At 37.9% G+C, this 72,089-nt stretch overlaps 5 protein-coding genes across 7 annotated transcripts; 3 read left to right on the plus strand and 2 right to left on the minus strand.

Moving 5' to 3' along the window:
- The first annotated feature begins 11,208 nt into the window (after positions 1 to 11,208).
- LOC122026552 lies at positions 11,209 to 12,192 on the plus strand. Its single transcript, XM_042585290.1, has one exon. The coding sequence runs from the start codon at positions 11,209 to 11,211 to the stop codon at positions 12,190 to 12,192; it is 984 nt and encodes a 327-aa protein (XP_042441224.1).
- A 19,089-nt stretch (positions 12,193 to 31,281) lies between these two features.
- LOC122027639 (40S ribosomal protein S8-like) lies at positions 31,282 to 33,843 on the plus strand. The gene is made up of 5 exons (XM_042586634.1): positions 31,282 to 31,397; positions 31,481 to 31,553; positions 31,939 to 32,275; positions 33,325 to 33,500; positions 33,583 to 33,843. The coding sequence occupies exons 1-5, from the start codon at positions 31,394 to 31,396 to the stop codon at positions 33,656 to 33,658; spliced, it is 666 nt and encodes a 221-aa protein (XP_042442568.1). The 5' UTR covers positions 31,282 to 31,393; the 3' UTR covers positions 33,659 to 33,843.
- Positions 33,844 to 43,506: 9,663 nt separating this feature from the next.
- Positions 43,507 to 46,330, plus strand: LOC122027729. 3 transcript variants are annotated; one of them, XM_042586738.1, is made up of 3 exons: positions 43,507 to 43,702; positions 43,796 to 43,909; positions 46,057 to 46,330. In XM_042586738.1, the coding sequence occupies exons 1-3, from the start codon at positions 43,603 to 43,605 to the stop codon at positions 46,131 to 46,133; spliced, it is 291 nt and encodes a 96-aa protein (XP_042442672.1). In that variant the 5' UTR covers positions 43,507 to 43,602; the 3' UTR covers positions 46,134 to 46,330. The 3 variants fall into 3 exon arrangements, with proteins under 3 accessions (XP_042442672.1, XP_042442670.1, XP_042442671.1); XM_042586736.1 differs by lacking the exon at positions 46,057 to 46,330 and adding an exon at positions 45,192 to 45,979; XM_042586737.1 differs by lacking the exon at positions 46,057 to 46,330 and adding an exon at positions 45,228 to 45,978.
- Positions 46,331 to 47,562: 1,232 nt separating this feature from the next.
- On the minus strand, positions 47,563 to 48,001 carry LOC122026553 (protein LIM3-like). The gene is made up of 2 exons (XM_042585292.1): positions 47,680 to 48,001; positions 47,563 to 47,588 (listed from the first exon to the last, which is right to left on the minus strand). The coding sequence occupies exons 1-2, from the start codon at positions 47,999 to 48,001 to the stop codon at positions 47,563 to 47,565; spliced, it is 348 nt and encodes a 115-aa protein (XP_042441226.1).
- A 9,855-nt stretch (positions 48,002 to 57,856) lies between these two features.
- LOC122026554 (protein LIM3-like) lies at positions 57,857 to 58,292 on the minus strand. The gene is made up of 2 exons (XM_042585293.1): positions 57,971 to 58,292; positions 57,857 to 57,879 (listed from the first exon to the last, which is right to left on the minus strand). The coding sequence occupies exons 1-2, from the start codon at positions 58,290 to 58,292 to the stop codon at positions 57,857 to 57,859; spliced, it is 345 nt and encodes a 114-aa protein (XP_042441227.1).
- Between the last annotated feature and the right edge of the window lie 13,797 nt (positions 58,293 to 72,089).

Here is a 72,089-nt window from a genome sequence, read left to right on the forward strand (position 1 = left end):
TAGCATTTAATCTTGTCGGGTTTCTACCATTTGCCAAGAATTCATTCCTCGACTTTCTTGGACTTCTCTTGCCTTGCATTTGGTCTTCTAACCTGCAAGGACTTCATCTTACCAAGAATCTGACCCTTGACCTTCTTGGACTTCTCTTACTTTGCATATGGTCTTCCAACCTACAAGGATTTCATCTTGCCAAGAATTCAGCCCTTGACCTTTTTAGACATTCTCTTATCCTGCAAACTTGTAACTCAAGTTAGATCCAACATATTAACCTAAACTAAATAATTAACAATCATTGAAACTTCTCATCTAGGACATGATTGCACCAACAATTTTTCCATTTTTGATATTTGACAATCTGTTTAAGTTTATGCTAATTTTCAATATATAATATTATTAAGATGTATGATGGACATAAGAATTGCAATCAACATGAATTAATCAACAAGCATCATGTCATAAGAACTAAGAATCATGAACTTAAATACACTAAGTTTCCCCTTTGTCAAATATCAAAATGAAGTTAATACAAAGAAAGACAATAATGCTAATGAGCTCCCCCTCTATATGTGCACCCAAAGGAAATTGACACACCCTAAAACATATAGAAACATAAACATAATCAAAACAATGACACTTCCCCAAACCAATGAACGATAGAATAGACCCACGTGTCATGTAAGCAAACACTTAGTAATGGAATAACAAAATGAAGTATACCTCCGTCACAACATAAATCCATAAACATAGCATATATGATATATATCACCTACAAAGATTAACTTCAATATAACAAAAACATCCAAACACAAAATAAACATCCATACAAGGAGCGTGGACTACATATGTCAAAGTGAGACATAGAAATCAACAATATCATCATGAGTAGGGCCCGTATCCACTAGGGGGTCAACAACACTAGGAGGAGCGTCAATCACAGGAGGGATAACACTTGCTGGAGGAGGCGGTTGAGGAGGAGGATGGCCTGACATCCACGAGCATACTAGATCAGTCAAGGAATCAATGTTCGTCTATAGATTAATCTGTCAGTGCCTTATGGTCACAAGCTCAATGTGCACCTCAGCCATCTCAAGAGCACGATCCATGCGCATATCCTTGAAGCGGGTATCCATAGTCTCCTCGAACTCCAGAACATGAGATCAGAGATCATCATCATTGCTATACACATCGTCATCATCATCATCGTCTTGAGTTGCTACCGCTGGAGCCCCAATCGGTGCCTGCTCTATAGCTCATAGTCGTGACCCCTCACCCAAGCGACAACCGTCAACCCATCTCACGGTATCCCCCTCGGCCTCAATTCTAGCTAATGAGAAGGTTCGAGCCGAGACCCTTGAATACTTCTTTGTCATCTGCTCCACCCTGCCACGTGAGACATCGATGCGCAAAGATGCTAACCACTCCGTGATGATATGTCTAAAGGGCATATGAACAGTATCATAGATAAGCGTGACAAAGTGAGTGATGCAATGGAAAACGTTCAATGCAATGTTGATGTCAAGGGAATGACGGAGAGTGTATAGCATGAAAAGGTGAGAGGATCGAATAACAACTAGGGCACGAGTCACAATAGGTAACAAGCAATTGATAATAACTTTGAACAAAGCATTGTCCCGTGGGGATGTCCCAAGTGTCGAGAAACTTTGATAGCGGCCCTAGGGCAGCTGGATGAGGCTGTCGGTAGATATACTCATAGATAGAAGACAAAGAGATATGGTCAAAAGGCGGAGGCAGGATATCTGGTAAGGTGGGATAAAAAATAAGAGCATCCATGGATGGACGACAATGTAGCAACTCTTGAAGAATAGTGGGAGAAAAGTTGATATTTCATTATGCAATGAGAGTACGATATGTCGAGTCCACACTAGGATGCAAATTATTATAGAATTCGTTAACTAATGATTCATTGATAGGATGCTCACAATAGACAAGCTTTTGCAACTGATAGTGGGCAATGATCCGAACTACATCGTTACAGTGATGACGGAAGAAGGCCGGGTCAATTGACCAAGCCAGAATAAGTTTGAACTTTTTTGAATTAAAAGCATGTTGAAGAAAAGCATTTGGAAAGTGAGAGTCAGTAGGTGATTGATGGTGACGGGATGAACCCTCACCTGACTCTACTTGTTTTTGTTTCTTCCTAATGTTAAGGAAAGAATGCACCAAAAATACATGAGAAATGATAGTAATGAGATGGAATGATGCATGAATGAGATGCCAAATAAACCGATTAGCAAAGTGGGCACAAAGACATAAACAACAATGTAGGGATTAGGGTTTTACCTTGGTGGCGGCATTGTTTGCCCAACAAAGTGAATGGGAAGAGAGAAGGACTTAGCCGACACCACACCGGTGAAAGTAGTTATCGGAACCACACCAACACTAAAATCCTAGGTTTGAGTATAGGGAGAGGCTATAACCGGGATCGGGAGGTTGAGAGAGAAAAAATAAAAACCCAAGAGAAGCCTTGTACTGTAGTGACCTAAACGACATAAACACCATCGGAGAGATGTTGAAGATGAGAGATGACACCAACAAAAGTATCAGAGGTTTTAGGGCTCGAGAGAAAGAGAGAAAATAAAACAAGTAAATAAATAGAGCAGTTAGGGCACGGGGTTTAAGTCGAGATTATGAATCGATTATACCAATTGATTAAATGAGTTTTAATCGATTGTCTAATCGATTTAGATCGATTATGTGTGCGAAAAACTAAACCCCAATCGATTGATTCAATTGATTCGTATGATCATAATTGATCAAGTGATCAATTCAACAAGTTTCTGTTCGTGCAACAAAATGATTCCTAATCAATTAACCAATCTGATTAGTTATTACTAATCTATTGATTCAATCGATTTATTCATTGATTAGTATGATCGTAATTGATCAGGTGATCAATTCAACAAGTTTCTGTTCTCGCAACAAAATGATTCCTAATCAATTAACCAATCCGATTAGTCATTACTAATCTATTGATTCAATCGATTTATGTGCGGTAATCGATTGATCCAATCGATCACTGTATCTGAATATCTGATTTCAATTTCAGATTGGAATTCAAAAAATCATAAATGATTCTACAAGTATCGAAAATCATGAAATTTTATGTAAGCATTACTTATGTCATATATTATCAAGGAAAAATAGTTTCCTGTGAAAATACATTCATTTTCAAAGATAGATACAAAATTAGAAACCATTAAAAATTAATATTTTACTATACTTTGTATCTAACTAATCAATAGTGACTTCTATCGAAAAATATACTTCACCAAGGTTTTCACAAATCATTTTGAAATGTTTTTCAAAACACAATTTCCAACCATAATTTTTGCGCTAAATGCACATGATTTGTACACTTGTTTTCCTCATGATTGGACAAATGAATGATCCATGAAAAATTCAATCTTCTCGACCAAATTAATGTATCATAACAAGAATTATAACCAAAAGAATTGTCCCTAACATATCATGCCCATCTAACCATATCAAAGGAATAATCAAGGGAAATCCTATGTTTATGCGAGACACAAAATAAAGGTTAAGTGAACTTTAAGAATTTATATCTTTGAAATGATCATGAAGGGTTATGGTCTAGTCAACATAACACATTCTCAATTTTCTCGAAGAAAACTAAATTCAACTTCAAAAAGAGGTTTGGTGAAAATGTCGGCTAAGTCTGATTTTGACTTAATATAATTAAGAATAATATCACCTCGAGTCACATGATCACGAATAAAATGATGTTCAACCTCAATGTGTTTTGTTCTTGAATGGTGAGCTGGATATTTAGTTACGTTTATGGTACTCACATTATCATAAAGAACTTGAACATTTTTGTAAGTTTATAATCTTCTAAAGTATGGGTCATTCACAATAATTGTGATACACACTCTCGCATAGCGATATATTCTACTTTAGTTGTGGAGAGAGCTACACAATGTTAAGCTACGGTGGTTCGATATTTAACCCTAGTGGTTACTCAACATAGACTTCTCCCTTAATAAAATTATTTAAAAAAACTGATTTCGTGTCTATTTGATATAACTTAAATCCTTTATAAGCGGCTAATGCTAACATCATCCTAATAGACTCCAATCGAGTTACGGGTGCATAAGTTTCATCATAACTAACCCTTCTACTTAATTAAAGTCTCTAGCGACTAATCTAACTTTATTTTTACAACCACTCCCATATCATCGAGTTTGTTCCTAAAGACCCATTTTGTATCAATAATTAATTTTTCTTTGGACCTAGAACTAAGTCCTAGACTTGACTTCTCTCAAATTGAGAGAATTCATCTTACATTTCTAAAATCCAATCTGGATCAAGCAAGGCATCATCAATGGTTTTTGGTTTAATTTGAGAAATTAGGGCTACTTGACTTCCTTCACTTCTAAAGTAAGATCGAGCTCTCAGTCCTTGTGTGGTATCTCCTATTACTTGATCTAAGAGATGATTTACATGAATCCTAATAGATCTTGATTCTTGATTTGTTGTAATTTCGAGTTCAAGTGGTAAAGTTTCAATTTTCTCACTGTCACTCTCTTAGTTTTCTCCCCTTGATCATTTCCTTCTTTTAATGTTAATTTCTCTAACTTAAATTATGATTTTTCATCATTTGTTCTAGTGGGATTTGAGGGAGGATTTTCTTTAAACACAACATTTAATATTCAACTAATTTAGATCTTTTATTGTAGATTCGATATGCCTTGTTATGACTTAAGTAACCTACAAGAATACCCTCATTTGCCTTAGCGGAGATTTTTTCTAATTGATCTTTGGTGTTTGGAATGTAAACTTTATATCCAAGCACTCTAAGATGTTTAATTGTAAGTGGTGTACCAAATCATAACTCATGAGATATTTTTCCTATAAATATATGTATTAATGCTCAATTTTGTACATAGCAAACTGTATTAATTGCTTCGGCCCATAGATAGCTATGAAGTAAATATTCATTTAACAAACTCCTAGCGGCCTCTTACAAAACCCTATTTTTCCTCTCAATAACTCTATTTTGTTGAGGAGTTCTAGGGATGAAAAATTCATGTTTATACCCTTTTTTGATGCAAAAACTTGTGAACCTATCATTTTCAAATTCACTTGCATGATCACTTCTTATTTTATTTATCTTATGATTCTTCTCATTTTCTACCCTTTTACAAAAAGCAATCAAGGTATCTAAAGTTTGATCCTTATGTTTCAAGAAAAATACCCATGTATATCTAGTGTAATCATCTACAATCACAAAGCAATACCTACTATGATTTAAAGAAACATATCTATTACTATCAAACAAATCCATGTGAATGAGCTCCAATACATTTGAAGTGCTTACAACATTTTTACCTTTATGGGTAGGTTTAGTTTGCTTACCCATTTGACATGCATCACACATTTTGTCCTTTTGAAACTTCAACTTTGGTAATCCTTACACTAACTCTTTCTTTGAAAGCCTTTTGATATTCCTTATATTGGTGTGAGCAAGTCTCCGGTACCAAAGCCAAGACTCCTCTTCTTTAGACATGAGACACTTAGCAAACATATTAGTAGCACCAAATAAACAACTTGATAAATATTTCTTTTCTATGACCTATGAGTATAATGGTGTTTAGAGCATCCATATCAGTTTCCCTATCAATATCTCTAAAATTTAAGGTAAACAATAAACTTTATTAAATTTAGAGAATATCTTTTTAATGCATGGTACACCAGCTACTCTATAATTTACCATATCTTCATTTATTTATTTTTATTTCTCTCTCCTCTATACTTTTTTATTATTATCTGTTGTGAGAAACAAGGGTAGATAAGTCTTTTTATCTTTTGTAAATAAGTTGATGCTTAGGGTTGTGTGGTTATATAAACGATGTATTTCTCCTGAAATATGAATGATTTAAAAATCTCTTTATTACAACATGGTATCAGAGCCCTAACCCTAGCCGCCACCGCCGGCGCATCTTCTTCCTCTCTGCCCTAGCGCCGACCAAGCTTTCCTCCTCCCTTCTTCATCGCTGCCTACTGGCCGCGCGTTTGGCCTCTGGTTTCCTGCTGCCGACCACAAGAGGCGCCTCTTGCTTCGCCGATCGCCTGCCGGTGGAACTGGAGAAGGCGAGAAGGGGAATGGCGCTCTCTCTGCTCCCGCACGAAGGGGAATGGCGCTCTCTCTGCTCGCGCACGAAGGGGAACGACGCTCTCTCTGCTCGCGCACGCGGACGCCCTCTCTGCTCGCGCACGCTCTCTCTTCTCGCGCACGCCCTCTCTTCTCGCGCACGCCGCGGACGCCATCTCTGCTCGCGCACGCCGCAGACGCCTCCCGTCCACCCAACGCCGCGGACGCTGCCACCGGGCAGAGCCACCAGCAGTAGCCTCCAGCAGTGTCGGACAGAAAGCACAAGAAGCTGCCTCCTGTTCCAGAGTTCTCTGCTTCCTGCACTTCCCCTTTCCTCTTCTCTTCAGCCTAGTCTGCTGCCGCCGCCCTTCTAGGAAAAAAAACTTTTTTTTTTTGTGATCTTAATGGCGGACAACGCTAGCGAATCCTCTGGGATTTCTGTGAACCCTATGTCTTCTTCAGGACAGGTACAACCGGTTTTCACAATGACAGGCACTGGAGGATCCGGTCTTCAGATCGTATCAGAAAAATTGTCTGAGACAAATTATGCATCTTGAGCAGTTGCCGTTGAACTTTATGTCGAAGGCCATGATAAACTTGATATTCTTCATGGCACTAAAGTAAAACCAGATGAGAAGGATCCTAGCTTTCGCACTTGGCGACGTGACAATATTCAATTAATGACTTGGATGCTTAACTCTATTAATTCTGGCATCAAACAAGTCATTCTTCATAACAAAACAGCGTACGACATGTGGAAGACACTAGAGCAGATGTATGGATGTCGACATGATATGTTGCGTACTTATCAGATCAGCAGTCAAATTTTCAAACTTGAACAAGGTTCTATGTCCGTCACCAATTATTTTGCTACTCTGAAGGGGCTGTGGGATGAGTTTGACTACTACTGGATGGAAAATTGGAGTTCCACGGATGATCATCAGAGATATTTAAAGCTTCTGGAAAAAGACAGAATTATTAAATTTTTAGATGGCCTTACTGCAGAGTTCGAAAATTTAAAAGGGCAAATCCTTGGTCTTGATCCTACTCCCTCTCTAGAACAGGTTTACTACAAAATTCCAAGTGAAGAAGGTAGAAAAAGGACCATGAACAACAAGGGGATTTCCGCTGTAGGCCCTCCGATCGGGGAGACCTCTGTCTTTATTGGTTCTGCAAACAAGTTCCGACCTGGGGGAACTAAAAGACAAGGGGACAGATTTTGTCGGCACTGTAAGAGGACTAATCATGATTCAGATTTCTGTTGGGAAAAATATCCAGAAAAGAAACCTGAAAAATTTAAGCACAACGCTAAGAAGGCTCCTAATAGTAGTAATATTGCTGTCCAAAAGATAGAAAATAAAGAGACTATTGGTTCCTCTGTGCCTTCTACCACTGGACTGTCTTCTACTGATATTGTTAATCTCCAGCATCTTCTCTCTCGGCTTCAGGCTTCATCTTCGGCCTCTACTCCTGCAGACTCTACTCCCTTTCAAGCGCACACAGGTATTCGTGGTCTGGGATTAAGTGTTACTGGTCCCAGCTTTTACAGCCCCTGGGTCATTGATTCAGGAGCTACGGATCACATGACAAATGCTGCTAACTCCTTTATTTCTTACTCTTTATCCTCTGGGCAGGAGAAAGTGATCATTGCAGATGGAACCAAAGCCACTGTTGCTGGCAAAGGTTCCATAAAACTTACAGATCATTTTTTCCTATCCTCTGCACTTCATGTTCCTTCCGTCTCTATTAATTTACTTTCTGTTAGTAGCATTACTAAACAACTACACTGCTCCGTAACCTTTTTCCCTGATCATTGTGTCTTCCAGGATCTCGAGACCAAGCAGACGATTGGGACTGGCCGTGAAGTAGGGGGTCTTTATTATTATCAGCTTGAAACAACATCTGCTCTGAAATCTGCAGCCAAGTGTTTAGAAACTAAGCATCAAGAAATTCTTTTGTGGCATTCTCGGTTGGGACATTTGTCTTTTCAGTCTTTGAAAATTTTATTTCCTAGTCTTTTCTTTTCTGTTTCTCTTCAGTCATTTCAATGTGAAATCTGTCAGTTGTCCAAACATTGTAGAACACATTTTTCTTAGTCTTTAAAGAAGAGTTTATCTCCATTTGATCTTGTTCATTCGGATGTGTGGGGGCCCTCTCCTGTGACTTCTTTGGATGGCTATCGATATTTTCTCTCCTTTATTGATGACTACACCCACTATACATGGCTTTATTTGATGAAAACCAGGGACGAAGTTCCTCGTCTTATTCAAAATTTTTGTAGAATGGTTGAAACCCAATTTAACTCAAAGGTGAAGATTCTTCGTTCTGACAATGCCCGTGAGTACTTTGCCCAGTCTCTAAATACTTTTCTTGAGGATTTGGGAATTCTTCATGAGTCATCCTGTCCCTACACACCACAACAAAATGGAGTGGCCGAGAGAAAGAATCGTCATATTCTTGAAACAGCCCGTGCACTTTTATTTCAACGTCACTTACCCAAATATTTCTGGGCTGATGCTGTTCTTGCAGCCGCTTATCTCATCAATCGATTGCCATCTAAAGGTCTCGGGAACCGGTGTCCTCTCACTATTCTTCATCCTGATGTAGAGTTATTCTCCCTTACACCTCGGGTTTTTGGTTCTCTTTGTTTTATTCATGTTCTTGGTCCCAAGTCCTCTAAACTTGATCCTCGTTCTATACGAGGAGTTTTTATAGGATATTCTACTTGCCAGAAAGGCTACAAGTGCTTTGATCCTATTACTAGAACGAGATATATTTTGAAGGATGTTACTTTTTTTTGAGTATGAGTCCTATTATTCTCCTCAGTCTCATCCTCAGGGGGAGAATATTACCTCTTCCTTTGTACCTCAAGTGGTTCCTCAAGTGATTTCTTCTCCTATTCCACTGGATGTCATAGAAAATAGAAAAGATGCCCCACCACTGGGAAAAGATGCTCCGTCACTGGGAGCACAGTCTTCACCAGATATTATTACTTACAAACGACAAAGATGCAAGTAAGAACCTACTATTGATCGGCTAGTTGAATCGGATGCTCTGGCTCCTGATCCTGTGAAGCAGTTATCCTCATCAGTTAAGTCAACCGCACCTCTAAATATGAATGAGCTGAACCTTCTGGTTGCTGTTAGAAAAGGTGTCAGGTCATGTACTCAACATCCTATCTCCAACTACGTTTCATATTCTCGTTTGTCTCCTTCATATCATGCATTTGTTTCACAGTTATCAAATCATGCTATACCTTCTTCCTATTATGAGGCTGTAAGGGATTCAAGGTGGCAGGAAGCAATGAACGACGAAATGGAGGCTCTTAACAGAAATGGTACTTGGGAATTAGTTGATCCCCCGAAGGGGAAGAACTTGGTTGGTTCTAAATGGGTCTATGTTATCAAGTATAACTCAGAGGGTGAAGTGATTAGATATAAAGCCAGACTTGTTGCCAAGGGATTCACCCAAACATATGGGGTAGATTACTTGGAAACTTTCGCACCAGTTGCAAAGCTGAACTCTGTCAGGGTAATTCTTTCTCTTGTTGCTCAATATGATTGGCCTCTATTTCAATTAGATGTCAAAAACACCTTCTTGAATGGTGACCTTTGTGAAGAAGTATACATGTTGCCACCTCCTGGAATTGAAACAAAAGGAAAGGTTTGCAAGCTAAGAAAAGCTTTGTATGGGCTTAAACAATCTCCCAGAGCATGGTTTGATAGGTTTTGCAAAGTCATGATATTGTTTGGCTTTAAACAAGGGAATGCTGATCATACACTCTTTATAAAAAGGAAAGGGGACAACACTACCATTCTTTTGGTTTATGTTGATGATATGATAGTTACAGGTGATGATGAGGTAGAAATCCAGATTCTTAAGTCCAAGTTAACATCAGAATTTGAAATTAAAGATCTTGGGTCATTGAAGTACTTCCTGGGCATTGAAGTTGCTCGATCAAAAAAAGGGATCTATGTGTGTCAGAGAAAAATGTGTTGGATTTACTCAAGGAGACAGGGAAGCTGGGTTCTCGGCCAGCGTCTACTCCTATAGAAGTAAATCATGATCTTACTAGTTCTAGTGGGGAAGATCTTACAAGTCTGGAAAAGGGAATGTATCAAAGGCTGGTTGGAAAATTACTCTATTTATCTATGACTAGGCCTGACATCACCTATGCTGTTAGTGTAGTAAGTCAGTACATGCATGCTCCTAAGACTATCCACATGAAGGCCATTGACAGGATTTTAAGGTACTTAAAATCATGTCCTGGAAAAGGCTTGCTGTTTAAAGGAGGTGGTGATCTGAAGGTGGAATGCTATTCTGATGCAGACTGGGCTGGTTCTCGAGATGATAGAAGGTCCACTTCTGGCTATTGCACTTTTTTGGGAGGAAACTTGGTAACTTGGAGGAGTAAGAAACAAAATGTTTGTGCACGGTCCAGTACTGAAGCAGAATATCAAGCCATGACACATGGTCTTGCAGAGATGTTGTGGTTGAGTTTTCTGTTGACAGACATAGGATTAAAGGTTGAATTACCTCTCAAGCTTTATTGCGACAACAAGGCAGCAATCAATATTGCAAATAATCCAGTACAGCATGACCGGACTAAACACATTGAGATTGATCGTCACTTTATTCGGGAGAGACTTGATTCTGGAGAGCTATGTCTGCCTTATGTTAAGTCTGAGGGCCAACTTGCTGATATGTTTACAAAAGCTATACCTCAAGCTGTGTTCGACTCTTCTCTTAGCAAGTTAAACATGTTTGATATATATGTTCAACTTGAGGGGGAGTGTTGTGAGAAACAAGGGTAGATAAGTCTTTTTATCTTTTGTAAATAAGTTGATGCTTAGGGTTGTGTGGTTATATAAACGATGTATTTCTCCTGAAATATGAATGATTTTAAAAATCTCTTTATTACAACATTATCCATATTAATGATTTTGCACCAACTATTCCAACGTCTATATTCCTCCAATGACCATATTTTTTTAGTATAAAATCACATAATATCATGAGTACCTATTCATATCATCAATCTCATACAAATATAATTTTCCCAAAAATTTCCAATAATGTCTCATTTCATTTGTAATTACAATTGTCTACTTTCTTCTAATGATGAGTTGGAAACAATTGTAACTGCCTTTTTAATTGAAGATTCATTGGATGATGGAGAAGGTTCGCGATCACAGATCATTCTCGGCAAGCAACGACATGCGTTTATTAGGAGAAATCCTTTGGAGGGTCACATACGTCTCTTCAATGACTACTTTGCTGATGCATCGGTATATCTTCCTAATATATTCAAGAGGAGGTTTCGAATGAATCGTGACCTCTTTCTTCGAATTCTTAACAATGTGGAGAATCATGAACCATACTTCGTTCAAAGAAGAAATGTTGCTGGAACTCTTGGGCTTTCTTATTTACAAAAGGTGACTGCTGCCTTGAGGATCCTTGCTTATGGAGTTGGAGTTTATCTCATGGATGAGTATGTAAGAATTGGAGAAACCACAACAATAAAAAGCATGAAACTTTTTGTCAAAGCGGTAATCTCAATCTTTGGAGATGAGTACTTGCGGTCTCCAAATAGCAATGACATTGCTAGATTGCTGGCAGTCGGTGAGAAACGGGGATTTCTAGGTATGTTGGGGAGCATTGACTGCATGCACTGGAAATGGAAGAATTGTTCGACTGCATGGAGAGGTATGTATACTAGTCATGCACATGAGCCAACAATTATTTTGGAAGTAGTGGCGTCTTATGATCTTTGGATATGTCATGCATTTTTTGGTTTACCTGGGTCACATAATGATATCAATGTGCTGGAAAGATCTAATATATTTACAGAACTTGCTGAAGGTCGTGCTCCTAAAGTTAATTACTCAATCAATGGCCACGATTACAGTATGGGATACTATCTTGCAGATGGAATCTATCCTTTATGGTCTACATTTGTCAAAACCATTCCAACACCACAAGGTCGTAAAAGGCAATTGTTTGCATCAGCTCAAGAATCTACGAGGAAGGATGTCGAACAAGCATTTGGAGTTCTATAGGCACGCTTTGCAATTGTTCGTGGACCGGTACGATATTTTTGTCAATCTGTACTGAAAGATATTATGATGGTCTGCATAATATTACACAACATGATCGTTGAGGATGAAAGAGATTCTTACCTTGAGCACATGATTTTGATTATGACCAAGAAGATGATACAAACCTATAACCAATTCCCCGTTATCCCACTTCTCAATTTATGGATTTCCTTCAATGTCATCCCGGCATTAGAAACAAAGAAACTCATTCACAACTACAATTTGACCTTATTGGACATCAATGGATGCTACAAGGTGAAGAGTAAACCAATATCAACCAAAATATGTGTTTTTATGTTATATTTTATTTACAATGTTATTGCATTTGAATTTAAGTTGGTTTTGATGTAATGTTGTATGATGAAGTAGCATATTTACAAACCATAATAAAATTTCAATGGATGTTCCAAAAAATAGAATATAGTAGTGTTGGACCCCGTGGTAGTTTTGATGTGATCAACCAAGTTGGTTAGGTCCTGCGTTGTGTTTGATCCCTGTGTCTGAGTGCAAGAGCTTAGGAGCACAGGAAGTCGAGCGGAAGACGCAGCTAGCGAGAAAGACGGCACGGGAAAAGAGCCGACGGGCTCGGTGCGTCCGAAGGACGAGAGAGCTACGGAAGAGTACTCTGGTGGGCGTGAAGAGTGTGCGCGGCGTTCGAGGGACGTTAAGCCGGGATGGAAGGTTGCTCGAGGAGAAGGCCGGGAATTGGGTTCGGGTGAGCCCTATTCCAGTTGGCCGCAATCACCCAAAAGATCGGAGCATCGGAAGCCAACGCAAAAGAGCTGGAAAAGAAGCTGTGCTGGATAAACAGCTCAAGGCGCCTTCAAGCTGCCTTGAAGGCGCCTTCAGCTTGAAGGTGCCTTCAAGGCTGATGAAGGCGCCTTAAGCCTGGTCGAACAGACCGTTTGCGCAGCGGATAAAGTTTTATCTGCTGACCGAGCTGGAGGCACCTTAAACCTTGTTGAAGGCGCCTTGGACCCTCGGGATAGAATTTCCAAGACCTATATAAAGGCTCCTGGAGCTAGGAAATAATCAATAACTCAAGCATCCAACTTTTAATCAATTCCTAGCAACTAAGTGAGCGTTCTAAGTGTAAAAAGGCTTCTCCGCCTACAGTAAAGGAGATTCTGCTAGTGGAGCTTTTCATCGCCCTGGATTAACAACCTCCTTGGTTGTAACCAGGTTAAATTCTGTTTTACTTTACTTTTCTATTTTATTTGTATAGTTGCTATTTATTGAGTTGAAATCCAAGGAGGGTATATTTTATTTTTGTTTTCAGCAATTCACCCACCTCTTGCCGGCCTACGCTGCACCTACAAGTGGTATCAGAGCCAGATCGCCTCAGAAGGACTAACCGCCAACTGAAGCACTACGACCAAGACGATGGCCGGAGCGAGCATCCATCCCCCGAAGTTCGACGGAGACTTCACCACATGGAAGTGCAAAATAGAGGTATTTTTTAAAACTGAATTTGACATTCTTTTAATAATGAAATATGGTTATACAGTCCCGAAAGATAAGGAGGAAAACACTTGGACGAAAAAGGAATAGGTAGATTTCGTCGCCAACGGGAAGGCTGAGTTCCACCTACTCAGCGTTCTGCCGCCTCAGGAGGTAAATCGGATCGGAAACTATGACTCCGCGAAAGATCTCTGGGAAAAATTCCTGGAGCTTCACGAAGGTACCTCCGAAGCGAAGCTAGCGAGGCGCGACATCCTCCGGACCCAGTTAACGAACCTCCGGATGAACCAAGGCGAGAAGGTAGCACAACTCCAAGCGAGGATCAAAGAGCTGATCACGCAACTAACCAATCTTGGAGAAGAAGTAACGAACCGGGACTCTATCCGGTACGCGCTCAACGCTTTTCCGAGAACTTTCGATTAGGCCTCCTTAGTAGATGCGTACTACATCTCTAAGGACTTCGAGGTAAGTACTTTAGAACAATTGTTTTCTACTTTTGAACTTCACGAATCTCGAGTTGCAGAGCCCAATGGAGTGGAGAAGACTAGTCAAAACATTACCTTAAAGGCAAAAATAAACGATTCTGACTCAGAAGCCTCGGTCGACGAATCCAAAGCGACACTACTGGTAAAACGCTTCAATAAATTTTTTAATACTAATAAGTTTAGATCGCAGATGCATCAACAAAAGAAAAGAACGATTCGTTGCTACAACTGCAACGAAGAAGGGCACATCAAGGAGGACTGCCCAAAATTGAAGAGCAAACAGAAGGATAAGGAAAGGAGCAAGAATTCAGCTCGACCCAAACACAACCTAAAAGTCACGTGGGATGATTCGTCGTCCTCCGAATCAGAAGTCGAAGAATTCTCGAGGATAGCACTGATGGTCAACCATCAGCTAGAAGAAGCGTCTAGCTCAGAGATGAGCATCGATGAAGGGGGAGGAACATCAGAAGAGGAAAGCTGCAGTGAAGGGAGAGACTCACCGAGTCAGGTAAGTCAGGTACGCAATCTAACCCCGACTCAGTCTTTTCGCTTTATTAAATCTCTTTTTAAAGACTTATTCGAATTAGAAAAAGAAAATAAAGAATTAAAAATGAAATTAGCAAAAGCATGTCCACTTGAAATGTACGATAGTATAAAATCAGAAAATGATAAATTAAAATTAGAAATTGAAAAATTGAAATCTGATGCATGCTTAAATAAATTTCCTAAATCAAAATTAAGAATTTATGGAAAATTAAACTGGTACATTAGAAACCATCAGGGTCAACTTAGAAAAGTACCCAAAAATTATGTACCTCATAAATATCTGATTAATCCAGTAGGAAGGAACCTCTATTGGGTTCCAAAATCTGTGCTAAATTAATTTTTTTTTGGTTAAAAGCTTTAAAGTGAGAAAATTAAATATTGAAATTCTTTATGGAAGCTTTGTCTAAGGAAGTGGTTGTTGCTCCAATAACCAAGAAGGCCTAGTGCCTCGCCACGACCTGGAAGTTGAAATATTGAAATAAAATGTTTAATTAACTTTCTGAAAAAGCATTAAAAAACTAAAATTAAATAATGCTTTGAAAGTTTATCAAATATTTTTTAAATAAACAAAAAATTTCTTTTACTTAGAAATTTTTCTTGAAAATTCTAACTTAAATTTTTTTTTTAAGTTAATTTTTCTTGAAAATTCTTGAAATTTTTCTTGGAGAAATTCTAAAAAACTTTATTTGACTTAGAATTTTTTTTGGGAACATTCAAAAATTTAGTTTACTTAGAATTTTTTTTCTTAGAAATTTTTTTATAAAATTCTAAAAATTCATTTTTTCTTAGAAATTTTTTCTGAAATTCAATTTAACTTAGAAATTTTTTCTAAAAATTCATTTTTGCTCAGTATTTTTTTCTACCTTAATAATTTACTTAATATTCTCTTATTGGTACCCCATTTTTGTTGTGATCAAAGGGGGAGAGAAAGGTAGGTACAAGTTTAGGGGGAGTTAGGAAAATTAAAAATTAAAAAAATTTTAACATTTTTTTACTAAAGTCTGTTGCAATTTTATTTATTGCAAATTTATGCTTAATTATGTTAGTTTAGTAATTTCCTTTAAAATTACTATTTATGTCTATTTTAACTCTAACTTGAACTTGGGTCGATGCACATCAAAAAGGGAGAGATTGTTGGACCCCGTGGTAGTTTTGATGTGATCAACCAAGTTGGTTAGGTCCTGCGTTGTGTTTGATCCCTGTGTCTGAGTGTGCAGGAGCTTGGAGCACAGGAAGTCGAGCGGAAGACACAGCTAGCGAGAAGGACGGCACGGGAAAAGAGCCGACGGGCTCGGTGCGTCCGAAGGACGAGAGAGCTGCAGAAGAGTGCTCCGGTGGGCGTGAAGAGCGTGCGCGGCATTCGAGGGACGTTAAGCCGGGACGGAAGGCTGCTCAAGGAGAAGGCCGTGAATTGGGTTCCGGTGAGCCCTATTCCGGTTGGCCGCAATCACCCAAAAGATCGGAGCATCGGAAGTCAACGCAAAAGAGCTGGAAAAGAAGCTGTGCTGGATAAACAGCTCAAGGCGCCTTCAAGCTGCCTTGAAGGCGCCTTCAAGGCTGATGAAGGTGCCTTAAGCCTGGTCGAACAGACCGTTTGCGCAACGGATAAAGTTTTATCCGCTGACCGAGTTGGAGGCGCCTTAAACCTTGTTGAAGGCGCCTTGGACCCTCGGGATAGAATTTCCAGGACCTATATAAAGGCTCCTGGAGCTAGGAAATAATCAATAACTCAAGCATCCAACTTGTAATCAATTCCTAGCTACTAAGTGAGCGTTCTAAGTGTAAAAAGGCTTCTCCGCCTACAGTAAAGGAGATTCTGCTAGTGGAGCTTTTCATCGCCCTGGATTAACAACCTCCTTGGTTGTAACCAGGTTAAATTCTATTTTACTTTACTTTCCTATTTTATTTGTATAGTTGCTATTTATTGAGTTGAAATCCGAGGAGGATATATTTTTTTTTTTTTTTTCAGCAATTCACCCCCCCTCTTGCCGGCCTACGTTGCACCTACATGTAGCATATTACAGCACAATACCAAAAGTATAAAATTTGATATATCAATTCTTCATATTTTGAAGAATTTGTAATCGTCGTTTCATAATGTACTCTTGTTGCACTTCATCCAATCCACTAATATCCATCAACATAATCTTTTCAGTTTTTTTCTTCCTCAGCCATCGTGATCAAACGGTCTTTTTGCTTCACCTTTTCTTTTTCAATTCCTGTTTTTAGCTTAATCTTCTCCTTTTCAATTTCTACCAACATATCTATTTTGGCCATCTTTTCATTGTGGAGTTGCTTCTTGTCATTGGTTATTCGCTCAACCACTGCTTCAAGTTGTTTCGATTTTTCTTCTTTGTGATTTTTTTCTTCTCTTGATCTTTTTGAGCCTTCCTGCCTTGTGGTCTCTCCCAATGAGAGGGCATTGAAGACAAGTCTTCATCTCCCAAATTTATAGTGTTTAGGGTAGAAGGAGAAGCAAAAGTGACTTTTCTTTTCTTTCCCTTGACTTCTTCTTTCTGCAATATCCATTTGGGTTGATATCTTAATATTTCCCAACAATGCTCAAATATGAATTCATTGTTTCCATTCTCTTTGTAGCTAGCTTTGGCCAGCTTAATCTGTAAAGAGTACAAATTTATCATGACCAAAAGTGTTTGCATATCAAAGAAAATAACTTGAAAAAATCTAAAAAGTGTTTGCATATCAAACAAAATAACCTGAACCAAAAAAATGTATACCTTATCATTCTCACTATGACCACTTTGATGCAATTTTTTAACTTGAGCCAAGCAAGCACAAAACTTATTGACTGAATGTTGAATAGTGCTCCAACGATTTATTTGTGAGTGAACGGTTCGTTCTTGAAAATTAGGCTTCTTGCATTCATGGTAGTATTGATGTACCCTACTCCAAAATGTAATGGATTTTTTATCATTCCCAACAATTGCATCTAAGCTCGTACTAAGTCAACCACTAACTAATATTTTGTCTTCTTTATGAGTGAAATTCACACCTCGCTGAGTTTTTTTTACTAGTACCTTCGATGGTAGTTTGAGGAGTTGGAATAGTCATCACGAAATCATTCAGAAGGTTTGGATCTCTATCTTGTAAAAGTTGAGTGAAGATTCCATCACCACTTTGAGGATCCATAGTGCTAAAAAATTAAACAATTTGTCATATAATCAACACGTATAGTAGATGGTGATCTCGATTCCCTTCTTAAGTCAAATTTTCCATGCAGCAAAATTATTTAGTTCCTTACACTCATTGCATAAGACATTATTGATGAAAATACTATTGTTTCAAAGAATCTATACCACGAGCAGCATACTAGATCTTACGCACAATTAACTCTTTGCTCGATTCCCATGATTTTTAGTTAAGCCAACTCTCCATTACAAAATTATACATATAAACATGGGAACAAGCAGATAAAAAAAGAAGTTAAAATCACTAAATGCAAACGAACATGTAGAAATGTAAATGCGCAAACGAACATGTAGAAATGCAGTATGGAAAAAATAACTGGAAATAGCGAAAGAACCCATTGCGTCAATAAGCTATGCAAAAATAAAAAAATAAAATCCTTCGTAAAATCTGCACATTCATACAAAAACAACAATGAAGCAACCAAAAATAAAATTGCAAGATAAATACAAAGAAAATAAGATCGTGAGAAAACTTACAAGTTCCCAATCAATGATCTAGTGATCCTAAACTCAAAATGTGAAATCTGTTGATAAATGCCCCAAAAACCCTAGGGAGAGAAAATAAAAACTTGGAATGCTCTTCCACGGATGGCTATCGATCTGTAAAATCCAGAGAAATAAAGTGTGAGAGGTTTTAAAAAATGAGGGTTGAGAGAAGAAGAAATAGACGTTGAGAGAAGAAGAAACAACAAACCTTTGAGCAGAGAAGAAGAAATGACAAACCTGAGCGAGAAGAAGAAATAGGTGTTGAGAGAAGAAGAAACGGCAAACCTTTGAGCAAAGAAGAAGAAATGGCAAACCTTTGAGCAAAGAAGAAGAAATGTCAAACCTTTGAGCAAAGAAGAAGAAATGGCAAACATGAGCGAGAAGAAGAAATCGGCGTTGGCGTTGAGAGAAACGACAAACCTTCGAGAGAGAGAGAAAAAGAAACGAAGAGAATAATATTTTAATGTTTAGGGTAGCGTTTTCATTCCCTAAATTTAGGGAGTTACTGTTCATAGAATCTAAATTTAGGGTACTAGTAGGGTATCTGATATAAGATATTTTTTTAGGTAAAATGTAAAATTTAAAGTAAAATGTATATTTAGAGTATCTGATGTGGATGCTCTTAGTTTACTATGCTTGATTAGGCATTGAGATGAATTAAACTCAACTCTATAACCCAAATCACATAGTTGACTAACACTTAGAAGATTAAAAGTTGTCTTTCACTAATAAAATATTTTTTATCATAAATTTTTCAGAAATTCTAATATCTCCAATTCCTATAACTTTTAATTTACCACTATTACCAAAAGAAACGATACATTTACTTTTTTGTATAAATGATAAGAATTTTAATAAATCTTCCATCATGTGCCTAGAGCATCCATTATCTATGAACCATGTTGTGTTGGTCTCTTGTGGCTGGCAAGAGAAGGTGAATTGCCCTGTACAATTGTAAAATATCGTAATAAAATAATAATAAAATAATAAATTTTAATAGACGAATAATCTTAACGAATTTTTTAGAAATTTTCCTAAATTTTTTCGGAGCTCGTATGACGAGTTTAAGAGGATGAATTTATGAGCTTAGGAAAAATCTGTTTGGAATATCCAAAAGTGGGAGTTGATTGAGGAATTAACTTAGATTTTAATTAATTAAACCTAAGTTATATATTTACCCTAATCTCATATGATTCTCCCGATTTCCTCTCCCTTCTCCTCTCTCTCGCGACGCCGAGCCACCGCTAACTCTCACCCCTCTTCTCCACCGTGATTTCTCTTCCTCTCATCTCGATTCCTCATTTTTTCCCCTTTCTCCGCCCGACCCCTTGCCCTCTCCCTCTCATTGTGTCGCCTCTGCCCAGCACTGTCGATGTCGCCCGATGCCGCATTGCCCGGCGGGCACCGCCTGACGCCATGCCGCCCGACGGACGCCGAGCCACTGTGTCACTTATCCTGGCCGCTTCGCCATTGCAGGAAGGGAGGAGCCGACACGAGGAAGAGTGGTGACTTCGTTCCCTCTCTGCCGCGAGAAGTCGCAACACATCTCATCACCCCTCTCTATTCGCCTTGTGTCGTCACTGACCTCCATGGCCAGAAGTCGGCCGCCAACGACCTTGCCACTCCGACCGCAAGACACTAGCACCCCACTCCTATGCACCGCCACATCCTCTTCTTCCCGGTAGCCAAGCTTTTGGTCGCGCCCCATAGCCGTTATTGAGCCACCTCCTTCCGATCCGACACCACTGTTCCCTCTTGTTGCGGTACTCTCTCTAGATTTGGAGAAGAGGGGAGCTCTAATTCCACCATAGTAGCATTTGGATTTCCGATGGAGAGGAAGCTACAGATCTAGATTAAGGTAAGGCATGTTAGTCTCATATTGGTAGCTATCCAAATTCTGGTATTAGGAGGTTTTGATTTGTTTCTTGCAGCTATCTTCACACGTTGATCCAAGCTCCTTGCTAATTGACGACATTGATCGGAAGGTTTACCGACAGTCTAGGAAGCAGAAAAAAGATCATAGCCACCATTGCAGCAGTAGACTTCGACAACGTGAATATTTCTATGGCGTTACATTATCGCAAGCCATCCCTCCAGTCATGAACTATTAGCAAACGTCATTAGATTGTGGTGAATACGGAGGATTGAGACTTGGATCGATACAATGCTGATTTGTAGTTAATGGAAATGACTTGAGTTAAATCTAATTGGAGTAATGAATTTGGTTAATTATTAGATCCAGTGGTTAGTAATTGATCATGATGTAAATGGGTATGATGGATCCAATTAGGGTTTGCTAATTGGGTTGGATTGATTAGGTTAATCTAAATTATGGTTTTCTAACCGGATTAGGATTAGGTTTATCTAGTTGGTTTATAATAGAACTTAGTTATATTATATATTCTGTGTTGCAGGATATTGGTTCGAGACAAGCGTCTCAACATGGGATTATTTAATACAATCAACAGATAAAGACAGGTACCTTTGACTTATCTCTTTTGATATTGTCATTTTGATATGCGTAGTAGGTTATATCTAGTAGTAATGATTATATTTATATATGCCTTGGTATGTCACTACTTGATACTCGTAGTATGCCCTTATTGTTGTCTGCTCTGCATTATTGCTTATGCTCTCTTGATTCTTGCATTATATACTTGCGTAGTGACATACAATACATTACCGAATACAGGTCTTGATACTAGATATACTTGGCATGTGTACCTAGGTTTATTACTTGGCATGTGTACATAGATTTATTACTTGGCATGTGTACCTAGGTTTATTACTTGACATGTATACCTAGGTTTACTATTTGACATGTGTACCTAGATCATTGTTATGAACTCGATTTTCCTTTTGGTATACATTATAAGGAGGCTGGTATTTTCAGGAGTTACATGCTTTAGTGTCATGCACCATTTTGCATGATTGCATGCTGAGTGATTGTCGGCCCCATTGTTATTGAGCATATCGCCAGTTACTTGATTTGCACACACAATCACTCATGAGTTAGTGGTATATCGAGCAGGATGTGTGCAGTTTGCTCTGTCAAGGCTCCGCTGGTCAACTCATGGGTAGTGTGACTGTAGCGTGGTGGCGGGCAGAGATCCCTCCTCTCGACTATAACACAGGGAGATGACTATGTTGGGGTAGGAGGATAGGTGTACTCCGACAGCATCCTGTCCACTCGATCAGTCAGGAGTAGTGATGACAGAGTGTACAGTTGTCATAGCCTTACCCACTCGGCCTCACCATCGCGTGTGAGGTGGCTGAATGACGTCAGGGGTGACCATGTCATTTGCATCATATGCATGGATTATATTTATTATTTGTGATTGCTGCATTTTGGTGGTTGCATATGTTGGACATGCATTCAGGAGACATTATATATTTGGTCTGATGACCCTACATATGTTGATGAGGTTTACACCCTTGTGTTAGGATAGGAGGCCCTGGTGAGTATAGTTCTTCTGTTGTTTAGTTTTACATTACCTTTTATTATTCAGAAGACTGTACTACATGATTATTACTGGTAGTTATATTTTACTATGCATGTCTGCTCGATACCCGTTGAGTATGTTATACTCACTACCCCTATTTCTTTTCTTGTTGTTTTCAGATTAGCACATTGATATGTCGTGTCACTTGGAGAATCCTGTCTGCCAGTTCCACGTCACATCCGAAGACTGTTTCCGGTGTTAGCTCTCCTTTACTTGTTTTACGTTTTTGTTGGACTTGGTGTTGTATAAATTTGACTTTATTCTTTTGAGTTTGCTTTGTAGAGTTGTATTTGTTTTGTTGTGGTTGTGTAAGCCTAGCCGGCTAGCAGTCTTTATTTTTAGTTTGTGTGGACTTTTCTTTCATTTTTTCGCTGTGTTTTTAGTACAGTCGTGTGCGCTGTTTAATATATATAACTACTTGATTGTGTATATTCCAATCGTGTGGGTTGATGTATATATGACTTGTGGATGTATATGTGATTCAGATTTTCACCGGTACAGGGGAGATGCTATCGAATTTTCCTCTGACAGGAACTTCTCTGGGGTGTGACAACAATAAAAATAAACACCTTTCTCGACTTTGGAAATAATAAACCACTTGTACAAAAGAATTAAAAAACTAATTAAAAAGAGAAAGAAGAGACAGATCTTTACTTGGTTTACAATTAAGGAATTGCTATTCTAAGACGTTGAAAGCTCACTATCAAATCTCCTTCAGGCGGAAAAGCTTCTTACAGCAGTTAAAGTATTCGATTACACAATCAAATAGAGAGAGAATCATTTACAAGTGTTGTGTTTAGCTAATGGAATCAGGGCTATATTTATAACTCTGATTCGGGCACTTGGGCTTGGATAAAACTTTATCCATATCACAACGGATCGCAATAGCTAGCGACTCGATAAAGTTTCTGGTTCGACACCTGGACTGGGCTGAACTAGCCTCGACTAGGGAGTGAGCCCGGGGCGCCCTGGCTACCCCGAGGGGTCCGGGCACCTGGACCGGGTCCGGGCACCTGGACTAGGTCCGGGCGCCTAGACCAGAGTCAACTCGATGTTGACCTTTGGAACAGGTCTTCCGCTCGGGCTCTGCTCGCTTAGATGATTTCGATCATCCGGAATAGGGCTCACCCGAACCCATTTTTTGGCCTTTTTCAGCAACCTTCCACTCTGACTTCTTATCCCTCGGAACCATTGTAGAACCATTGCGCGCTTCTTTCTCATTTGCTAGCGTACTCTTCTACAGCGTTTCATCTCTCGGATGCACTAAGTCCATCGACTCTCTCCCGTGTCATCGTTCTTCCTAGCTATGTCTTTCGCTCAACCTCCTATGCTCCTAAGTTCCTGCACATTCAAACACAGGGCATCAAAACATAACAGACCTAACTTGGTTGATTATATCAAAACTACCACAAGGTACTTATAGGATGCTCCCCCTCGACGCATGCTTGTTCAAACACGATGAACTAAATGTTTTGGTACCCAAATTTTGGGTTCGGTAACATCAACAACACATTGTTTGGTACCCAAGCTTGCACAATTTTAACCCTTGAAACATGGTTTCTACTAATTAAAGACATGAATTTGACTTCTTTATGCTGTGATTCAAACCCTAAGTCCGCTTTGTTATAAAACCCCTTTTGAGCTCCTAGAATCATCTTTAAATATTTTGAGTTTAAAGTAAACTTTACTAAAGCACTTATAAGATCGTCGACTTGTAATTTTTAAGATGCATTCTCATCCTTAAGCTTATCAAATTCATTCATGTCATTTTCATGATGCATGCAAGTTTAATTCACATGGTACAATTTCATTCTTAAATGATTTTAATTCATTTTGTATCTTTCTAACCTTATCTTTTGATTTTGCTAGAGCATTAGTTAAACATGCAATAGTGGCATACATCTTATCAACCTTGGGAGAGATTACCTTGTTATCACTAGATGATGACTCACTTGAAGATTTCACATCCTCCTCATGACTATCTTCCCCTTCGCTATCTGATGTGTGTAGATTATATACACTTTTATGCATGTTTTAACGCACATCTATTTATATTTTATAAACATAATTTATGTTTATTGCACTCTATTTTATTGTAATATCATATTTTCACTTTTTTTTGTGGAGATCTGCTGTTTATGTGTCTTCTTATTGACAGGATGATATTTGGAGCGAAAATGACATTGATAGACAATTTAGAGAGCAAACAAAGACAAAGGGGGGCTTGGCTTTGTGGAATCCACACTGTCGTGCCACTTACCAGAGGAGAAGATGACCCCGATCATGTGGATTCCACACTGCCATACAATGAAGTAGAGAAAAAGATAACCCTAACCATGTGGATTTCCAGAGGCAAAGCAAACTCTGGCCGTGTAGATCCACACGGCCGTATGGATTTTTCTAGACCGGGAGCCGACCTTGGCCGTGTGAACCCACACGGTCGTGCCACCAGACTAGACTGTCACCGTGTGGTTTCACACGACCGTGCCACTGGACCAGACTGTGGTCGTGTGGTTTCACACGGCCGTGGCACAAGCCTTGTTAGGCTCGTGCCCTGCACTATATAAATAGCTTTTCTCCCCTTTGCATGAATCTTGGGATCTTTGATCCATCTTGGATTTTGGGGAAGAGTTCTCCCCCTCGAGGGAGCCCCAGGCTTTATCCTCGCCAATCTTCACCGATCCGTCCACTTCCGGAGCAAGGGAACACCTCCAAGGACATTACGCTTCAAGGATAAGCATTCTCTTATTTCTCAATCCATGTTTTGAGTTGTAAATGCTATATTTATCATCTTTTGGTTGTATCTGTCTTGTAATCGAGTAGATCTCTAGATCTAGGATATAGGAAGTAGTTATGTTGTGATGTTGATGTATGAACTTATATCTGAATATTTTCCTATGTAATGATGTGTTTACTACTTGTTCTATGTGTTATGCCTTTTATATATTTGACAAAATGTGTGAATGATATAAACATGTAGATATGAGAGGTTTGTATCTATGTTAAGGTTAGTATTAAACTGGATAACCGGGGGATCCTTAGTGACAGAGGATACTCATTCAACTCAGAGTTGTCAAACGGGCCGACTCATAGTGGGGCGGGTCGGCCCGTGGTGGGCCGACCATTTGGCGGGGCGGGGCGGGCCGACCCGTCTACTTGGTGGGTTAGAAAATCTCCAACCCAACCCAATTAAAAGCAGGTTGTGGGTTAGGCAGACCAACCCACGGGCCCATAAAAATTTTAAAAAAATTAAAGAAAAAATTCATATCTTCAACGTTTTATTTCGAAAAGATTTTATCAATCAAAAATATATCCAAAAATAGATATTTTAAATGTAAATGGGCACAAACGAGTACACTTATTCGATGAAAAGTATCATGTGGCTTATTTTTCTTATCATATTTTATTACATTTTATTGCTTTATCATGGAAAATAAATCGAGACCCTCAACCTTGTGATCAGAGCTATCGTTTCTTAAAGGACATTGATGTTTTTATTTTTACGAGTTGAAGTGGATATGACATGAGATTTTTCCGAAGATAAAACTTTAATTTTTTTTTATAATTTATACATACAACACATTTGACTATTTCATTCATGTCCTTCCAACACTGAATGAGGCATTAAAGCAAAGACTGAGGCTGCAACAGGTAAAATTTTAAAACTCGATGAAGCATACAACATTGGACTACATAATGTACCTTTCAACCCATCATTCTTTATGCTTCCCCAACAACAGTCGGTCCACCTCCAAGCTATCCAGTTAAGACCGTCCTTGTTCGACCAACCACAGTCTGGTGTTGCAAACTAGCAAATGCTTCAACAACTTAAAGACCATCCCGAATTGCTCCACAACAAGATCGCCTTGGAAGGCTTCAGGGGTTGGATATCAACAAAGGTTCCCAACACACAAAATCTAAGAGTTCCATAGTTTCTCAACTCGCCGACCAACCCAAGCCCGTCGCCGGCCAACCCGCGCGGGTCGCGGGCCTAGGCGGGGTGGCCCGCAATGGGCTTGGGTTGATAAAATTTCAATCCAACCCACTTAAATTATTTGGCGGAGAGAGCCAACCCGACATGCCCAACCCAAATTGACGACTCTAATTCAACCAGACATATTATGCCTTTAGTGATATAGGGCATCGATACTTACCCACTTTCTAAAGTCAAAAGATCTTAACATAGAAACTAATTCTTGTTAGGGCATTCTAATTGAAGTGGATACTCCGGTGCTATCATTAGGAAATGGCTGTGCAATCTAGGAACGTATAACTGGGGGGGTCTTAGTAACAGAGATTCCCTCTTAACTCGACTTCCTAAGTTACCTCTCTAGTTAATGGTGTTAGAACTTGAATCGACTCTCCGGTGCAACCTACACGAGGGTTGTGCTAGGCTTTAATTAGAATCCCTATACAAGTGTAAGTATGAAGTTAGGTAGATGAACAATGTATAGGGACATTAACTAGTATCATAATAAAATCGAAATTCTAGTATCTATCATCCATCCCCTTCCAAGATCATCTCTTATTCTTTCTCTCTCTCCTTCTCCTTAATCTTTCTCTTACTCTCTCTTTTCCAACCAGCCTTTCATTTGTCTAGATAATTCACCGTACGAAGTTAACTAGTGCTTAATCAACAATCCATGTGGGATCAATATTTTTATTACTGACGACTTAGTCGTACACTTGCGGTAACATAACACTATCTTCCACATGGTTGAAGGCCATAAGTGTCACGTGCCTTGAGCTTTTCCTTTCATCTTCTCCCAATGAGCTTAAAGATGATTCATCCCATGTGACTTTCAAAGCCTTGTTTTTTTTCTTAATCTTTTATTCTTGCTTCTTCAATTTTGGACACTCCGTTTTGTAGTGCCCATTTTTCTTGCATTCATAGCAAATTACATCAATTTTAAACTTTGAATTCATAAGAAGTTTACCTTTTTTTTCATCATTGAAGATCTTCTTGACATGCTTCTTGTCAAACTTCCTTGAGCGTCTCATCATCTTCCGGACAAAATTTTCCATTTCACTTGACAATTGATTCTCATCACTATGATTATCACTATCACTATCTTGCTCGGATTCGGAAGAGATCTCTTCCTTCTTCTCCATTTTTTCTTTGTGCTTCTTCTTGCTTTTTTTTACTTGCAATCAATGTTATACCTTTCTCTTTATGACTTGCATTAGATTACTTATGCAATTTAAGTTTACAAAATAATTCATCTAACTTTACCATTGACTAGTCTCTTAAAACCTTATATGCATCTATCATTAATGACGATAATGAGTTTCTTGAGATGGATTTTAGTGCATACCTTATAAGATCTTGATTCTCCACACTTTCTCCAACTGAATGGAGACCATTTAGGAGTTCCTTGAATCTCTCATGTAATGAACTAACCGTTTCTCTATCTTTCATTGTGAAATTCTGCAGTTGGTTTATTAGAAGATCTCTCTTCGTAATTCTTGAATCCTTGGTGTCTTCATTTAGCTTAATAAGTTTGTCCCATAAATCTTTGGCACTTTGAATGGTCCAATCTTGTTGAGTTGTTCCAAGCTCAATCGACATTGAAGAGTCACGATCGCCTTGGCATTAGTTTGAGCCTTCATTTTTTGTTCAATAGTCCATTTTGAGGATTCAGTCACTTTTCCATCCTCCATTGGTTCCATGAATCCTTTTGTGATTGAGAACCACATGTCAATTTCGGTCATGAAATAGTGCTCCATGTGGCTCTTCCAGTAAGCAAAGTTATTGCCTTCGAAGAATGATGGTCGAGAAGTGTTGTGTCCCTCTTTCAATGACATCTTGTAGTTATAAACTTGTGCTTCCTTGGATGGGAGTCCTCAAAAGCTACTAAGCTCTGATACCACTTGTTAAGACCAATTGAGCTAGAAGGAGGGGGGAATAGCTTGCTTCGATTTCTTGATCTTCTTAGTTGCACAGCAGAAGCTTAAAAATAATGCTAATTCCTTGTGTTTACTTGATATCTACCTCCTTGAGATGACTAATCTAAGGATTCACACCACGATCACAACATCCACTATGAAACTTTTCCTTCTTGGAACAACACCGAGGTGGAGAAACCTTACATGGTTTACAACTCTCTCTCACATGAAATAGCTCACAAGGACGAAGAAGAGAAGAGATTAGGATTTTGGTGCAGCTTCTTCTTCTTTGAGTAGCTTGAGGATGTAACAATGATGAGAGCTTGAACACTTGAACTTAAGCACTTGGAGCAATATAACAGTTCTTCTTCTTTGTGTTAGAATCACCCCTTTTGAATGCTTCAAAATCTAGTTGTTTCTCAGCTTTTGTCGCCTCTAATTGATTAGAAGGAAATGTTAATCGATTACGAATTTTCTAACTTTTTCGTTGAATTGTCATTGATTTCGGATCAATAACTAAAATTACTCTATTTTGAATCTTAATTGATTGGTGTGAGTCTTCAATCAATTAGTATCCTTAATCGATTGAGCAATCAATTTGGCACCATTCTTTTTCTCACGAAGAAAGCCTTCTAATTGACTGAACCAATCAATTGGTCATGTCTAATCAATTAGCCAATCGATTTGACAACTTTTTGTGAGTTCACAGATAGCCTTTAATCAATTACACCAATTGATTAGGCTAATGCCTAATTGATTGTTTAATTGATTAGACAATCCTTCTATGCGTTGTAGAAAACCCTTAATCGATTGCACCAATTGATTAGGATAGTCCTAATCAATTGGACAATCGATTTGGCACATCTTCTGTGAGTCACAGAAAGTCCCTGATCGATTGCACCAATCGATCAGAAACACTCTATGCATCACAGAGTTCTAATAGATTGCACCAATCGATTAGACTTATGCTTAATCGATTAGTTAATCAATTTGGGACCATTGAGTGTTTGCGATAATCAGTTACTAATCTACTGATAAATACATCAACCAATTTCAATTAATTACCTCATGCCATAAACATCCTATTCCCTGGACTTTGTGCTTGGAGTCTCTTCATCTCTGAGTCTTCGTCTACCCTAGCATCCAATTTGCTTGGGTTCCTACCTTTGCCAAGAATCCGGCCTTTGACCTTCTTGAACTTCTCTTGCCTTACATCTGGTATTCCAACCTACAAGGACTTCTTCTTGCCAAAAACTTGATCCTTGACATTCTTGGACTTTTGTTGTCTTGCATCCGGTCTTCCAACTTGCAAGAACTTCATCTTGCCAAAAATTCAATCCTTGAACTTCTTGGACTTCTCTTATCTCGCAAACTTGTAACTCAAGTTAGATTCAATGTATTAACCTAAACTTAAATAATTATAAATCATTGAAACTTCTCATCTAGGACATGATTGCACCAATAATTTCAAGTCCGGTGAGTTTACGAAACTGTAAGGAGTCCAACGATACTCTCTATTACTTATCTTATCTTGGCATCTCTAACGGTGTTATAATATTATGCTAACTTTCAATTTAAATGTAGTCATGATTTCTGAGAAATTGGGGTCATGTTGACCCTAATTTGGATTAGGCCATACCTATCTTGGCATCTCTAACGGTGTTATAATATTATGCTAAGTTTCAATTTAAATGTAGTCATGATTTTTGAGAAATTGGGGTCATGTTGACCCTAATTTGGATTAGACCATACCTACGATCGTATGAATTATCATCATCAATAATACTAATGTAATTAAATTAAAAATCAACCTAACTTTAAAATTAATATTATAATAGTTATTGCATATTGTGGCAAAAGGTGAATACGTTCGCCCCTAGCGCTCCCGCCAACCCGTTTCAGGGCCAACACGAAGGAGGTAAATCACGAGCGGCTACTAGCCTTTGGAATAGTGACTAGCACATAAGGGAGGTATTTACCTCGGGTTTACCGAGATTCGAACCCCAGACAATCATTATGACAACACCTCATGTGCTAACCACTAAACTCATCCGATGAGATATTTTAAGCATATTAGACATATAAGAGGTTTATTATGGTATGTACTTTTTAATTTATTTTAATGATGGATAGAAAATTTTTTAGAATTAGACTAGCTAATTTTAAAAATACCTATTAACTGACATTATCATATGAGACGTTGCATAGAGGAGTGAGGAGTGAGGAGTGAGGAGTAGAGGATAGAGCCAATTGGTTGCATAGAATAAAAAAAACACTTTTGAGCTTTTTCAAATTTTAGAACACTTTTGGGCATTGGAAACTCTGGGCGCGCCCAGCAATTCCCGTATTTAATTTATACATTTTAAAATCGATAAATTAGGAAAAAAAATTTCTAATCATAATTTTAACTTTATATGTAATCCCTATGTCAAAAAAATTTTTATTTTCACTCTTTGTATATAAAATTTTATTTGTTTCAACTCTCTCATGCAAATATCATTACCTAATTGTCCTTTAAATCTTTTAGGTAAAAAAAATTCAAAAATGAGTATAATTCCTCTTAAATTCAGCACTTTAAACTAGAATTCAATATATTTTAATCAAAATTCAGTATTTTAAATAAGAATCCAGTATATTTCTATCAAAATTGACCCTTCATATTTTTTAGATATAAAAAATCTAAAAATAAGTATAATTCCTCTTAAATTCAACACTTTAAATTAGATTCAAGTATATTTTCTATCAAATTGAACATGACTTTTTTTCCTATTTAATATAATTCTCTTTAAATTCAGCACAATTCAAAGAAAATCTAGTATATTTTCTATCTAATTGAGTATTATTTAAAGAAAATCTAGTATATTTTCATCTAATTAAAGTGGAAAAAGAGTCGTGCTCAATTTGATAGGAAATATACTGAATTCTAATTTAATATGTTGAATTTAAGAAAAATTATACTCATTTTTAAAACTTTTTATATCTGAAAATATTAGGGACAATTAGGTAAATTAGTGTATATTATTTTGGACTAGGGAGTGGAAACAAAGATTTTGATCAATGGAGGCTGCATGTAAAATTGAGTTTATGATTGAGGACTGCATACAAATTCACCCTTTTAAAATAGGTAAAAAAAGGGTATAATTCTTAAATCTCCTCAAACATCATTAAAATAAGTTTTTTATTTTATTTTTTCATCGCATTATGATAATAGTGGGATTAATGATTCATGATTTTAACAATTTGTAAATTTCTTCGAATCGAGATTAAGCCAATAATTATATTTGATTTACAAAGTAAAAGCGAATCAATAAATTAAAATTACAATTTGATTTGCCATTTTTATTGATTTTTTCCCCTCTGGATCATTTGATAGCTGCCACTGGTGTGTGCTTCTGTTATGGGTTTATGCAGAATGGGCTCATAACAGGCTTTTTCATAAACCCGGTCCGGGGAAAGAAATGGCCACAAGGGTTAGGGATTAGAGCACTATATAAGCATCGTGGGAGGAGATGAAGTCTAAGGCGGGGAGCGGCGGCGGCGAAGAGACCAGAGGAAGGATACAGGATTTCTCTGCTGCTCTGTCAAGATGGGTATAGATCAAGAACTCTAGATTTGTGTGGTTCGTTGTTTCTCTCCATCCATGGTAATGCTAATGGCGGGATTATGTTCCCAGGTATCTCACGAGACTCCATGCACAAGAGGCGGGCTACCGGAGGTAAGAAGAAAGCCTGGAGGAAGAAGAGAAAGTAAGCATCCTGACACGTGAAATATTTTCTTTCATTTTAACTTTTGCACTTAGGTGTTGTTTCTGTTCTTTTACTTAATTTCGCATGAACTCAAAAAAATAAAATCGGATTTTGAATAAAAAAACATCGATGATCTGTTATTCGTCCCTTTTAAAATCGTGCATCTAGTTGTTTCGTGGTAAGGTCCGCGCTTCATAACTTGATTTTGCGGGGGGTTTTTTTTTTACCTTCGATCTACCCGTCTAGTTGCTTCCCTAGTTTTTTTTTCGCTTTTTAATTTCTTATCCTGGATAGAAGCGTATGTTCTATATACTGTTTACTCAACAAAAGAATTGATCTTAAATTTTATTCTGTATTTATTTATATTTTTCTATACTGTTGGAAGGTATGAGTTGGGAAGACAACCTGCAAACACAAAGCTTTCAAGCAACAAGACTGTGAGAAGGATAAGAGTTCGAGGAGGCAATGTAAAATGGAGAGCTCTCAGGTTGGATACTGGGAATTATTCATGGGGAAGTGAGGCCGTGACACGCAAGACTCGTATACTTGATGTGGTCTATAATGCTTCAAACAACGAGCTTGTGAGGACACAAACCCTTGTTAAGAGTGCAATCGTCCAGGTGGATGCAGCCCCGTTCAAGGCGTGGTATCTCCAGCATTATGGTGTTGAGCTTGGGAAGAAGAAGAAGACTGCCGCCGCTGCCAAAAAAGAAACAACTGAGGTAGTTTTTTGTTATATCTTGTTTTCTGCTTCTATCAATTCTCAATAGTCATGGCATTAAATTGTGTAACTGTTCAATCAAGTTTGACTAAATTGGTGGGAGAACATTGTAGTTATAAAATTTATGATTGAGGAGGCCAACTTAGTTTCTTGCTTTGTTAATTTATTATTCATGTGCCCTGAGTTTGACATAAATGTGTAGTGTCATGGTTACAAATTTAGTGATTAAGTATTAAATTATACTCTGGTCGTAGGTGTTCTCATGAAAATGACTGTTGGTACAATTTTTTTCCTTTGCTGTGCATCATCCAACAGATAATTATATAATCTTATACAAAATTGTTCTTCATTTAAATTATAAACCATATTCCATTAGCTTTCACATCTGGTTGGTAAAATATGTGCCTCATTTAATTATGCTGATGATCTGCATTCCTCTTTACATATGTCAAGTGGTTCCTACAGTTCAGAATTTTGTGGTTAGATCTCTTAGCATAACTTGGCCATGTCCGTGACCAATTATTTCTTTGTTAATGATGTTTCCTTTTGTAGATGTGCTTGTATGGTTTAATTAGTAAAATTCCAACTCTGATTTTTGATCTGATACTTTCACTGCCAATATTATGGATTTGACTTTCATAAAATGGTTTTATTTGATCAATTTATCTACTTGAGTCAAATATTTATGTTTTTAGTAAATTTATCTACTTGAATCAAATATTTACTCTACTAATTTGGTTGGCGACCTTTAAGTTATCATAATATGCCTTTATGAATGCTCATATATCTCAGTGGTGCAAATCGATGGCGATTCATTTGTTTTACAATGTAAAGTTCTTTTTGATTTGTCCGTTTCATCATCTGCAAGATAACTGAAATATTCTGTGAATACCAGTGATCCTAAAACTACTTTAATTTAAGCATCCAATTATACACTACAAGTTTGTTAGCTAAACTGTCTCACTTGCTTAGGTTCTTATCCAAAGCATAGCATAATTTTGAGAGTATTCCTTGGCCCATCTTATTCTCTAAACTATTGATGTCTGCTAGGGGCAAGAGGCTGAAGCTGCTACTACAGAGGTAAAGAAGAGCAGCAGTGTACTGAGGAAGCTGGAAAAGAGGCAGCAAGATCGGAAACTTGATTCCCACGTTGAGGATCAATTCAGTACTGGAAGGCTGTTAGCCGCAATCTCCTCTCGCCCGGGCCAGTGTGGTAGAGCTGATGGGTAAGCAGAATTCTATTTAATTTAGTCTTTTGATGCTATTCTTCATTGCCTGTTGGCCTAATCTGCTACGTTCAATGCACAGTTACATATTAGAAGGAAAGGAGCTCGAGTTCTACATGAAGAAGATCCAAAAGAAGAAGGGCAAGGGAGCAACATAAGTATAGTCATGAATTTCTTGTTTTCTTCCAGTTGGCTTCATAATACTTAAGTTTCTCCTCTTAGTTCTTGATATTCTGAACTTAAGATATATTTGCTTGTGAAAATTTTGGCACCGGGCTATGTTGGTGGCTTTGATCCAGTAACTCAAGACCTTTTTAAATCAGTGCCCTATGCTATTCAAATATTTTGTTTGTGTTTTGCTATGCGCCAAGTATCTTCGTTTTGAATCTAAATCCCTAGCGATTGGTTAGCTCATTAAATCGATGACGATATCTACCTGTTTATTGCGTTCTACTTTCTGTTGTTTTTTGATGAAAATGAATATCTAAGATCATTCTTTTGTGGTTTATTTCTTGGGCATTTTATTTAACTGCTTATTTGGTTTTGTGCATTGTAGTCATTTTCGGATTGATTAAATTGCGTGTCCATTCCCATTCTTTTTTTTTTTCATAACTGAAAAAAATCCGTAGTGTATTTTTTTGTTAAAAAAGTCGACTTAATTCGGCATCTTTCCTCTTTCATTTTTTGTTTCGATTAGTTTCTTTTATCGTAACTTTTGTCCCGGGGCATAACGAGACACGATAAGTACAGTTTGATATAACTTTGTATGTTTTAGTGATGCTTTTAATTAAAAATTTGAAAGAAAGTAAATGATATGGAATCCTAAAGTAAGTTTTTAATTTTAGATTAAAGATGTGAATCTTGTATATTTTAAAGTGATATACATTTGAATAAGAAGCCTGAATTATATGGGAGCACATCTTATATACACTATGTACGATATTTTTAGTTAAGTACATATTTGGACGATGTTTAGCGTCTTGTCTTATGATTTTTGTTCTTATAAAAATATTTTTAGCTTCTCATCTAAATAGATATGATAATGATTTTTAACGTCTTGTCCAGTTTCATTTGTGTTTCTTTACCCAACTGGTTTGACTTCTTATTATCTTGATTCCAGACCTCTTATAATTTCACAAACACACAAGTTAGTGCATGATACTTATTCCAAAGAAACACCTCCAACTAATATCAAGTTACAATTTTTGTCTTTGTAAATGATGCAAATTCACATCTATTGTAACATTCTTTTCTTGAAACATCTTCAGCAACAGATGTAAAAATTAATAATTTATAATATTATTGAGAGTTGCAAACACATATTTGTTAATAATTAAGTCATACTTATTTATCTAGGGAAAATCATTTGAACATGCTATCTAAAATCTCCTTAAACTTTTTTACCCCTCTGTAAATTTTGAGGTCAATCTTCCGGAGTCTCATCCATACCTAGAAAATAAGGCGCCGCCAGTCTCTATCTTTGCCTTCAGTTGCGTCTTAGTATGTCATCAAACAACTATCGATTAAAAAGCACACGAAGTTTACATCTTTGATCCGAAATTAAAAACTTACTTTGCCATGCACTGGGGATACATGACACTCTTGTGACCGGAGTTTTGCCCTCTAGCGAAGAATCAACAAAGTTAGTCTCATACTTCGGAAGTGCTCATTTTTCGGCCCTCGTGACCGACTTCTCCGACTTCGGAAGTGCTCATTTTTCGGCCCTCGTGACCGACTTCTCCGACTTCGGAAGTGCTCATTTTTCGGCCCTCGTGACTGACTTCTCCGACGCATCGAAGCCCAGCAGACCAAGCCATAACTCTGTGCCCTTGATGTAGTTTGTCACGGCTTTCATGTCGTTCGCTTTCTTCCAAATCTCAATAAAAAACACCACTGCTTCCCAAGTCCACTACGAATCAATCCAAAGCTCTAATCTTGATCTCAAATTGTCAACGACTTACTGTGTCTCTTTGTGCCGCTGGACGAAAACGAAGGAGATGGTGGAGGAATTCGTTGAGACATAGATGGAGGGAAACGGACTACATATTTTGGGTAATACACCAAACAAAGTACACGGTTCAGTAAAATGTTGTTATTTCTTTTTAGTCATTTTGCTTTTCCAACCGGATAACAATATCTCTTGGATTACACATAAAAATATAAGTTTTATCTAAAAATGATTTCCTTTCCTTTATTAATATTTCCTAAATATTTATATCTTACTTTTTTTTTTTGCGTACTCGAATTATTTCAATTTGTGTAAATGAATTTTATTATGGAGTTGCTTTAATCGATATTTTAAACAAATGAGTTAAAGCAGCCGGCTAATAAATTTTTAAAATGATTTAGTTATCGCCTAGTATAATATAATATATAAATATATATAAATTATATAAATTAAATATTTATTATCAAATAATTAAATAATATTATAATTTATTGTATAAAAATCTTAATCTAAAAATAAAGTAGAAATTAAATTATTAATCATACATAGTTATGTAGTGAGAATATCTTTTCATCCAAATAACCAATGAGATAACTGATTAGATACATAGTTAGATAGGGGTTATCAATTTGTAGAATAGCTAAAATAGATGAATTGATACGATTATAATATAAAAAGGATAAGAAGGGAAATCTGTAGTAAAAGTTGGAAAATGAGAGGAGAGGATAGAATGATGAAGGATCGATGAGGATTGAGGTAGTGAAAAGAAGCGATGTAGAAATTATGTTATGGGGATGTGATTTGAGAAAGATAAAAAGTTGAAATTATTAATAAAATTTAAAATTATTTTTAGTGTCAAAATAAAAAAAATAAGAACATAACTTAATTTTAAATTTCACTAAATTAATTAAGAGTTGGTTATTAAATGATACATATTCTTAATTAAGTAAGTTGTTAGATAGGCTTAGCTTCACGTTTCAATTGAATGTTTTTATTTTGTACTATCTAAAGTTATTTTATACTTTGTTTTTTTTTATAATTTTTTTAAAACTATTGCCTATTTTTTTAAAAAAAAAATAGAATAAATAAGGAAGCGCTTATATTTTTAGATCTATTTTTCATTAAAAAATATTATTCTAGGAAAAAGATTTTGGGCCTTCAAATAGAATGATAATTTTTTTTCGAATTCGATAAAAAATTTGATATCCGACCCGAATAGAGGAGGATATGAAAGTAATTTTTATATCCAATTAAATAATTAGGTATTTGAGTATGAGTATTTTTAGATATAGGTATGGAGGCGGATATTGTAAAATTCTATCCATACCCTATCCGATATCCGATATATGTATTATATTATATATAAACCCCGCTAAAATTTCGAAGTGTACTTGACCATTGACACTTCTATATATTTATATTATATATAAGTTATAAACCCTATATCTGTGCTAGAATTTTGAAACGCACATCTCTTTTTCTCTCGAAGTCGATCGAAGAGGTGAGAGCGAGTCAACGAGATGAGGAAGACGCTGCGAAGGCGAGGATTAAACAGTTCAAGTGACCCAAAAGTTTATCCTTGCTTCCAGCTCCGCCTCTGTTTTGGATGAAAAAAACAACCATCTCTGACTCTCAGTTCATCGAATACTATTTAGGGTTTAGGGTTGTCGAGGTATTTTTTTTAATGATTTTGACTTCTTGTTTTTATTTGAAAATAAGAGGCTAAAGATGAGAAATGTTAATGATTATTCCATTTATCTATGGTTTGAACGAGAAAGTCATTATTGTTTTCTTTATATTGTCTTTTTTATTTTTAACATACGTTATAACATCATTTTTAGGTATATAAAATGAACCCAGTAGATTCTACAATAGAAAATGAAGTGTCATTATCTAATGTAAATCATGAGGTTCCACAAATTTCTAAAGTAAATAATGAGGTTCCATAAGATTAACCAAATACGACATCTGGTACTGCTGATGCTTCTCCTAGTGCAATAGAAACGAGAAAGTTAACATCTAATGTTTGGAATCATTTTCGAAGAAAGAAAATTAATGGAATGGATAAAACAATTTGCATGAGCATTTCAAATTTGTCCAAAACAAACTGTTAGTGATATAAGGCAGAAAATACTAATCAAAGAGAAAAACAAGGGAGATTTTGTTATTAAAAGCTTTCAATTTAACCAAGAGACCTCAAAGTATATGCTTGCTGAAATGATAATTTTACATCAATATCTATTAACAATAGTGGAGCATCATGAATTTTGTAAGCTTTTAGCAAGTCTTCAATCTTTGTTCAATGTTCCATGTCACAATACCATTAAGAGTGATATATTTAAAATGTTTGTGTTCACGTTATTGTCCTCAGGGCGTAGCACAGTTGGGGACGTATGATTTTATGACCGAGAGGTCCAGAGTGATATACTGAATATGTATGACTATGAAAAGACAAAAGTAGTAATGTAAGATATGACAAATAAATTATAATTTTTAATTAACTTACTAAATTTTCTGAAAATTTTTAGAATTTAAACTAAATAAATATGATATATTTAAGGGGATAAATTTAATAGAAAGTAGATTTAACTATCCTAAATTAAAAAATATTTGATTTTCTTAAATAATTCCTTTTCTTTTCCTATTCATCCGAACCTTAACTCCTCGATCCTCTTCGCCGCCTTCCCCTTCACAGAAATAGATAAATATATTATAAATGTTCAATCTTTTACCATCTCAAACATACAATCAAAAAATACAATTAGAAGCATACATCATGAATTAGACACATAAGCTCACACCCAATGCATGAGGTGCTAGTCAACAAGAGAGTCCATGACATCTCTTGACTTATGTACAAAACTATAAGACAACGAATGCAAGGACATGCAATACAACTCCATAAGACCAATCAAATGGTGCCATTACGTTTCCACATTTTGCCACCAACATTGCCAGCAAAGTCAATCTGCCACCCAATTCAAATATGCTTGCCACCAAAGTCAAACTACACAACAATGACGATGAAGACAGCCAACGTGCATTCGCCGCGCTATCTGCACAATCCGTAATATGCTCTAGCTACTAGAAGGCCACCTCAAGGTGAAGTTAACCTCTTTAATTCCTGTATAAGTCCATAAAATTATAAACATGGATTTGGATCTTGTACAATATTCTATCGACATTAGAAATCATTCTCTTATAGCGACACATGTTGCAGACTTACCATAGAATATATATCATACTAGAAACTTCAAGATATTGGGCATTCATTCGCCAGCTTACACCATTATAGTGTTGGCCAAGAATATGAAATAGCTCCGTCACTGAGTTAACTTCATAACTTATCTCCAACCAACTCTTCACATTGTTCCAAAGAGCACATGTGATAGGGCACTCAAAGAACAAGTAACTATTCGATTCATCTTGACATTGACAAAGTATACAAGTCTTGTTCTCCACATATGACATTCTATCAGTTGTTTGTAGCCTCCTATGAGCAAGTAACCATAGAATTACCCGATGTTTCGGCATAATCTCCGGCCTCTAAATCAATGATGCCCACGCCACCTCAGGACCTCTCGGCATGAAGAAACCATAGGAATTTATAGTCTCATTTTTCCCCGCTGCAAACCACTCACCCAACAACATATCCGCCCCCACTTCCATTTGCAGCCCCTTGGATTTTGTTCCGAATGACCATAAGCCATTTAATAAGAGGAGAGTCTGAAGCTTTAACTTCCCATTGCCCAAAATCAAACCCCTTGAGGTAATGTTGGTGCACCCATCTTACCCATAGTAAATCTGCATTGGTTTGAATCACCCATAGTGTCTTGCTAAGAAGAGCTTCATTCCATGCATGACGGCCACGAAATCCATAACCATGATCATGTCAAGAAAGACAAATAGTGGCCCAAGAAATAGGAGGATGCCTTGAATACCACACAAACGTACGACATATTGCTTTGATCTTTTCAATGACACCGTCAGGAATAGGGAAAATAGAAAGCCAATAATACTCCACTCCTTGAAGCACTGTCTTCACCAACTCCAAGCGCCTCGCAAATGATAAAGTATTCTTTGGCCAAGAATTAATCTTCCTTGTAATAGTATCAAGTAATGACCCATAGTTTACAATCTGGAACTTCTCCGCTGCTAGTGGAATCCCCAAGTATTGGTCCTTCATTCTACCATCAATCCCCACCATATACATATGAGACTTCAATGAATTAGCCCGAAGCCCTGTTTCATTGTCAAAAACCTCCAAATAATTCGTCAATACTTTTATTGAGGACTCATCCACTTGTGCAAACAACATCAAATCATCGGCATATGCAAGATGGGTGATGCCGACCTCTTTACACATAGGATGGAAGTGAAAAGAGGACATCAAGGAGGCAACCTACAATTTGCATAATAATACACTTCTATGCACAAACCAAAAAGTAGGGGAGATAGGGGGTCACCTAGCCTTAGACTGCGATACCCACTAAAGAATTCATAGATGCCATCATTTAGAGAAATAGAATAGGAGACCATAGTTACACACGCCGTAATTCATCCACAATATCGTTAGAGAAAACCAAAACCAATAAGGATCACGATGAGAAAATCCCAATCTACTATATCAAATGTCTTCTACAAATCAACCTTAATCATACATCTCGGGGAAATTCTTTTGCGGCAATATTTCCGTAGCAACTCCTGAGTGAGATTAATGTTGTCATCAATAGATCACCCTTTCACAAAAGCCTCTTGTGCGAGATCCAACAAGTCCCCCAAAACCCCACTAACCAGTCGACCAATACCTTTGCAATGACTTTGTAGAACACATTGCAACATGAGATGGGCCAGTAATAAAAAACTCTTGGGGCATGGTCTGCCTTTGGCACCAAAGATATTAATGAATGATTCTATTATTTGAGTGATTTGCCACTTTGAAAAAAAATTCTTGAATGACTGCGATAAACTTTGGCCCAACAATATCCTAATACGAAGTGAAAAACTTCGCTCCATATCCATCCAGACCCGGTGCCTTGTCACTCCTAACGTTGTATAAGGCTGCTTTAATTTCCTCCACCTCCACCGACCTGATTAAGTCCTCAGATTGCCCATGAGTGAGTTTCCTTCTAGGAAGACTACTGCTGTCCATAGGGTCACATGTCACCTTTTGCCCAAGTAGATCATGAAAGAAACCCACAAATTCATCTACCACTTCACCTAAGTTTGATGTTTGCTCCCCATTTTGCTTTGTGAGTGTGATGATAATATTTCTCTTGTTATTCCGCTTCACTATATCATGGAAGAATTTAGTACACTTATCGGAGTTTCTTAAGTAAAACATTCTTCGCATGCTACTGATAAAATTATTTCTTCCCCTCTGCAAGTAGAGCAACCTTTCTCCTTATATGATCATAGTTAATGGGAATAGTTCCTCCTGCTAGAACCCCTTTCTGTATCTCCTCTAAATCTATATTTGCTCTTTTTGCCTTCTCCAAACTGTACCCAAAATGGTTTTTATTCAACGCCCTCAATCTTCTTTTTAAACCAGTCAAATTTGCTTTAAAAATAAATCGAGCATTCCCAATAACCGAGGGTCGACCATGAGTTCAACACAAGCTTAGTGAAACTTTCATGGAGTGACCATATAATAAGAAACTTGAAAGGTCACTTTGGAAGTCGATCTTTCACTAGAGTGTGCACTATAGTGCAAGAGTGGTCTGAGAGGCACCCGAGCATCATAAACTCTGCATAAGCATCGAAATTTGCCATTAATAAAAAAAAAAATCACTAAAGCTCTATCCAATTTACAAGAAATCATACCATTGGTCCAAGTGAGTTGACATCCAATGGAGCGAAGATCCACCAAACTGTATATTTGAGAAAATTTTTTTAGAAATCCCACATTTTATAATTGGTGACCAAAGAGTCCCCTTGTCTATCCAATGTCGATATAATAGAGTTAAAATCCTTAAGAATCATCCACGGTTCCGACATAGACGGCTCAAGATCCATAAGAGCCTCCCATAACGACCTCCGAGCAACAATGAACCGAACCCTGCAATGAATGAATTGTTCAGTTATCGAAAACACATCCATATCAACTTTGTCTAAGTCCCAAAGAAGTAGTATATGACCATGATTAGACATATCAAAATTATGAACATGCCCCATACTTGAAAACCGCCTATGCATAATAGGGTTAAGAGAATTGCCATCACTCTAATAATGTCATCACTTGAATATCTTCTCTCTAATAATGTCATCACTTGAATATCTTTTTGCTTGAGGAGGTGATGTGCCCCCCCCCCCCAATGTTTTAGGGACTTGTGAATATCTAGCTTCTCTCCATGTTTTAGGGACTTCTATCGTAATGCACTTAATTGTTTAACTTTGATATCTGATCGATATAATCATTTGTCTTGTTCTAAATTTAATGTATCAATCTTGAAATTAGCTTGCTAGCCTAGAGAAGTCCTATGCCATTTGTCTTAGTACTTTTTGACAATTGATATAGTATAGTCATCGCCTCATATTACATTTCTTGTTATGCAGTTAGAGATGGTGAGGAATGTCTATCACAAGCTATGGATTTGAGTGGATTGTTACTTCTTTACGCATCCCTTGGTGATGCTGAAGGGATTCTAAAACCAGCATCTCTTGCAAAAGAACAAGGAAAGAATAACATTGCATTTTCTTTGCCTATTCATGCTAAGTAAATTGGAAGATTGCTTTCAATCATTGGTAGACAGGTAATTTCGTGTTATGTTGGTTATGAGCCAATGTACTTTCTATCTCATATTTTTGTTGTCCTGTGAAAGTTTACCTTCTTTTATTAAAGATCCATATTTTATAGTAATCGTAATATCACATTCCAAAAGTTGCACTGATGGCGAGGTCATATCTTCCCAGCAAAGTATAAAAAATTGTATCATTTTGGGAAAAAAAAAATCTTAGTAAGGCATGTTTCTTTTTTCTTCACTATTTTTTTCTGAGTAACTTGTTTTTTGTTAAAACATATGGCATGAAAAGTAGGTTATATTTATTTAGATATACAGAAGTTTCCTTTGAAAAAAAGGTAGATCCACTATCTTAGCGACCCCCTAGTACCAGTCCCATGGATATAGAAGGAGGTACGTACAAGTACACAGGCCATAGACGCATGATGACGGGATTTCTTTTGAAATTTTCTTGTGAAGTTGCTAACTCTATTTCCTAACTCTTTATTTGTGCAAAGGTCAATCCAAAAGCTGATGATTCTTTGATTGATCCTGAAGAAGTACCTATTTTATTTGATGGTTGACAGATTGATTTAGACTTATTTAGTAAGGTCATCATCTTTCGAGTGGATTTCATTTTTTTTAAACGAGAATTGTAGATAGTAATAGGATAATGGATATGATATGGATATCTGATCATCAGACGGATATGAGAATTGAGAATGAGAATGAAAGTTAAATACCTAAAGGGTATAAAGATGAGTACCGAGATGATCGAATATCATAAATAGGGATGGATATAAAGGATATGAAATCAAACTCAAATCTGACCATTGTCATCCCTACCATAATCGTAGGGGTGTAAATGAACCAAGCCGCTCGTGAGTTATTCGAAACTCAATTCGATAAAAGCTCATTTGAGCTCTTTTAATGAGATTTGTTAAGATAAACAAACCAAATTCAAGGTTCACAATATTCAACTCGTTAGATCGTAAATATGTTCGTTAGTAAGCTCATGAATCAACTTTTATATGAAAAAATAATAGTTTTGATATTAAATTTATAAATTTTATACTCTACTTATAAAAAAGATATAGACAAATATATTAAATTTATTTATTAGAATAAAATTATAAATTTTAATAAGTATATTATAATTTTATTTAAATATATAATTTAATTTTTAATAAATATTTAAATTTATAATTTATATTTATTAAATTTGTTTAGACTCGATAAAAGTTTAAATAAATTGATAAACTATAAATATATTCGTTAAATAAAATTCGAGCTCAACTCGATTATAAATGAATCAAACTCAATTGTTAAGCTCGATTACACCCTTACCTGACCGTTCGTCACGACGCTTCATCAAACGGCGACGGGCTACAGTCTACATGCGACGCATCTTTCTCAATTTGTCACTGAGTTGGCGATGTCGAAGCTCTCGTCGGGTGGGACGGCCGCGGGTGCCTCCAGCAACAAATCCTCGGAAGGTTGGAAGAAGCGCATCATTGTTCCCACCGTACTCGCGGGTACCCTTTTTTTATTTTTTACTTTCGAATCAACTAGTCAATTATTCTCCTCCTTAACCATGATTCAATGCGAGCCGATTCAATTGATTTCAGGGGTCGTTGGCGGAGGAGTTGGTTTGATCTCGAAGCATCGGAAAGCTCTTGGCGTCGGTACCACCGCAGCTTCCTTTGCGGCTAACTTTGCCATCGTCACCGGATGCTACTATAGTAATTCTTTCACCCTAATGTGTTGTTTTATTTAGCAATTTTAGTGGGAAGATGAAATAACAGATACGGGTTTAGTTCCTAGTCAATCGCTAACTGTGCCAGAAAAATGTTATCGAATTTTTTTTGTCTCGCATAGTTCTTAGATAATTATCCATCAATTGCCTCTAAGGAAATATTAGGTCTTAAAATTCAATAAAATCTGCGCCTTAATAAAGAGTTGTTCTTCCAATTGCTTTTCCCCATAAATTTTCCTGAATTCTACTTTGCATCTTAGACGATCTTTTGTGTTTTAGTTAAAAGTAAATCTATAAGAAGTAGAGCAAAAAGGTTATTTGTATCTGGAAGCCTATCTGTACAGTGAATCTCTAAGCATACCACAATTTTCAATATCTTATTGGATATTCAATAGCAAGACTTCATATAAAACGTTTACCACTCCACTACTTGTACAAGATACGGAAAAATAAACCTTTAATTGTGGAGTAGGTAACATAATGGCTCCTTAGTCACAATATGGTTTATCAAGAAAGATTAAAATCTTAGTAATAGAAAAAAGTTGCAATATATGCCATAAATGCTGAGGGATATGCCATTTTCATCTGGGATGTTGTGTTTCAAAAAATATACAGATTCCTAAGATTGGAATAAAAAAAATTGATAGGCACAGATAGGGATTGATGACTCTTACTTATCAACAATTAATTTACTAAAAGGAACTTCATTGCCTTGCTCCTATCGGAATGATTTAGTCATGATTATCCCTAGTTCGAAAGGAAGCCTTATCAAGATCTTCAGTTTACCTTCCCTACTCAACGAAGAAAGTTTTAGTCAAAAGTTGACATTTTCCTATTCTTTTCTTTGTATTTAAGGATAACACATCTTATGGTTCTCATTATCTCCATTGGAGAAATTAAAGTGACATAGGTTTATTCATAATACAGGCACTTATATATAATTTAGTTTTGTGATGGTATTTCTTATAAACCTACATTTCTAAGACCAATCCACAAATACATTTGTTACAAAAGGAATTCATAATTTATGCATACTGAACTATTATGAAATAGGTACTTAAATTGGATGCCTGTTACATGATTCAAATATGAATAAATTTAGCCCCAGGTAATATAGCAATGGTTAGGTCCTCCAATGGATAATCAAGGGTTTGAACCTCAGCTGCGGCTTGTAGGGGACTTTCTCTCCCATGAGAAGTGGGCTAAAGAATGTTAGGCTTAGACAGATTTTATATTCTAAGCCCTTTTACGAATATATCTTTATGAAGAAAGAAAGAATACGCATGATAAGGATGCTGGTGCAGCTGTGTCAGAGACATCAAATCCAGAAACCACAATTCCAGTGGTGACAACAATCAACAAGGAAAAGGCTATCATGGTCTACAATTTACACATGACACATGGAAGCAATAGTGTCAAGTTGATGATTCAAGCATCTTATTTTGGTATTATATAGCTAGGTAGTGTCGGAATATGTGATGTGATCTATGTTAGTGCCGAGGAGGAGTAAATCTATTAGAGGACCTTATTATAAGGAGTGAGGAGAGGAGTTAGCAGAGAAAATATCAGCATATCAAAAAATTGTTGTATAATTGTAAACAGAAATAGATCAAGGAGGGATCTGACTTTGTTTTCTCCAAATGTTTACCCTTTAACAACAAAGATACGGAGGCTTTCTTTTCCCTAGAATGAGCTTGCAGGTCAATGATAACATAATTTATCTTTCCTTCTTTAACTCATTGAAGTAGAAGACACAAGATGGTGAAGAAACTCATTGCGTTCAATGAAGACGAGATGATCTTTTCTGGAGTGTTATGTCCATTCATGGGATTCTGTGCTCAAAGTTTTTGCAGTTCCTACCAATATGATAGGTGCCTACAGATTTATTTTGGATTTTTGGACCACAATTATTGCAAAAAAAATATTAGCCTATTTGCCAGCTAATAACTTCATTCTTCATCTAGTGCTCCATGGAAGTGGCAATTTTCTCTAATTTTACTAACAATCTCATTGATAGAAATGTAGTAGGATGATTTTTGGTCATTTTTGTTGATGAAATTTATGAGGAATCAGTTAAGCAGTTAAACTGTTGTGGATCCTAACAACAATAACAACCTGTGTTTGTTCGAACAGGATGTGGATCTGTCAGAATAAAACAGAGTACTCCTATACACAGGAATTTTGTCAAACTAACCTCGTCTATAACTTGAGGGTTGCTTTCCTTCTAATGTCGTTAAAGACATAATATGTTCTCTACCTCCACTTTCGGACTATAATTTGGCTAACTAGAAATTGTGGCTTTTTAAGTTTTTATTAATACCAGATATAAGGGCTGCTTGTAATTACATGGATGTTGTGTTTGTTTGGATGATGACTTATTGAATGATAAGACTCTGATTCATTCAGGTAATAAAAGAAGGTTGTTGTTATCTCTTTGATGTTGATATGGCTATGTGATGACGAGGCATTGAATTAGGGATCGTCTTCCTCATGATTTTGTTATGTTACTTTTGTCCTAATACTGCTCATTGTTCCCTTCTTCTCATGTATGCCTTCGCCCTTTCCTCTCCCTGCTTCTTGTTCCCTTAACGTCCATTATAGATTGGTTTCTCTCACTGATTAGCATTGGAGCAGAAAAGTGTGCATAATTTGACTACTGCCCATTAAACTTCATATCTACAATATCAAGATTAATACCTTCATTCCGACTCTCTGAACTCCAAGCAGTAATGTTGCCAGGATTGTCGCATAGTTTTTCTTATGTCTGATTTCCGATCTCAATGAATGCAACAATAGAGGAAGTGAAAATAATTAATTGCATTCTTCATTGCGAGAAAAAGCAAAAGTTAAACAGCAAACAAGCATTTCCTATGGTACAAGCTATATCATAACTAAGAAAAACATAAGATCTTGTAAAGGGATGAAACACTTGAAGACTACGTACAAAGGATAAACTTGAGCTTTGAAATGGATGTATATAATGTCTCCGATCGAAGTGCTAGATGATGAAGCTGTTGCTGCTAAGCGTGCGAGGGAAGAGCAAATACTTGCTCAGAGAAGACTTGGTCGATTAAGTAAAGAAGAATCTCAAGTTAGAGATTTACTATAGCGTTGATCGATCACTTGGAGAATCTCAAGAAGAATCTCAAGTTTGTGATGTGCGAGGGATTGAGGAGAATAAAGACTTTTATTTAAATATTTTAAAATAAAATTAATTTACATACAAGGTTCACTCCTTTTAAATTTCATATATAACACAACCTTTTCACTGGTTAGAGATGGAATCGATTCTAATATTTTCACTTTCATTGGAGCAAAAGGATGCAACTTCGATATTCTCAAATCGCAATAATCAGTATCAGTCTAATTAATTAATCAAGCAAATCAATTGCCCAATTTTCAAATTATTATTTAAATACTTATTTCATATTTTTAATCTGATCTATTTGAACTGAAGCTGTTGAAATGAACCGATTCTAATTAGAAAATTTCATACTCGAAAAATTTATTTCATTGTAACTTATTCAATGTCATCGCAACGTTATCATTATTCTTCAACTACAATAATAATGAGACTGAAGGGCCTTCAGCTTCTCCTCTCGATCCAACCAGTCTCCACCCCGCTTCCATCTCAGGTCATCACATCAATGAAGGAACCGTGAAGTCTGCGGACAGAAAATTCAAAACTCAAACGTCGATTAATTAAAATTAAACCGAGAAAGATATCGATCATCATTGAGTTGCATGATTTCCTACCTCCGCACTTGGTTCCTTTGCGCACCGTCTTCCCGCACTTCCTGGCGACGAAGACCGCCTTCTCCAAGCTGATCCTCTTTTCGATACCCGGCGGGAGATTATCGCACAGGCACGGCAAGTCGACCTTCTTGATTTCGGCGCAGCACGCTGCGGAGGGGTTCACCTTGGGGCCCGGGATCCTAACGTACTTCATGCAGTCTGCGAGGAGGTCGCCAAGGTCTGCTCCGCAGAACTGGGCGCTCGCAGGCGAGGCGGCCGAGAGTAGTAAAGCGGCGACGATGGCTATCGCACAGACGAAGAAGGGAGCCCTGTGGTGCGCCATGATGAAAATTTGAAAACTTGTATCGTCTCCAATTGTCTCGAGTGATGAAACTCTCGGGAGTTTTGTGCACTATATTTATATGCATGCTGTGGCAGAAGAAGAAGAATTCGCCGAGAATATTCGCATTAAGTACGTGAGATTTGGATTCCATGCATAACTGCAGTTTCCATTTGATGGATTACCATAATAACCATAAGGATTAAAGGACAGCATCAATTTTTCTTCCATTTTATAAATATTTGTTTCCATTTTAATATTTCCCATATTTATAGCCGAGCAATGAAAAAAATTTTAGGAGAAGTTCAAGTCAACCTTTTCACTTTTTATTTTTGTAGGTCTCATTATTTTATGTGACTTTTCTTTGAATTTTTTTTTCTTAAATATATATGTGCCCGTTGGGAATTAAGTTGGGCCATTGGGCTTCAAGCTGTCAGACCAACCGTGGCTGGGTGGAAAATTCATCATTTTGTTAGCCAGGTCATGACGAGACGGTTGGACTTGTCAAAAATTCATCACCTGGCTGATCAATTTGACCTATCATTAAATGATAGTCCACAAGTCGATCAAAAAATAAAAAGAAATATAAAAAAATTGAAGCTTTTAAATTTAAATTGCACCTTTGAATTTTCCACCTCAATTTAAATTTTTTCCGTAGGTCCATACAAATCTATTACGGGCCGATCCATCAGGACCGCCAACTCGCAATCTATTTAAGTCCACTTTTTAAATTAATTTATAAAATTTAAATTCAACCGCTTTTGAATTATTTGGTGGGATTCTCGATGGACTAACTCAAATGGACGGTCATAATTAGGGCAGTAAATGGGCTGAGTTAAATCGAGTTTTGGGTTATTCAAGATTATTTGATAAGATAATTGGGTAGAGTCGATATGAGCTTAAATGAATCAAAATTTTGAAATGATTATTTAATCTTAACTTGATTTATTTTTTTATGAGTTTGAACTTATTTGAAGCTTGACTTGTTTAGATGTTATTGAGCTCTCAATTCAAGCTTGGTTCAAACTTGGCTTGAGCTTAGTTCAAACTTGACTTGTTTAGATGTTATCGAGCTCTGATCAATTCAAGCTTGTTTGATTGTTTGATTAGTTATTGAACTTGATAATTTAAACTTATTTGTTTATTTTTTTTATTTTATTATTTATTTAGCATATTAAAAAGAATTTTATTAATGAATATGATTTATGAACATTGTTTACAAACGTTGTTCACGAACGTTAACGAGCTGAACAGATATGTGTTCAAAGCTTATTTATTTAGTTTAACGAGCTGTTCAAATTTGTTTATTTAATTAATTTTATGTACATTGAACGAGCATAAACACGTTCTTATCAAATCGAGCATCAAACTTATTCATAAATACTTGATTCATTTATGGCCATAGTTCTGATTGTGCTCTACCTATAGAATATCAGAAGAATTACGCAATTTACGGTTTCACGCGTCCAGAAAATTGAAACCTTTTTAATAAGCCAACTCAAATGAAATAGGTAAAATATATATATATATATATATATATATATATATATATATATATATATATATATATATATATATATATATATATATATATATATAATATCAAAGAAATAAGCCAATAACTAAAAGGACTCGATCCTAACAAAAAGATAATAAATTAAATCAAATTTAACTTATGTCAAAATTACACTCTCCTTCTAAACAAGAGAATTATCAATTTTAATATTACTTTAAATTGACGGGAAAACTATAGAGATCAAATTAATTCTTTCGGCTTGATATTCGTAGACAATTTTTCAAAACTTTCAATCATTCAATATAATTATCAGAAAAAAAACATATCGTGTTACAAACGATAAATAAATATTATTAATATTATAATTAATCAAATTGAAATCAAAGTAGTTTTTTATTTTGATTAAATGGAATCAAATTGAATGTGTTTCTAGCTTTCTATTTAATAGAAAAATCCATTTTTCCATTTTGAATGACAAGAATATTTTTTATTTAATGATGGGATGAAGTCATTTTTAAACAAATAAATAAATATGCAATCACATTAAGAAATATATATTTTACCGTTTAAGGTTTAACGATGTTTATTTGAGCCAGTTTAAATTCAATTAAAATGTACCAAATAAATTTTTTATTAAAGCAACAAACACCTAAAAACTGAATATCTTTTAGATAAAAAATAAAAACTGCAACTATATATACGACACACTATATTTGTTTATTTTATAACAAGCTACTTTTGGACTTTTTTAACTTTATTTTTTTTATAAAATAAAATTATTAAGAATTGAATAAAAATTAAAAATTTATTATATAAAAGTATTTTATTTTTTTCAAAAACTAAAACAAGGTTTAAAAAGAAAACAAAAGGCGCATCATGCTTAACCTTTATTAAATAATGCTTGTCACAGTTGTTCATAATTTAGACAATTGAGTCTATTATCTACACGATACAAATGATGATGTAAGATTCAAACCGCCATGAGGACCGAAGCTCCCGCTCTTCTTTTTTTTTTCTCATTCATATTTTTAAAATTAATCCTTTCGAAAATAATTTTATTTTAACATAGTTCGACAGGTAGCACTGGCTCAAGCCTACGACAGAAATATAATTAAACTTTGAAGGCGAATAACGAAAATTTTTCCAAATCATCAGAGAGAAAGAGAGAGACCTCCTTTTACGATGCAAAAGGAAACAAAGGGAAGATGAACTTTGGCCATTAAAAAATTAAGATAATAAAAATTAATTTGGGATTAATTAAAATTTAGATTTAATCATCAGAATTAATTAGGTTTAAATTAAATTAAATTAATTTTAATCAATTTAAGAAGTGCTATTTTTAAAGAGGGAAGGAATAGGGGAAAAAAAATTAAAAAGGAATATATTTGGGATAAAGGAATAAAAATATAAAAAAAATTAAGGGAAGAAAGAATTAATTATTAAAAAAAATTAACAGTTAAAAAAAACTATCCACTTGGAAAGTTGACAGAGGAGACTTGTCTCTTGGAAAGTGCTGCGATCCCGAGTGAGAAGTTTGCAACTTGCTCCTAGCCACAATATGAATGAACGTGTCGGTAGTATCCGGCCAAGATCTTCAAATCACCTTCCAATAGGACACACTCCTATCCTTTGTTCTCTAGCAATCAGATGCCTTTGCAATGTCGAAGAATACTATTTGCTCTAGCTTGTGAGGAGTTCAGCTATTGATATATATTGAGCCCTGTCATGCCAACTATCCTGTCCTAAGTCGTAAATCACAACTATCTACTTAATCAACGAAGAAGCTCCCTTTTAATATTGTCATCCCCACACCAATTGTCTTCTGAGATAGATATCATGTGTCCATAAAAAGTCCTTAGCATATGTATTCTATAAAGTTTTTGCGAGAATGACTTCTGATATCTTTGAAATTCATCTCTCCTTCTGCCTTTGGAGAGCACATGTGACTCCAAGAAAATTCATAATTAGCTATCTAAATTTCGGTCGCTAATCGAACTTAATGACCACTTTGCGACTGGACTTACCGACCACTTTGCGACCTAAATTTTCTGTCACATTGTTTTGGTCGCCAACCACATTTAGCAATGAAATTTTATTTTCATCATTAATTAACCACGGATTTTTATTTCTGTCTCTAATTAAATTTAGTAATGGCAATTTAAGTTCATCACTAGAGTTAGCAACGAAACTAAAATTTCTATCACTACAAAACTAAAATTTCTGTCGCTAAAGTTAGTGACTTTCTGTGCTCAAAAGTAAACTGCGACACGAAGTTCTATAACCAAGGAAGTTCTAGGAGGATATGCTATGATCAGGGCTTCTAAGCCAATTGTTACTTTTTGGTTTACTTTTATTGTACAAGTTGTGTTTAATTTTATATTCTATTTTGTGCTTGTAATTAAACTATAAGATGATTTTCTCTATCTTTAGAAAACTTTCAGAAAGAAGATTATTAGTCGACTCACGTTGAGTGCATAGACCTTTGATATACTAACCTTAGGGTTAAGAATCAAGTAAAATTTCGAGTATTTCTCTGTTTTATTTTATATTTCGTCGTTACTAACGATTTTAATAGAACAAACGAAAGAATAATAAAATTAAAATATCGAGATTCACTCCTTTTTCTCAATGAGCACCCATCCTACACTTAGTCTATATATATATATATATATACTTCAATATTTCATCAGGAATGAATGATTCTATCTTTTTTATTTATCATATATAATTTATCTTTTATCAAAATCAGTACATTAAAACTTAATGAATATTTTTTAAAACAAAAAATTTAAAAATGCAACTATATCACACAGTTTACTTATTTATTTTCATAATACTCGCTAAATATATTTGTTTATTTTACGACCAGTTTTGGAATTTTTTTTACTTTCCGTTTTTTATAAAATAATTAAGAATTAAATAAAATTAAATATATTTTTTTAATTTATTTCAATTTACAACATTTATTTTTTTCGAAAACTAAAACAAGGTTTAAAAAGAAAAAAAAAAGGCGTATGCTTGCTTAACCTTTATTAAATTGGACTACAACTTCTAGATAAATAATGCTTGTCAAATACTTCTCTTCTATGCCCGGCAAGATTATCCAATAGAAACTCCCTCCCTTTTAAATTTGTTCTTATCCATATTTGTAAAATCTTTTTGAAAATACTATATTGAACCCTATTTTATTTATACTCATTCATGTCTTGAGAAATGATGTCGAAAGCTCATTGTAAATAATAAGACGATGACACTCACTACCAAATACAAACGAGTTCACGAGACTCTGATATATTAGAAAAAATGAAATTACTGACATTAAATTTCTGATATTTAGAATGTCCTAAGTCCATCAGTTAATTTTGACTCAAAAGTAGCTGATGGACTTAGAGAAATATAAATAATTTCAAACAAAGTCTTATATGCTTGGCTCAGACTCCTTATTACACACATGCTGTGAAACACCATCATGATATATTGATTGAACCCAATTTTTTTAAACTTATTCCCACCTTGAGAAATGATGTCGAAGCTCATTGTAAATGGTAAGACGATGATACTCACTATCCGACACCTCAAATGAGTCCATGAGACTCTCCTATGTCAGACAAAGTTAAATTTTTAATTTTCAGAATGCCCTAGATCCATCAGCTGATTTCATCCCAACAGTGGCTGATGGACCTAGACATATCTGATTCACTCCAAATAAAGTCTTATGTGCTTGACTTAGTCTCTTTAATATATTCATGTTGTTGGTGCAGGGAGCACTAGAAGATCGAACATGAGTTTTGATAATGACAAAGAATTCAAAAGTTAAGATGTCTTGTGATCTAACAAGTGTGACTAAACTTGTAAGAAAGTCCTAAGTATTCTTAGGCAAAAGTCCTAGTAGATTTTAGACAGATGGAAAACCCTAGGAGGAGGTAACCCTAGGTTCTAGGAGGTGGTCACCCTACGTTATGGAAAGTCCTAGTTATGGTTAGGCAACGAAATCCTGGTCCGAGGGACTGGGCAAAATCTTAGTAGGTCGAGGACGTCAAGCAAAATCCTAGAGATGAGTACTTTAGGTGAAAATCTTGGGGGTCACGGACACCAGATGAAAGACTGGACAGGTCGGGGATCAGACGTCCAGCGGAAAAGTCATGAAGTCTCGGATGCTGAGCAATAGTCCAGACGATTTGGAGGATCGGTTTGGAAAAAGGTAAACTCTCTTTAGAGGAGTAGGTGAGGACATATTCCCTGAAGAGGGAACAATATGTTGGGGTTGCAAGGTTGCAAACATAGTCCCATATTGAAAACACATGGAAAAGATCATGGGTTTATAAGAGAAAGATATCTCTATTGGCATGAGACCTTTTGGGTAGAGCCCAAGAGCAAAACCATGAGGGCTTAGGCCCAAAGTGGACAATATCATGTCATTGTGGAGATATCTAAATTCTTTTCGATCCTACAATTGGTATCAGAGCCCGGACTGCCAGAAGGTTTAACCACCGACTGTGCACAAGAGCTATGGTCTGATTGAACCATGTGAGTACAATATTGACCTCGAACAAAGAAAGTGGGGGCTCCTATGTTCGGATCAAGAGGACCAGACACCAGGCAAGAAGTCCTAGTTGCGGCTAGGCAAGGAAGTCCTAGTAGGTCGGGTAGACCAAGGGGCAGGAAGACCTGGTGGGTCGAGGATCGGACATGGGAAGCCCATGGTCCTTTGTTTGAGGGGGGGATTGTTGGGGTTGCAAGGTTGCAAACATAGTCCCATATTGAAAACACATGGAAAATATCATGGGTTTATAAGAGAAAGATATCTCTATTGGCATGAGGCCTTTTGGGTAGAGCCCAAGAGCAAAATCATGAGGGCTTAGGCCCAAAGTGGACAATATCATGTCATTGTGGAGATATCTAAATTCTTTTCGATCCTACACAATAGACGTTAAAAATTATCTTTACATGTTATTTGCCTTTTATTCTAATTCTATTTTGTAGGAATACTAACACTTCATAGGTTAGAATTTTGGCTTGTTCGGTCAACCGAACGTGCTGATCGGTTGACCGAACCCTCAAGCAAAAAGATCAGATAAACAACTACTTGATTGGATCGAGTTGATCGTACCAGATAAGCCAGCGAGGATAGTGGGATCGGTCGATCGAATGGCGAGATCAGTCGATCGAACGAAGGCTTTATCCAAAGCGACAACATTTCGACGGGAAGCTGGGCAGATGCAGAAGGTTCGATCGATCGATTAGGGAGGATCGGTTGACCAATCAGTGTCAAGTCAAACCTGATCTTGAGATTAGTGGATCTAGATCAGACTCAACTCGGCTATAAAAGAAGACCAAGACCAAGCACTTAGATAAACATTCAGACATCATTCAGAACTATTTTAGCTCTTGCACGTTGTTCTAGAATGATTCGACAATGCCTAAACACTATTCTGACAATTGATGAACTACTGCTAATTCTATTGTTGTCAGTAACTTGATTTTATTACTATTGTACTTCAAGTTTGTAACCATTATTCAAATTATTAGTGACATCGAAAGCACTCTCACGTACGTGCCTTGGAGTAGGAGTCGTCACATGCTCCGAACCAAGTAAAATCCTTGGTGTCCTTGTTCTGTTTTCTTTACTTTCTACTATGTTATGCTTCGATTGATTTTAAACAAAAAAATGAAAAAAAAAACCATGAGTGCTATTCACCCCCTCTAGCACGTCTCGATCCTACACATGCCTGCAAATACAATTGTAATTGTTGGTATAGGTTACATTGATAATCAAGTTTTGATGTATGATAAATATATTAAAGTTAGATGTGTTGTTTGTTTAAACTCTATATCAAGTGTGTAGGACATGATGGGTCTAGAAGACCAAAACATGAGGCGGAAGTCCAGCTAAGTTGATAGCTGACATGAAGTCCATATTGATTGAGATCTGGCAGGAGGAAGTCCAGCTAGCTTGATAGCTGGCACGAAATCCAAATTGGTTGAATCTGGCAGGCGGAAGTCTAGATTGGTTGAAATCTGGTTGGAAGTTCTAGTGGGTCAAGGGACCTAAAGTCTACAGTTGGTAATTGGAGATAAGCAACTAGATGATAGATCCAGTGAGGGTGTGTTCTTGGTTGAGGGAACTATAAGCGTTAGTCCAACTTAGGTCCATTTGGGAATCCTAAGCTGAGACATTGACTAGATCTTGATCTTGGGGAGACATGATCTAATTAATACTACTATCCTGCTGTATTATGCTAACTTTATTTTGTAGGATAAACTTATTTTTTGTTACATGGACTAACCCTTTTTTGCAGGGAAGAAAGTGCTGAAAAAGGGTGTCTGGGCGCCCAGAAGGGATCCAGGTGCCCAGACCAACTTCACCCGGGCGGCTGCCAGGCACCCCGCCAGTCCGGCTACCAGGCACCCGGCCAGTCTGGCTGCCAGGCACCCGGCCAGTCCGGCTGCCAGGCACCCGGCCAGTCCGGGTGCCCAGAGCTGGTCCAAGAACTTGGACTAGAAAAAATATCCAGAAGCTGAGTTACGGTGTGATGACTGGCTAAACCCATGCCAACGGTCCGGACACCTGGAGGTGGATAAACTTTGTGAATAAAGTTTCAACCAGAAATCACCACGTCAACAATAGTCTAGGTGCCCAGAGGAGTTCCAAGCGTCTGGAATGGGCCTATATAAAGGACTTTGACTAGCAGCTTCAGGATATCAATTGCTACAACTTTCATACTCACACACTGCTTTAAAAAGGTCTCCGGGATACTTAAAAGCTGCACCGAAAACCCGCGCTCAAGCTTTCAAAGTTGTATTATCGGTATAATTTAATTGCTACAATTGTACTTAAATTTTGTAATTTCTTTGTGATTATAATGATTACCCAACGAAAGTACTCAGCGAGTGCGAGCCTTCAAGTAGGAGTCGTCGAAGACTCTAAACTAAGTAAAACCACCTGTGTTAGCGTTCGTTTTTCGTCTCTGTTTTTTTCCGCTGCGTACTATGGATTTCCAAAAAAGAGAACAATGCTATTCACCCTCCCTCTAGTGTATTTATGGTCCTATAACAATATACTATATTGAACCCAGTTTTTTTCACTTGTTCCTAGCATATGAGAAATGATGTTGGATCCTTATTGTAAATGGTAAGACGATGATACTCACTATCTGACATAGGGGTGCAAATGAATCGAGCCGGCTTGCGAGCTTTTCAAGTTGGCTCGAAAAATATTTGATTCGTACGCGAATTTGAGCCAAACTCAAACATGTTCGAACTTTTTTTTTAGCCGAACTCGAGCCCAAATTATATTTTTTTGATAGTTCGTGAGCCACTCGCGAGCCTTAATATTTTATTAATATAAGTTAAATATATATTAAATAAATAAATTTCAAGCCTTTTGAGTATTTATTTTCGAGCAATAATTCGAATAGTTCGCGAATATGTTCAAATCATTCAAGCCGAACTCAAACCCCAGCTCTAATTCGAACCAAACTCGAATAAAAAATTTTGAATTTTTTGAGTTTCGAATCAAGCTCGAACTCGAATATACCTATTTCGAGCCGAATTCGAGGCTTAGAATTTTATATATATTCGGCTCGATTCAATTTATTTACACCCCTAATCTGACACAACAAATGAGTTCATGATACTCTTATATGTCGGACAAAATTAAATTTTTGATTTTTAAAATACCCTGGGTCATTCAGCTCGTTTCATCTCAAAAGTGATTTATGGATCTAGAGATGTCCAAATCACTTCAAACAAACTCCTATCGTGATACACTATATTAAGAGCAACGATTTTTTCAAATAAATTCAAATATGATAAATGGTGTCCAAAGTATATTATAATGGTCACGACAATTATAATCATTGACAGACACCACAAATGAGTTCCTTGGACTTCGAATTTTTTTGAAGATATCAAATTTTATTTTTGAATAGCGAAGTCCCGTCAGCCAATTTCATAATATTTTCACTTTCATTGGTTAGAGATGGAATCGATTATAATATTTTCACTTTCATTGGAGCAAAAGGATGCAACTTCGATATTCTCAAATCGCAATAATCAGTATTAGTCTAATTAATTAATCAAGCAAATCAATTGCCCAATTTTCTAATTATTATTTAAATACTTATTTCATATTTTTAATCTGATCTATTTGAACTGAAGCTGTTGAAATGAACCGATCCTAATTAGAAAATTTCATACTCGAAAAATTTATTTCATTGTAACTTATTCAATGTCATCGCAACGTTATCATTATTCTTCAACTACAATAATAATGAGACTGAAGGGCCTTCAGCTTCTCCTCTCGATCCAACCAGTCTCCACCCCGCTTCCATCTCAGGTCATCACATCAATGGAACCGTGAAGTCTGCGGACAGAAAATTCAAAACTCAAACGTCGATTAATTAAAATTAAACCAAGAAAGATATCGATCATCATTGAGTTGCATGATTTCCTACCTCCGCACTTGGTTCCTTTGCGCACCGTCTTCCCGCACTTCCTGGCGACGAAGACCGCCTTCTCCAAGCTGATCCTCTTTTCGATACCCGGCGGGAGATTATCGCACAGGCACGGCAAGTCGACCTTCTTGATTTCGGCGCAGCACGCTGCGGAGGGGTTCACCTTGGGGCCCGGGATCCTAACGTACTTCATGCAGTCGGCGAGGAGGTCGCCGAGGTCTGCTCCGCAGAACTGGGCGCTCGCAGGCGAGGCGGCCGAGAGTAGTAAAGCGGCGACGATGGCTATCGCACAGACGAAGAAGGGAGCCTTGTGGTGCGCCATGATGAAAATTTGAAAAGTTGTATCGTCTCCAATTGTCTCGAGTGATGAAACTCTCAGGAGTTTTGTGCACTATATTTATATGCATGCTGTGGCAGAAGAAGAAGAATTCGCCGAGAATATTCGCATTAAGTGCGTGAGATTTGGATTCCATGAATAACTGCAGTTTCCATTTGATGGATTACCATAATAATCATAAGGATTAAAGGACAGCATCAATTTTTCTTCCATTTTATAAATATTTGTTTCCATTTTAATATTTCCCATATTTATAGCCTTCGGTGCCCGTTGGAAATTAAGTTGGGCCATTGGGCTTCAAGCTGTCAGACCAACCGTGGCTGGGTGGAAAATTCATCATTTTGTTAGTCAGGTCATGACGAGACGGTTTGGCTTGTCAAAAATTCATCACCTGGCTGACCAATTTGACCTATCATTAAATGATACTCCACAAGTCGATCAAAAAATAAAAAGAAATATATAAAAATTGAAGCTTTTAAATTTAAATTGCACCTTTGAATTTTCCACTTCAATTTAATTTTTTTCCGTAGGTCCATCCAAATCTATTAACGGGCCAATCCATTTGGACCGCCAACTCACAACCTATTTAAGTCCGCTTTTAAATTAGTTTATAAAATTTAAATTCAACCGCTTTTGAATTATTTGGTGGGATTCTCGATGGACTAACTCAAATGGATGTTAATCACGGTAAACGAGCCGAGTCGAATTGAGATTTGGGATATTCAAATTTATTTTATAAGATAATTGAGCTGAGTCAAGTCGAGTTTAAAATGAACTAAACTTTTAGAATGATTATTGAAGGTTGGTTTGGTTTATTTTTTTAGGAGCTTGAGTTTGTTTAGATGTTATCGAGTTCTCAATTTAAATGTAAATCCGCTACATTAATGACCCCCTAGTGTCGGCCCCACAGATATGGAGGGAGATATATGCAAGTACACAGGCGTTAGGCGCATGGTGGGGTAAACACCAGGTCATTAGTTCTTGAGAATCGACCCCTGACTATTACGTCAGAGATGTCATGCACCCACTGTCTGTGCTACGCCCTGGGGGCTCGAGCTCTCAATTCAAACTTGGCTCGAGCTTGGTTCGAGCTTGGTTCAAGTTTGGTTTATTTAGATGTTATCAAGCTCTCAATTCAAACTTGTTTGATTGTTTGAAAACTTTAGTTGTTTGATTGATATTGAGCTTGATAATTTAAACTTATTTATTTATTTTATTTTATTTTATTATTTATTTAACTTATTGAAAAGAATTTAATTAATGAATATGGTTCATGAACATTATTCACGAACGTTGTTTACGAACGTTATTTATGAATATTGTTCACGAACGTTGTTTACGAACGTTATTTACGAATATTGTTCACGAACGTTGTTTATGAACGTTGACGAGCTAAACACAATGTGTTTGATCCCGAGCCAGGGAAGGGATCCCGGCGATGGTCCTCCGACGCTCAAGTCAGTCTCCGGTGAAGTAAGATGCAAGGTAAACTGTAGCGCAACTGTAGAGATCGTGAGAAAAGCATACCTCCGTCGATGTCTGGACCTCCTTTATATAGAGCTCCTGTAGCGTGTGTGCACGCTTCTTAAAGCGAGCACACAATCCCAAGCTTTCCTTGAAGAAACATGTCAGTAAAGTATCCCTGACACAGTACCTTAACGGGCCGAGCATATCTCTGAAATGATAGTGGAAGCTTCCGTCGTACGATCTTCTGCCTGACCATGCTGTCCGTCGACAGCACTAACTCCCAAAAGGATGTTGAAGGATATCCCGCGGTGTATGTTGCTCAGCCAAACGGGATGGCTGCTCGGCTGAGAGTTCCCTGGCCTAATGTCGTCCGTTGCTGGGCCGAGCGGGATGGCCGCTCGGCTTGAATCTTCGTTGTCTGGCTGATGAATCTACTACTTTGTCGAGCGGGGTAGTCGCTTGACCGATACTTTCACTATCTGGTTGCTATGCGCTCATCTTGGCTGAGCGGGATAGACGCTCGGATGTATTATCGTTGTTCATGCGTGGTCTGTTGGGCTATGACTCTACTCTGCTGATCTGAGTATTGATGTAAGGCCAAGTGGGGTAGCCACTCGGCTTGCTTATGCAAACACTTGACATTCATTCCTGTCTTGTGATGTACGTAGGTTATATACACTTTTATGCATGTCTTGACGCATATTTACCTGTATTTATGATACAATACCAAACATATTCAATTTACTTATCAAAAATTCCTAATAATAAAAATCCTTCATCTCCTGGTCTACATGCCTCCATATAATGTCAGAAGCGAAGACTCACTTTTTAAATTTTCATATTATGAATGTCGACACCCGATGGCCATCCAGAGTAAAACTACATGAAATAATATTTATGTATGAGAAATATGTTAACTAACATGATGATATATGTAAAAAATAAGATGAAACCATAACTTATTTGATGAACAATAATACTAATATTTAATCATTATTACAATCTAAATCATGAACATTAACAATTTCTAATTAATTCCTCATCGCTAGACTCTATTAGTTCAATAAGTTACTCACTTTTGGTCATCTCTGTCACGCCCCAGGTAGTCCCTGTCCGAAGAAATTTCGGCAGCATCTCCCCTGTACAGGTGACAATATGAATATCAGTATACATATATCTATACCTCGGCCACACTCGGCCAGAACAATACACACAAATAGTAAACAATCCACGCAGTTATATTCAACATTTCTGCACAGATATAATATGAACAATCCACGCAGTTATATAACGAAAAGATGATATAGAAATCAACGAAGATATACGTATACATCCTACTCCACTACAACGAAGAAACGAAATCCACGAAGTAATGAAATATTCGCAGCGGAAAAACAAAAGTAGCAAACCCGAATGTACGATATAAAGTCCACAATACAAAACCCACATCACAAGTATATAAGATGCAAAAACAAAACAGATCCCGACAACAGGCAAATCCTCGCGATAAAGGGGCTAGCGACTGGAATCTCTCCTGACGGCCTCAACCTGAAAAATAGTAACAACGGGGTGAGTTCAAAGAACTCAGCAGGTAATCCAATAGATATGTACAGCAACATATAACTACCAGTAATATCCTAAGGTACAGTCTCCTAAATCATAGAACCTACAGTACAGTCTCCTAACAATATAACAGGTATGCATAGCTGAATAAACTGTAATGAGTAACCAGAAGCATGTAATACAGTTTACAGCAAGAATAATAAGAAATGCATAACTGAAATAAACTGTACTCACCTGCGAGGCTTGGGCGAATGACTGTGGACATACACAGATAAAGATAGTCAGAACAAATACGCATGTATCCTGTATGCATGTCAATCATATGCAGTCACCCAAGTGCATCATCCAATATGCAACAATCACAATAAATGCAATCTGTGCATATGATGCAATATGACATGGTCACCACTATCTCACACACAATGGTGAGACCGCGTGGGTAGGGCTGTGACACCGTGCACTCTGCCGTCACTACCCCTGAAGAGTGACCGAGTGGACGGGATGCTGTCGGAGTACACCTATCCTCCTACCTCAAACATAGTGAGGGAGCGCAATGCTCTCAACTCCCGGTACGCGATGACGGGGAGGGATCCCGGCTGCAACCACGCTGTATCGTGCTACCCATGAGCACCCCGGCGGTGCACCACCGAGTAACCTGCCATACACACCCTGAGTGCTGTGCCACTACCCATGCAGTAGACACGTTGTGTGCAGGCCCTCATGTAGCCGGCCGACGAGCTCAACAATAATGGAGTCATCCATCGCCCAACATGCAATCATGCGGTATGGTGCATGCTGCTACAAAATGTCATACCTGAACGTATCCTCTTCCATATACGTAGGTGCCAAAAAGGTAAACGCAGATATATAACAGAGATATAAACAACATGAATCCAACAATATATAACAAGTATCTCCAACATCTAATCATGGGTAGATAAGCACTATAAGTAATCATAACCACGAACACAAATACACATGGTAAGAGATAAAAGTAAACCAGACTAATGTAAAGCATCTAACAGTAGAAGCATGTGATAGGTATCAACTAAGTTAAGATCAGGGAAGAAATAAATCTACCATCTATCACTAGTAACTATATATAAACTATACATATCATAAGACAGTATCAAAAGATAAGTCAAAGGGTACCCGCCTTAAATAGAAGGTACAATCATGCCAAATCCAACGTCGAGACGCCTATCTCGAATCAGAGTCCTGTGTCAAACAATATATATATTTTTTATTTAGCTAAATCCAAATGAATAGCTAAATAAAATCTCCAAAACTAAATTAGGGCAAAACCCTAATCACCATTTAGATTAGAAATCTAAACTTAGATTAAATCCAATAGTTGACTAGGGTTAATTGTCTTAACCCTAATCATTCCATTAGTTTAATCTAAGCAACCAAATCTAATCACAATCAACCACTACTTACAACCTCTAGTAATCATGTAATCCAAATCATACCTAAATCTACACATAACCAACTAAATATAACCCTAATTCGTATCATTAAAACAAGGTAACAATTGACCTCCAAAAACTTACCCAAATCCAAGGTGATCACCAGTAGATCACCACCCAAGATGTTGCTGTCAGTTAGGGTAGTTGCTGTTGGAACCCAAGAAAGTTCACAGCACTCAACCTTGCTGAAATCTTGAGCACACCTCACTGATCAGAACTTATTGACTGCTGGAATTCTTCTCCACTTCAACTGAGACCTCAATCACAGTGAAGAGAGAAAGTCCAAGTACTGATCAAGGGATTTACAACAAACAATTGAATCTGACATCAAGATCACAACAAAGAAAAGAGAGTAAGAATCAACAATGCATTACCTCGATCGGTTGCCTCCAGAAAGTGTCACCTAATCCAATCCATAATGCAATGTATTGATTCTACTGACCCTCAACTAACCAGCGTCTGCCAAGACCTAGCTCCGGCAGAGGAATCCAAGATCCACTCAAACGATCCACGACCTGACCTAGGATCGCCGACGATCAAAGAGGAAAAGCAAGAATCGAGGATGAAACTCGAAGCTAGGGCACAAATCAGAGAACAGAAAAGCGAGAGGATTGATTGCTTACCCTTGAAGCCCTAATTGTCCCCTCACGCCGGTGATCGGCGATGACATGGCTCAATCCAACGGCGCTGTCCGATATGGCTAGAGAAGACACGGATCGCTCCGGGAATGACTCGTGGAGAAGGAATGAAGGGCCGATACGCTGGGGACAACACAGATCAGGCACCTGTCGTGCCCTAGCTGCCTCGCCGTCGACACTCGGCCGCCGAGTCCACCGAACAAATCTCCCCTCAGTCGAAGACAGCACGGCTCCGCTGGTTTTCGTCGTGTTCCAGCAAGCTCCGGTGGCTTCCTCCTCGGGCGATGTCGACGATCGACGAAGGTCCCTCGGCTTGGCTTCGATTCGTCCGCGAGACAAAGAGAGGGAACAGAGGAAGGGAAGAAATGCCGGGGAAGAGGAGAAGCTTGGGTTCGGCGATAGGTTTAGGGAAAAAGAAATAAAAGAAAAGGAATTATATAAATAACACATTTCCTCACTTAAATGAGTATCCCAAATAGGCCTTATCTGTACCCGGAATTAATCCCCTCAAAACTCGTCGAACGAGCTCCGAAAAATTCCGGAAAAATATTATAAGCCTATTTCTGAAATAACCCTATTTATTTAAATTTTTCCGAGATCTCACATCCTCCCCTACTAATAAAAATTTGATCCCCAAATTTCGCTACAACCAACAGCAAACACTAGAATATAACCAAACGATATAAATACTGAAAGGAACTCTAACCCACATACCTCAAGTAAAAAGATGAGGGTATCGAGCTCGGATCGTATCCTCGAGCTCCCATGTAGCCTCCTCGTTAGAATGATGCTGCCATCCGACTTTAACCAGTCGGACAGTCTTGTTCCGCAGCTGACGCTCTCTATGGTCCAGAATCCGCACCGGAACCTCCTCGTAAGTAACATCAGGCTGAATAGGAACAGATATATCTGACAGAACATGTGCCGGATCGGATACGTATCTCCTCAGCATAGATACGTGGAATACATCGTGAATGCCAGCTAGAGATGGTGGTAGCGCTAGACGGTAAGCTACTGCTCCAATTCTCTCCAAGATCTGGAATGGTCCAATATATCGTGGAGCTAGCTTACCTCGAAGACCAAATCTCTTCACCCCTTTCGTGGGTGAAACTCTCAGAAATACATGATCACCAATAGAGAACTTCAGGGGTCTCCGTCTCTGATCAGCATAACTCTTCTGACGGTCCTGAGCCTCAGACATCCTCCGCCTAATAGTACGAACCAACTCTGCCTCCTGCTGAGCTCTCTGAGGTCCTAACAGCTGAGCCTCACCAACCTCCTCCCAGAGGGTGGGTGTCCGACAAGGTCTACCATACAACGCCTCAAACGGTGCCATCTGGATAGCCGAATGATAGCTGTTGTTGTAGGCGAACTCCACTAATGGCAGGTGGTCCTCCCAACTGCCTCCGAAATCCATAACGCAAGACCTCAGTAAATCCTCCAAAGTCTGAATGGTCCGCTCTGACTGCCCATCTGTCTGCGGATGGAATGCCGTACTGAAACGAAGCTGTGAGCCTAAGGCCTGCTGCAGACTCTGCTAGAATCGGGACGTGAACCGTGGGTCTCTATCTGATATGATGCTCAAAGGAACACCATGTAATCTAATAATCTCACGACAGTATAACTCTGCTAATCGATCCAGAGAATCAGTCTTCCGGATCGCTAAAAAGTGTGCGGATTTGGTTAATCGATCAACGATTACCCAAATCACATCATGGCCTCGTCGAGTCCTAGGCAGTCCTACCACAAAATCCATAGTAATATGCTCCCACTTTCACTCTGGAATAGGGATCCTCTGAAGTAAACCAGCAGGTCTCTGGTGCTCAGCCTTCACCTGCTGACAGATAAGACATCTAGCTACAAACTCCGCGATGTCCTTCTTCATACCGTTCCACCAATAGGAACGCCTCAAATCCTGATACATACGGGTCCCGCCTGGGTGGATAACAAATCTAGAGCGATGAGCCTCCTGAAGTAACTCCTCCATGACCGAGTGAGACTGAGGTACACATAATCTGCCTCGGAAATAAACAATACCCTCGTCATCTCGTGTAAACTCGGTCTGCTGTCCGGAAGCTATCTGGCTGCTAATGAACTATAAATGCTGATCTCCGGCCTGGGCCTCTCGAATCCTCATCTTGATCGATGACTGAGCAACCATGGTAACAAGAATACCCTGCTCCGTCCGTCCCTGTTCCTCAAGGCCCAACTCGGAGAATCCCTGAATCAAGTCCGTGACTAACACTCGGTGACAAGCTAAAGTCCCTCTGGACTTTCTGCTAAGTGCATCAGCAACCACATTAGCTTTACCCGGATGGTAGCTAATAGTACAATCATAATCCTTCAGGAACTCCATCCATCTCCTCTATCGCAGATTGAGTTCCTTCTGTGTGAAAATATATTTGAGACTCTTATGATCAGTAAGAATCTCAAAAGTAATACCATAAAGATGATGTCGCCAAATCTTCAAAGCAAAGATAATAGCGGCTAGCTCTAAATCATGTACTGGGTAGTTCTTCTCATGTTCCTTCAACTGACGAGAAGCATAAGAGACTACCCTACCATGCTGCATCAATACAGCGCCCAAGCCCTGAAGAGATGCGTCTATGTAAAGTACGAATCCGTCATCACCAGAAGGTAAAACCAAGACTGGTGCTGATACTAATCTCCGCTTCAGCTCCTGGAAGCTGGTCTCACAAGTCTCTGGCCACGTGAACTTCACGCCTTTCTTGGTCAGACGTGTCAACAAAATAGCAATGCTGGAGAAACCCTCAACGAATCGTCGGTAATATACAGCCAGTCCCAAGAAACTGCGGATCTCCTGGACTGACTTCGGCTGCTCCTAGCTAGTGATAGCCTCGATCTTCTGAGGATCTACTGAGATACCTCGGCTGGACACCACGTGTCCCAGAAAACCAACTGAGGATAGCCAAAATGCACACTTGCTGAACTTCGCATACAGATGATGTCGTCGTAGAGTCTCCAAGACTATGCGAAGATGCTGTGCATGTTCCTCCTCGGAACGCGAATAGATCAATATGTCATCGATAAACACAATAACGAACTGATCTTGATACTCCAAAAAGATACGGTTCATCAGATCTATAAATACTGCTGGAGCATTGGTAAGCCCAAACGGCATCACCAAAAACTCGTAATGTCCGTATCTAGTGCGAAATGTTGTCTTCTGAATATCAGAATCTTTGACTCTCAGCCGATGATATCCAGACCGCAGATCAATCTTAGAATACACTGATGTATCTCTAAGCTGATCAAATAAATCCTCAATCCGTGGCAAGGGGTACTTATTTCTGATAGTCACTGCATTCAGCTGCTTATAATTGATGCACAACCTCAGAGTACCATCCTTCTTCTTGACGAATAGTACAGGAGAATCCTAAGGCGAAATACCGTGGAGTTCTCCACAAGGACACCAGAATGCTCCTGACCATGCATGCCATATGCAGCTACTGCAGGAGGAGCTGTCCTCTGCTGACGATGCGAAGATTGGGCTTGCGGCCCGCCTCGTTGAGTCCCGGACTGACCAAACTATCCTCCCGGAACAGAAATCCCAGAAGCTACATGCTGAGCCTTCAGCGAACAGTCTCGGCTCACGTGCTTAGGCAGTTTACAATAATAGCAAACTGACTGCCCAGGGTGCATGCAGAGGTGATGTGATCTTGAGATCCGCATCAGGTGCAGTAAGAGTCACCGGTGGACTATTTCCGGTTCTGCTGAGCAGACGGGTAACGTCTTGATTGTCCTAACTTCTGGTGTCAGCCAGATGACCCAGAAGTACCCTGACCCATCTGAGTACGACTGCTCTGCTGCTGTCCTGTAGTCTGTGACTGCTGGATCTGTCCGGAAGTCCGATTAGTCAACTTTCTCTTCTTGTCTACATTCACTCTCTAATGAGCAGACTCAATCATCATAAGAGCTCTATCCAGTGCCTCTGTGTATGATGAACTACCAAAATTGGCAATCTTCACCTGAAGATGCTTGTCCAGTCCCTGGACAAACTGAAGCATATGAGATCTATCCTCGGTAACCAACTCAGGACAGAATCTAGCCAACCAATTAAATTCGGCTTTATACTCCATCACTGAACGGTTATTCTGCCGAAGACTCAGGAAATTCCGTCGACGTGTCATCTGATACGCCCGTGAAAATACTGACTCTCAAATGCTTCCCTAAATCTTGCCCAGGTAATATGCTGCTCGCTTATAATCGAGCACTGCGTGTCCCACCAGATCTTTGCCTCATCTCGTACCTCAAGTACGCAGTAGTAAGCCCGACTGGAGGGAGTGTCGGGTATACTGAAGGTGATACCCCTAGTGGTATAGTTGAGGTATGTACCTCTGAAGTCGGAATCGTCGGGATCTTATAATCCGACGTGCCTATAATATCCTGACGAGTCTGTCCCTAACGGACAAGCTCGACCCTAGCAGATCTCTCTGAAGACTCTGTCTCCGGAGCATCTATCGGCCTCTTACGTGGATGACCACGTCTCGGTACCGGAACACGTGTATGTGCCATATCTGTAAACAAAATGTTACCCAGATATCACTACAGGTATAAAAACTATAAAGTTACCTAATTTACCTATTTGCCGTCTAGAGATATCCTGTCGCTGCTTAGCCCCAAATAGAACCTCGTCAAAATACCTCAGAATTTCGAAACGAGAAAATCGACAGAATCCGTACAAATCCAAAATACCGAGAAATGCTCACGAAAGTAAGCATCGTAAATCCGAAACCCGATAAGTAGGTATCGCAAAACTTTACACTGATACCAACTAAATTGGTATTAGATAAAATCCCAAAAATCCAGATACACTAACCAACTCCAGGACACAAAAATCCAAAATCGGAGCCTAGCTCTGATACCAAATAAATTGGTATCAGATAAACCTCGAAAATCCAAAACAAAGAGAAAGTATCGTGTACCTTGCTCTGATACCAAAAATATTGTCACGCCCCAGGTAGTCCCTGTCCGAAGAAATTTCGGCAGCATCTCCCCTGTACGGGTGACAATATGAATCTCAGTATACATATATCTATACCTCGGCCACACTCGGCCGGAACAATACACACAAATAGTAAACAATCCACGCAGTTATATTCAACATTTCTGCACAGATATAATATGAACAATCCACGCAGTTATATAACGAAAAGATGATATAGAAATCAACGAAGATATACGTATACATCCTACTCCACTACAACGAAGAAACGAAATCCACGAAGTAGTGAAATATTCGCAGCGGAAAAACAAAAGTAGCAAACCCGAATGTACGATATAAAGTCCACAATACAAAACCCACATCACAAGTATATAAGATGCAAAAACAAAACAGATCCCGACAACAGGCAAATCCTCGCGATAAAGGGGCTAGCGACTGAAATCTCTCCTGACGGCCTCAACCTGAAAAAAATAGTAACAACGGGGTGAGTTCAAAGAACTCAGCAGGTAATCCAATAGATATGTACAGCAACATATAACTACCAGTAATATCCTAAGGTACAGTCTCCTAAATCATAGGACCTACAGTACAGTCTCCTAACAATATAACATGTATGCATAGCTGAATAAGCTGTAATGAGTAACCAGAAGCATGTAATACAGTTTACAACAAGAATAATAAGAAATGCATAAATGAAATAAACTGTACTCACCTGCGAGGCTTGGGCGAATGACTGTGGACATACACAGATAAAGATAGTCAGAACAAATACGCATGTATCCTGTATGCATGTCAATCATATGTAGTCACCCAAGTGCATCATCCAATATGCAACAATCACAATAAATGCAATCTGTGCATATGATGCAATATGACATGGTCACCCCGGACGCCAGTCAGTATCTCACACACAATGGTGAGACCACGTGGGTAGGGCTGTGACACCGTGCACTCTGCCGTCACTACCCCTGAAGAGTGACCGAGTGGACAGGATGCTGTCGGAGTACACCTATCCTCCTACCTCAAACATAGTGAGGGAGCGCAATGCTCTCAACTCCCGGTACGCGATGACGGGGAGGGATCCCGGCTGCAACCCCGCTGTATCGTGCTACCCATGAGCACCCCGGCGGTGCACCACCGAGCAACCTGCCATACACACCCTGAGTGCTGTGCCACTACCCATGCAGTAGACACGTTGTGTGCAGGCCCTCATGTAGCCGGCCGGCGAGCTCAACAATAATGGAGTCGTCCATCGCCCAGCATGCAATCATGCGGTATGGTGCATGCGGCTACAGAATGTCATACCTGAACGTATCCTCCTCCATATACGTAGGTGCCAAAAAGGTAAACGCAGATATATAACAGAGATATAAACAACATGAATCCAACAATATATAACAAGTATCTCCAGCATCTAATCATGGGTAGATAAGCACTATAAGTAATCATAACCACGAACACATATACACATGGTAAGAGATAAAAGTAAACCAGACTAATGTAAAGCATCTAACAGTAGAAGCATGTGATAGGTATCAACTAAGCTAAGACCAGGGAAGAAATAAATCTACCATCTATCACTAGTAACTATATATAAACTATACATATCATAAGACAGTATCAAAAGATAAGTCAAAGGGTACCCGCCTCAAATAGAAGGTACAATCACGCCAAATCCAACGTCGAGACGCCTATCTCGAATCAGAGTCCTGTGTCAAACAATATATATATATTTTATTTAGCTAAATCCAAATGAATAGCTAAATAAAATCTCCAAAACTAAATTAGGGCAAAACCCTAATCACCATTTAGATTAGAAATCTAAACTTAGATTAAATCCAATAGTTGACTAGGGTTAATTGTCTTAACCCTAATCATTCCATTAGTTTAATCTAAGCAACCAAATCTAATCACAATCAACCACTACTTACAACCTCTAGTAATCATGTAATCCAAATCATACCTAAATCTACACATAACCAACTAAATATAACCCTAATTCGTATCATTAAAACAAGGTAACAATTGACCTCCAAACACTTACCCAAATCCAAGGTGATCACCAGTAGATCACCACCCAAGATGTTGCTGTCAGTTAGGGTAGTTGCTGTTGGAACCCAAGAAAGTTCACATCACTCAACCTTGCTGAAATCTTGAGTACACCTCACTGATCAGAACCTATTGACTGCTGGAATTCTTCTCCACTTCAACTGAGACCTCAATCACAGTGAAGAAGAGAAAGTCCAAGTACTGATCAAGGGATTTACAGCAAACAATTGAATCTGACATCAAGATCACAACAAAGAAAAGAGAGTAAGAATCAACAATGCATTACCTCGATCGGTTGCCTCCAGAAAGTGTCACCTAATCCAATCCATAATGCAATGTATTGATTCTACTGACCCTCAACTAACCAGCGTCTGCCAAAACCTAGCTCCGGCAGAGGAATCCAAGATCCACTCAAACGATCCACGACCTGACCTAGGATCGCCGATGATCAAAGAGGAAAAGCAAGAATCGAGGGTGAAACTTGAAGCTAGGGCACAAATCAGATAACAGAAAAGCGAGAGGATCGATTGCTTACCCTTGAAGCCCTAATTGTCCCCTCACGCCGGTGATCGGCGATGGCATGGCTCAATCCAACGGCGCTGTCCGATATGGCTAGAGAAGACACGGATCGCTCTGGGAATGACTCGTGGAGAAGGAATGAAGGGCCGATACAATGGGGACAACACAGATCAGGCACCTGTCGTGCCCTAGCCGCCTCGCCGTCGACACTCGGCCGCCGAATCCACCGAACAAATCTCCCCTCAGTCGAAGACAGCACGGCTCCACTGGTTTCCGTCGTGTTCCAGCAAGCTCCGGTGGCTTCCTCCTCGGGCGATGTCGACGATCGACGAAGGTCCCTCGGCTTGGCTTCGATTCGTCCGCGAGACAAAGAGAGGGAACAGAGGAAGGGAAGAAATGTCGGGGAAGAGGAGAAGCTCGGGTTCGTCGATAGGTTTAGGGAAAAAGAAATAAAAGAAAAGGAATTATATAAATAACACATTTCCTCACTTAAATGAGTATCCCAAATAGGCCTTATATGTACCCGGAATTAATCCCCTCAAAACTCGTCGTACGAGCTCCGAAAAATTCCCTGAAAATTTCTAAAAATTCTGGAAAAATATTATAAGGCTATTTCTGAAATAACCCTATTTATTTAAATTTTTCCGAGATCTCACAATCTCTCCATTATCTATCTCATCGTAAGTGACACTAACATCTATAAGTAATTGGGATGTGGATTGAAGTTATGAATCAATTGAATGTCTCTCTACTTCATCATTTTGAAATGAATTATGGTTTTGAGTAGTGATGATGTTCAACATTTCTATGGTCGAATGAGGCTTTATTCAACAAACAAATAGCCAACCATTCACTAGATCTTCTTCTCTACGTAGGTAATCAAGATAGAAAACTTGACTTGCTTATACCGTGAAAATGAAAGGTTTAAACTTATTGAAAATTTTGTTTGCAATAACCTTAACTAAATTATAGTTTACATGCATTCTAGCACTTATTCTTGGAGTTGGATCATATCATGAATATTTGAATAACACTTACTATTTTATAGGTATTGCAGGATATTCAACCTCTATGATTTTGTCAAGTATACTATAGTAATCAAACTCAATGT

Source organism: Zingiber officinale, chromosome 10A (genome assembly GCF_018446385.1).
Source record: "Zingiber officinale cultivar Zhangliang chromosome 10A, Zo_v1.1, whole genome shotgun sequence".
In the NCBI taxonomy this organism is placed as follows: Eukaryota; Viridiplantae; Streptophyta; class Magnoliopsida; order Zingiberales; family Zingiberaceae; genus Zingiber; species Zingiber officinale.

Coding starts and splice junctions, on each gene's coding strand:
- LOC122027729 (XM_042586736.1), top strand. CDS start 43,603: ATGTCGAAGCTCTCGTCGGGTGGGACGGCCGCGGGTGCCTCCAGCAAC. Junction 43,703..43,795: donor TGTTCCCACCGTACTCGCGG/GTACCCTTTTTT, acceptor AATTGATTTCAG/GGGTCGTTGGCGGAGGAGTT. Junction 43,910..45,191: donor CGTCACCGGATGCTACTATA/GTAATTCTTTCA, acceptor ATCTTTATGAAG/AAAGAAAGAATACGCATGAT.
- LOC122026554 (XM_042585293.1), bottom strand. CDS start 58,292: ATGGCGCACCACAAGGCTCCCTTCTTCGTCTGTGCGATAGCCATCGTC. Junction 57,880..57,970: donor CAAAGGAACCAAGTGCGGAG/GTAGGAAATCAT, acceptor TTCTGTCCGCAG/ACTTCACGGTTCCATTGATG.
- LOC122026553 (XM_042585292.1), bottom strand. CDS start 48,001: ATGGCGCACCACAGGGCTCCCTTCTTCGTCTGTGCGATAGCCATCGTC. Junction 47,589..47,679: donor CAAAGGAACCAAGTGCGGAG/GTAGGAAATCAT, acceptor TTCTGTCCGCAG/ACTTCACGGTTCCTTCATTG.
- LOC122027639 (XM_042586634.1), top strand. Junction 32,276..33,324: donor CCAAAAAAGAAACAACTGAG/GTAGTTTTTTGT, acceptor GATGTCTGCTAG/GGGCAAGAGGCTGAAGCTGC. Junction 33,501..33,582: donor CAGTGTGGTAGAGCTGATGG/GTAAGCAGAATT, acceptor TTCAATGCACAG/TTACATATTAGAAGGAAAGG.
- LOC122026552 (XM_042585290.1), top strand. CDS start 11,209: ATGTCTCATTTCATTTGTAATTACAATTGTCTACTTTCTTCTAATGAT.